General features: G+C 37.8%; 3 protein-coding genes across 8 annotated transcripts in view; 1 reads left to right on the plus strand and 2 right to left on the minus strand.

Annotated features, from left to right (window-relative positions):
• Positions 1-3479, plus strand: part of nudt17 (nudix (nucleoside diphosphate linked moiety X)-type motif 17) — a 7755-nt gene extending 4276 nt beyond the window's left edge. For all 6 annotated transcript variants that reach the window (XM_030157863.1, XM_030157860.1, XM_030157864.1 and 3 more), the window contains 3 exons: positions 972-1070; positions 1178-1311; positions 2448-3479. In XM_030157863.1, the coding sequence (XP_030013723.1) occupies positions 972-1070; positions 1178-1311; positions 2448-2613 (399 nt within the window). In that variant the 3' untranslated portion in view covers positions 2614-3479. The remainder of the gene's footprint in view (positions 1-971; positions 1071-1177; positions 1312-2447) is intronic.
• Positions 3480-7527: 4048 nt separating this feature from the next.
• On the minus strand, positions 7528-25186 carry LOC115435432 (cell wall protein DAN4). The gene is made up of 4 exons (XM_030157846.1): positions 23149-25186; positions 14015-15222; positions 13353-13475; positions 7528-8596 (listed from the first exon to the last, which is right to left on the minus strand). The coding sequence occupies exons 1-4, from the start codon at positions 23198-23200 to the stop codon at positions 8543-8545; spliced, it is 1437 nt and encodes a 478-aa protein (XP_030013706.1). The 5' UTR covers positions 23201-25186; the 3' UTR covers positions 7528-8542.
• Positions 25187-25338: 152 nt separating this feature from the next.
• Positions 25339-50045, minus strand: tg (thyroglobulin). The gene is made up of 49 exons (XM_030157797.1): positions 49918-50045; positions 48492-48600; positions 48251-48345; positions 47601-47756; positions 47296-47455; positions 46510-46616; positions 45887-46030; positions 45602-45793; positions 44695-45191; positions 44181-44562; positions 43834-43869; positions 43509-43739; positions 43316-43420; positions 42898-42975; positions 42585-42691; positions 42206-42317; positions 41660-41821; positions 41394-41585; positions 40462-40589; positions 39780-39930; positions 39532-39690; positions 39184-39327; positions 38913-39077; positions 38490-38594; positions 37999-38108; positions 37699-37804; positions 37335-37508; positions 37068-37238; positions 36892-36978; positions 36262-36327; positions 35748-35885; positions 35083-35259; positions 34243-34357; positions 34056-34135; positions 32540-32686; positions 32354-32419; positions 31808-31942; positions 31539-31721; positions 31250-31454; positions 30416-30503; positions 29810-29960; positions 29528-29730; positions 28674-28847; positions 28440-28574; positions 27954-28141; positions 27188-27286; positions 26209-26349; positions 25759-25940; positions 25339-25560 (listed from the first exon to the last, which is right to left on the minus strand). Exons 1-49 carry the CDS (start codon positions 49985-49987, stop codon positions 25460-25462), a joined length of 7209 nt encoding a protein of 2402 aa, XP_030013657.1. The 5' UTR covers positions 49988-50045; the 3' UTR covers positions 25339-25459.
• Positions 50046-61284: the final 11239 nt, after the last annotated feature.

Below are 61284 nucleotides of genomic sequence, written 5' to 3' on the forward strand. Positions count from 1 at the left end.
GTGTTGTTTTAATGTGAAAATCATCAAATCACTTTTTTTATAAGATACTGATCCATTTGTATTTTTCTGATATGGCAGCAGTATTCTTTTATAGAAAACACACAATTCAGCTAACTTTCAATTTTGACAGGAACCCCTCTGACCAATCACAACCTCCTATTTTAGTATTGTAAGATTTTGATCCTCTTCATCTAATTGATACAATTTTTCATCATAATATGATGCACGTAATCTTTGATTCATTGTTACTTTATTATTATTATTATTATTATTATTATTATTATTATTACTTTATTGTATGTATGTCCGATGATAATTTAGCATGAATGTAATTAAAAATCATAATAAAGCACGACTCGTATTGGCTTTGCTTCAGAGTAGTCATGTTTTTAATTTTCTTCAGTCTCACATTAATCAGCTGATGAACGTCTACATCCACGAGCACAGAGCAAACAGGTGCTGCAAAGAGATGATCTGATTTGATATAAGAAAATGTTCATCCCATAGAGCATCATGGGAATTGTAGTTTCTAATATACATATAGATGTAAGATGAAGAATAACAACATCCTTTACATTACAGAGGCTCATAGTGTAAACTAAAGCTATAATTGACTCAGATTTAAACGCAGAGACATGATGCATGTATTTTTAGATTAGGTATAACATACTTTCTGTTGAGATCAATTTCTCCAACATACAGTGTCACTGATAAAGACCTACTTATCTGCCTGGTCTCTGATGTGTGTAAATAGCATGTACATAACTGTATGACACAGAATAATGACAGGTTTTGACTTAACAGGCTCAGACAGTCTTACTCATATAGTTTTCACATCAATGAATAAGATTAATGCTGCACGTGTTTACTTGTTGATGATTTCATGATACATTAACTTTGGGGGATGAAAGAATATTGTCAAGTGTAACATAAAGTGTAAATGATAATCTATAAGACTCTGTGTCTGTCAGTCTGTGTTTCCTCCCATGTTGTCCCGAGGACTCCCTCATAGACATCACATCGTCGTCTACATGATGCTGCACTCATCACTCACCCACCTGCAGATACAGGTAACGCCCACGCCCACAGACCATGTGACTCAGACATCCCTGTGTGGACATCAGGGTTCTCTGTAGCTCATGTAGTCTCTTCAGCTGGTTTGTTATTGGTCCTTTAGGACTCTGTGAGGCCTTCTCCTGCTGAGGTCAGTGCGTGTCTCTGGGCAGACCGTCATCTGGTCAGAGCTGTCGTATCTGCTGTGGACGGAGAGGACGCTGAGGTCAGAGTGGACGACCTGCCGGACACTGTCAGGTATCACATCTGAACTGAACCCATTCCATAGTCAGAGCTCAGGATCACTGCTCATCAGTCACTGCGACTTCATTTACCAAAATGTATTAAAAACCAATAACGAGTAGGAATTTGAGTTTAATTTCAAAAAACACAAGGGCTTTTTTGTGGTTAAAGAAAGATGCATGAAAAATAAGGGATACTGTGTTTTTTCACATTCTGAAAATCCAATCAGTGAGCCCATTTACCTGCAACGAATACTCCAGTCATCCAATTTCTGGAGTTATCAGATTATTCAAGTGATCCTATGAACAGCACAATCTGATATTATTTATCATAGCAGTATTCTGAATGAGAAATTGGATTAACACACCTGGATTTCTCCCTAATACTCCGATCTTTTCATGCACATATACCCATTAATCTGATTTAATTAATCAGTCCATTATCAGATTTCATTCAGAGCCCGTTTGTACATAGTAATGTTAGACTCAATCCTGTTTTTGTTTTCTGCTCATACTTGACTATGTCACATCCATTTTGTGATTTTTTTTTTTTTATACACATGCACAGATGTGAAAGAATGAAATAAACCAGATTAATGGGTATACCTGCATGAAGAAATCAGAGTATTGGGGAGAAATATCCAGATGTGTCTGATTTATAATAATCAGATAACTGCTATTATCTGATCAAACATATCAGATTTTGTCATTTACATGATCATTTGAAAAATCTGATAACCCAGGAAATTGGATAATGATCTGAGTTTTAGTGTGCATGTAAACAGGCTCAATATCAACAAATAGGAAATCCCATAATGGACTGAAAGGTCTAAACCAGGGTTTTTTTTATTGTTGCATTTGTGAAGTGCATGTAAATGTGTTAGATCGGATTATTACAATTATGTGATTAATCCCAGTTAATGGTCATGTGAATGGAATAGAGGAAGATGCAATAAAAGGTGAAAAGGTTTATTCTTGTTTTGTAGAACGGCCTTTTTTTATTGGATTATTCCAATGGGAATCAAACTATTTTCAACATTTCTTGCTGCTGACCACAAAATAGAAAACCATCATGTTTTACCATATCTTCTTAGATTTTGATCTGTTACAGCCAAACACATGATGACCTTTGACCTCTGGTGTTGTGTTCAGTGTGTGTCAGGTCTCTGAAGACGGAGGCCTCAGTGACGTCTCGTTGCCATTGGAGGTTTTCATCACACGGGCTCCGAGTAGTGGCCCAGACTTGGAGCGGGTCAGCACTGGGACCAAGTTTGCTCTGGAGCTGTGGCTGAAGAACCTGGAGATGTCTGACCCCTGACCTCTGATCCAGCAGATCTCAGAGAGAACTCAAGAAATACAAAAAAAGACTGCCTGTTGATGGTCTGCTTTAATTTTTTTATTAAAATATTCTTCAAATATGAATTCAAATCATTTTTTATTTCTAAAATTCCCAGCAAGCACCAAGTCTGAGCAGTCACCATGGTGATAAAATGAGAAATAACAAATCAAAACATGCAGTTGTCTCATGTTCTCAAGAACAAGGAAATGTGGGTTTGTTCTATGTATTCCTTCAGATTTATGGAAAATACTCTGAGGGTTATTCAGACATTTTCAACCGTTATAATTGCGTTTTCACAATTTTCTTCAGACTTTTCTTACTATATGGATGTAAAAAATCCCACGAATGACAAGCAAAGAGTTGGAACTGGTTTAAAGTTAACATGACTTCACCTGGAGCGACAGAAGAATGTTTCTTCAATCAGGGTAAGGGGGCTAAAGACTGCATTTACTATGAAACACATGAAATGTATATAAATTCATACTGTGCAATTATATGATCAAAAAGGGCTACAGTTTAAAGGTGCAAAGTTAGGAGGATTTAGATCTAGATATAATGGGGGGGAAAAAATGAACACATCTATGAACTGATGTTTTGGGTTTTGTGACGCTGAGGAGAGTAAAACTAAAATTACAGTCATGTTTTTGTACGTTTGTATTTTTGCCTTTTCCACGTAAATCAAAACCTGAGTGTTGCTCAAAATTACCACGATATGATTTTTCACCAAATTTTTAAAATTCTAGTTTTACACCATTCAACAGTGCCAGTGTCATAATTTTGCTGCCACTTAATGTCATGAAGAATTGAAAACATTTCTGGCAACTTTTTAAAACTTCATTTTTTAAAATTTTCTGTAGTCACATTAAAGAATACATTTTTAACACAGATGACAGTGAAGAATATTTATTTCGCAGCAGCGGGGACTTTAACTGGTGCACTGAGCCTTTAAGCCACCAGGGGACGCTGTAGGTGACAGTTTAAACCCTTAAAATCCACAAGTGATGGGCGTTAATGTGAATTTTTATTTCTGCTGTATCAGGCACAGAAATGAATCATTCACATAAACCAAACACATATTTAAGCAAATAACTACAGACTTTTAAGTAGATTTAATCTAATCATTCCAATATTTTTGACCTTATCTGTTCTGTTACAACAAATTAAAGGACATCAAATATATGTATTCATTTTCATCTTTTCCCTTCTCTCTAACATGTAAGCAGTACCACCACAGTGATAAAGAAAAAAGCATTTACCAATCAATATTTGATTTATAACACTTTTTCTATGCTGCTGTAGGTTTTCTGTCAGTGAACCAGTGAAAGCTCCAGGTGTGTTCTGACAGGAAATGAGTCACATTAATGAAATATTAAAAAGCTCTGAACACATAGAAACTGACAGTGTTTGTTCTTTTGTGCTTGACTGTTTGCAGGATGATGAACAGAAGAAGAGGATGGACATGATGTGAGTCACACACAGCTCTGATTTAAAACAGTTTTCACATGAAGTCATTTTAACTGAAGCTCTTCAGCCTGAAAATATAAAAGAATAAAGGTTTTTTTATTTTTAACTATCACACTTCACACATGGATAACTTAGTAATGACACAACAGCAAAGAAATACAGAAAGCTATTAAACTGAATGAAGAATAAAATAAAGTTGAGAATGGTTTATATAAGGTGGAGAAATGCATCAGTCATCAGCTGCAGCTGATAAAATACATCATCTAAAGGATCATTAGAGGATGGATTCATCTGTGTTTATACTATATCTGCAGTGAATTTAACATTATTCCACAAAGAAGTTTCAGTGATATTGAATAATCCTCCTTTCAGGTTTATTACTAAATGTCAGACTAACCGAGGGGGCGGGGGTTGGTGACGACTGACAGGTGATGATAAAGGTGTTCAGGTGTGTTGTCAGAGGAAACACCTCCCAGTTTGGCAAACACTTTCACCTCAGCACCACCCCAAGCTTAGCTAAATATACTGTAGACCAGGATCAGACTCTGCAGAACAGCGCCACCTGTGGATCAAGCTTGGAACTGCAGGACTTTATTTATCATGTGACCCCTTTGAGCTTCTGTAATTTAAGGGTTTTCCTTCTAAAACCTGAATAACTCAAACTGAGACTAAAATTAACGACAAAATTCAACTAAAACTCAAACTGTGACTACAACTAAGTAAAAAATCAATTTTCAAACTAAATCTACTCATAAAACAGACTCAGACTAGACCTGAAATCAAAAGCAGAAATGAAAGACTGAATAAATCAATGTCATTAACATTATTAACTATGGTTGTTCTATTCAGTTTATTTTGACTTTTCAAATATATTTTAATACACATGATAGAAGATGAAGAAACTGACAAATACTCATCAAACCAGTGAACTCATTTTATGCATTTTGTGACAGATTTTTTTTTTCTTCTTATAATCCTGCAGAATGTTTAAAATCCACACTGAGACGAAGAGAACAGAGTGAATAAACGTGACTTGATTACGTTTATTGACACATAGTGATTGAATGTGGTGTTGAAAGCAGCTCTCAGAGTGTTTTCATTCTGTTTTCTGTTCTGATAATAAATGGCAGTAGCCCCGCCCCCTCTCTTTATCCCGATATCAGCTCCATCAGCGTCGTATCAAACAGTCGATACATTCTTGAGGCTCCACGCCTCGTCTGCTCTTTGTGTCCCTGGTCCAGAATAAGAGGGATGGAAGCTGATTCAGACAGGATCCACTTTCAAACTGGAACGTAAGAACTGAACACACAATGCAGAGTAAAGTGGGACAGAGACGCTGCTGCCAAAACCAACACCAACACCAACACCTGCTTGAAATATGATTATGAACCTCACACTGGAAACACACAAGACAAACAGTCTGTGTGTGATTTAGACCACTGGCCCACCAAACACAAGGGGCTGGTTTTGAACCAAGCACAAGATGTGATGTTCAAGACAGCTGTAGTCTAAAATCATCTTCAGAGTCAAATTTTACTGAGTTTTAAATCTGTTGATCCTGTTCAGGCTTGTATTAAAGGTCTCCTACAAAATAATTTCCTAAAAAAACTCTGTAGACTCTTCTTCCTCTTCTTCTTCTTCTTCTTCCTCTTCTTCTTCTTCTTCTTCTTCTTCTTCTTCTTCTTCTTCTTCTTCTTATTATTATTATTATTATTAATAATAATAATAATAATAATAATAATAATAATAATAATAATAATAATAATAATAATAACAAATGGTGCCAAACACAAGCCCCACCCCTCACATGTATTATATGTTATTTTGGCATCAATCCAGATGATGTCACCATATCAGTTGCTTCTATATTATTGATTATTGTTGAAACACTATAATATATCTATTTGGGATTTTTGACATATTCAGATGTCCTAAAAACAACCTAACGTGACACCATTGGCTTCATCAGCGAAGTATCCAGACCTGTAATATTTCCTAAGACAGTTTCTGACTGAGAATGATGGAGAATTTGGAGACCTAAGTATTTTCCTGAACTTCTGAATGTGATCTCAGTAATCTGGTCAATATTCATTCTGAGTGTGTGTGTCAGACATTGCATTACAGCTAAACACATGTGATCATATTTGCCTGAATGGATGTTTGTTAACCCCACAAATGTAATAAACCACAAACGTGATAAAAATGTGAAACTTTTAACGTAATAATCCCACAAATGTAATAACAGTCGCCTACCACAGTGTGCTCCTACCCACTCCATTGTTATCATAATCATACCCAGACATTTTATTTATATGGTTCAAACATAGGCTTCTATTAAACTACTGAAAATAAATAATATCCAGTTCATACTGAAACTTTTATAATAAAACCTTTACAACATTTTTGCCCATTCTGTTTTGCTCCTCCACTTGTATTTGTAATTAAACACCTATTAACCCATAAAGACCCAGTGCTACTTTTGTGTCAGTTCCCAAATGAATTTCTTTCTCTATTTAACTATTTTTAACTGATTTATCACAGTTTATGTCACCCATTATAATATTGTCCTCTGTATTTTGTGCATTTTCTATAAAAATCAGGTAGTTTCCTATATTTAATTTACTTATTATGTAGATGTTCATAAAAGGTCTGATTAAAGTTAAGGGTTATTGTAACAGAAACAGAGAAAATGGAAGAAAAAGTGACTTTTTCTGCAAAATATATCATTTATTAAACATAAACCAAGTGTCTCCATCCACTGTCATTGATCCAACTCCATGGGTTTTACTGGTGAATCAATGTTGTAGAAGATGACAGTGTTTCCACGTTCACTACGGAGCCTCTGAACGTCCAAATGGGTCATATCTGATGACCATGAAAAGATGATAAACTGCATTTTACAACAATTATTTACATGTTTAATAGCTTTAGTGGTTTAGAAGTTATTAAAGATTTCAGATCCTTAGATGATTTTGGTCACCGGTGGCTCTTTGGGTCTTTATGGGTTAATCTGGAATTAGTACCATGTGGTGTAACTGGAACATTTGCTCATTCTAAAAAGGACAAGAATAAATGTGAAGAAAAAGAAAGATGAAAGAATATTCATGCAGGCATGACTTAAATGTATGTGATGTACTCATTCATTACATTTGTGGGAAGTTATTACAATTTTGGAAACTAAAAATTTTTACCGTCCCACAAACGTAATAAATCTCCACAAAAGTAATAATTATTATGTTTGTGGGAAATGAGGTATGATGTTTGTGGAAGGCAACTGTTACATTACATTTATGGGGAAGTTATTACATAAGTGGGATTATTACACTATAAAATGCCAATCTTTATTACATTTGCAGTTCATTCTGTTTGTGGAGAGAATTATGTTTGTGGGGTTAACAATGCTAATGCAGGCTGTTGTATGTACAGAGCTCCATGAACAACACTGTAACACTTTATTTTTTTTCCAAACAGGAAACAGAGTTTTGAAGTTCATACGATCAAATTGAATTTCATAAACACTTGAAGACTGGAAACTTAATCACATTCTGGGGTGAACTGATACTTCACTGTCATTTAAGGACAGGAACTCACAGAATCATCCTTTAAAGTAACAACACATACTTTTATTAATGTCAATAAAGTTTCAACCTTTAATCACAAAATATAATCTAATCTTATTATTACAATAAAATTTTGATAATCACAATAGAAGTGTTACGCACTGACAGTAACGTTTAAACCATTATTGAACCACTTCTTAACTGCATTTTAATGTTAGTTCTTTTTTGTTTTCAGAGTTAAATTTATATGTTCTGGAATATTTTATGAATTTGTCATTTCTGAATATTCTGAATTGAGGCAATGACGGGAAATGGAAAATAATTCATAAGAGCAACAACATTCCAATGTTTGTGAAGGTTAAATGAATAAACTCACAGTCATAATAGTCACATATTTACAATTAAAATCTGCACCAGTTGGTGTAAAATACAACATAAACTGTAATAGTCAATATAGTGTTATTTAAAGAACTAAAAAATGAGAATATTAACCGTCACATATCAACAAAATGCATCATAATAATAATAATAATAATAATAGTAATAATAGAGTAATGTATAATATTGATAATCATAGAAGATTAAAATAATAAATGTAACAACTGAGCAGTTGTTATCGATGTTACAATTTTACTGGAAGGTAAAGTCACACAAAATAAATTAAAGTAATAAAATAATGATCACAAGTTAGAATATTAACTGTATAATATGAATAATTATGAATATTACTATTTCATATTATGATGATTGTTATTTTATGGCGTGTTGGTTGTCATAGTTTTTCAACCACAGTAATTTACAGATAATAAATTAAACAGTAAAACTGTACATTCTGTAAAAAACATGGCGGTCATTCATTTCCCATGATTCCTTCAGGTGAGACGTCATTGGTTGACTGTGTACGATCCCGTCCGGCTCTTTGGTTTGTCCATCTGCTCCTGGAAGAGATGCATTATGGGATTTATGAGGACAGTGTGGGTATTTTCATTTAAGTCACACTGTGTCTGAAAGCTGTGAATAAAACTTTTAATTAGACAAATAATTAACACATTAGTCTTTTTGTTTATTTTTTTGCCAAACTCTATGTTTGTGTTTTATCAGAATTATTATATTTCTGAACATTCACCAGTTTATTTAATGGATATACAATGAAAAAGGAACAGATCCCCTAACATGTTTAATATAATCAGTACTGCAGATGTGATCGATCGACAGATGTTAATGTTATCTGTGGTGGTGTTCAAATGAAAAGAAACATTTTCATACGAATGAAACGCAGGAAACGCTGTGTTCTGATGTGGTAAGAGTTAAATATAAAACCAGCTTTGACTGACATGACTTTATTAAAAGCTCTGAAGCTAAAGTCAACAAACAGTTTGTTCACACCTCTGATCACTTTTGTTCAGGTGTTTCATCATCGTCACGGCAACGTCAGTCGCATTAAAGGGAGGTGTCGCTGTTAATTCTCCAGATTTCTTGTGTAAATGTTGACTCATTAAAGTCCAAATACGTAGAAAACCATTGAATTTCACACCCACTATGACTGTGGACACAGTGAACACCACCTGGGTATTATCCACACACTTAAAACTACTTGAACAAGAATTTAACTTTTTATTTAACAGAATTATGTAGATATTATTACTGTCTACATGTATGAAAAAATTTCACACTTTCAGTTTCCTCATTTATAACTTAGATTTTTATCCTGACCTGATGCGATTAAAGAATAATAATACATACCATAATAGTCTATAGTTATGTAAAGTATGTACAGTAAATCTACAGTGTACTGTTATATCCAATTAAATGCCAATTTGTGGATGTGTTTGTGGTTTGTCATGACAATTTTCATGGGCACATCTCAGTATTTCTAATATTAATTACAAAAATATGAACTAGAAAAGCACTCGGAGAGCGCAGACCTCCACCACGGCAGACCAGTCAGTTTAACAGATTAATCTGGTTTAACAGATCTTGGACCATGTGAGAGCTGAAGCCCAGACATTCTGATAATGATGTTTTCTGATTTTCCACAGTGAAGGACTCCTCCATCGGTGAGTAAGACACAAGAATTTGGTTTTCGTTATTACCTCCACTGGAGGTTACGTTTTCATCGGGGTTTGCCTGTCTGTCTGTTAGTTTGTCTGTTAGTTTGTCTGTTAGCAAGATAACTCAAAATTTATGGATGGATTTGGATGAAATTTTCAGGAAATGTTGATCCTGGCACAAGGCACAAATGATTAAATTTTGGTGGTGTTGGGGAGGGGGGGGGCACTGATCTGCCCTGGCGGAGGTCTGTGCTCTCCTATTGCTTTTGTAGTTTATTTATTTGTTTACTAATTTATGAATATATCTTATATTTCCGTTGGTATTGACTGGGTTTTAATTTTCTTTTTATTGGGTTTTTCACTGCCTCAAACTTCTTTGTACCATGATCTAAGTCCAGAGAGTTTTTTTTTTTTGTTTTGTTTTGTTTTTAATCTTTTATGACAACAATCATTTTTTGACTCATCTCTCTTATCTTTTATATCCTTATTGGTGGAACTAGGAGCACTTTTATAGCATCATGTCTATACTCAACTCATGTGTTGGTTTCATGTTATATGCCATTATGTTTTGAGAAATATCAAAAGGATACCATCATCTAACTGCAAAACAAATCTACCTACAGGTATAAATAAAGTAACCTGAACCTGAACCTGAGAATGTAAAGAAGAGCTGACAACTCATACTCCACATGTCCAGTTTCTCATAAGGAGAAAAGTAATTGTAGAAATGATCCTTTTGTGGGTTCAAAAAGATGACCTTGACAGAATATGATACATCCATGAGATGAAGCAGACTGTCACAACAGTGAAAGCAGGCAGAAATTAAAGTGAATTACCATGGTAACAGAGACGCTGTGCTTATCTGTTACTGTGCCTGAGCGAAACCATGACCTCAACAGGGAAATGTATTAAAAACAATAGTGATTGTGATTGATGGTCACCCCACCCCCCCACCCCCCAGGCCTAGATCCCTACCACAGATACAGTACAACTCCATCATCATATTTTATTAACAAACTCTTGTTGTGCTGCTCATTTTCATACTTAACAAGACCCAGTCACAGTTTGAGCCTCAAAGCTAATTCTATAAATGGACAAAGCGTTTTCTGCTGCTTCAGGGAAGAGACGCTTTCACAGGTTTCACATTACAGCACAAAACACAGTACATACAAGTGTGAGAGGCAGACCACTGTTCTTATGAGGACGGAATGGGTTCAAAACAGAGTCAATCAGACTGAGTTTTGGAAGAAATCCTTCCAAGTTATGTCTGTCATTGAAAATTAACCCTCGTGAACATGTAACATAGGTCAATTTGGCTTTGTGCCAATGTAGAAAAGATTTGTACAAGTAAAACTGAAGTTTGTGCACGTGTGGACAACATTTGTTGAAGTTATACAAAGACAGTGAAAACAGAGGGGCTTTTGTCAGTATTTGAGTATTAAATCAAAGCAGAAAACTGTGTACAACTCACTGTTCAAAGTTCCTACAATGTGTGTTGTGTTAGAATTATACAGTTGAAGAACACAGAAAAAACCCTGTGCATTATGTAGTTAGAGTGCAATATGTTAGAACCATGATTTCTATGTTTTGTAAATGGAATGTAATATGATGTAGCTACTATGATTTCTATGTTTTGTAAATGGAATGTAATATGATGTAGCTACTATGATTTCTGTGTTTTGCTGATTTGTTCTTAGTGTGAAATATTGACTTTAGAGAGCTACAGCCTTCCAGGGGTAGAATGGAAAAATACACAGTCACAAATGGGTTAGCTTAGTTTTTCGGAGTGTGGAATGTTTATTGTTTTATTGTTTTGTTTACCATACAGAGAAGATGGTAAGGAGACCTGGGGGGTAAGGACAGGGGCTGAGAATGAAGCAGACAGATGTGCTGAGGGGGATAAGTGAAGGGATTAGCTGAAACTAAGAGTAGGAAGGCAACACCCCAAGTAAGAGTATAAAGTAGCAGGAAAAAGTTAAGGCAGTGTCTACTGCCACAGTACTGTGGCACTAAATATCGGTTTGTCTATTGCCACAGAGCCAATCATATGTTAACATTTGTATTAGAGGCAATCATGGATACAGTCACTTGAACTCATTCGCCTCTTGTTGCCACAGTACTGTGGTGATATATGGTGTATACTTCAGTGCATTCTTTTGTTCATTTTGCTATGACAGTACTGTGGCAATTGATGGAAGAAACGACTAATTAGTGATAGTATATAGTATAGAACAGAAATTATTGTTCTAAATATTCTCTATGTTGTTTTATGGTGTTCTTTGCTCTGGAGGCTGGAGAAGGTGGGCGGAGCTACATGTTAGATAAATGCAGTAAAGTGCTGTGTGACTTCAGTTCTGTGTCAGTTCAGTGCTGTGGTCCTGTGCAATTCTGCACTCTGAACACTGTCCCAGTGGCTAATTTATATCAATGTCGGATTTACCTACCGGTGCTGCCCCCCCCCCCCCCCCTTTTGAAAATCTTTTAAAAAAAGGAAAAAAAACTGCTCTGATTAGGAGTTGAACCCCAGTCTTTACATTATTGATACATTACCAAGTGAGCTAAACTTCAGCTGTATTTCAATATGACCAATTCACCATATATTGCCTTGGTACTTTTCAGGGAGTACATGATGGTCTAGACTTGATATAATGAGGGCACTGATTGGCTCTGTGGTAATAGACAAACCGATATTTCGTGCCACAGTACTGTGTCAATAGCCACTTTGAAAAGTTAACTCTGGGCTTTTGAGGACAGGGAGTCAGAGAGATGGGGTCTTTGCTTGGACACTCTATGTCTGTGGGCCTGGAAAACTGATCCTCTGTTACCTTGGCAGACCACAGATCTGTGTAAGGTTGATTAATGTTCATTAAATAATTGGTTCATTGTCATTCTTAATTCTGTTTCAGGTCTGTTTTATGGTCAAGGTCATAACAATGTAATGAACGTGGGGGATAGAGAATTGGAGTCACATTTGCAGAATCCCAACAGTAATTACCTGAATGCAATTTGAGCCTGAGATTTACTTTACAGCTTTACAAAGACTGATTTTCAACATCAAATAATATATTGTATCAAGTTCAACTGAACCACATCTTAAAACTTTAAATTACAACGGGCCTTCCTGCTTTTTTCTGCATCTTGACCTGATACATCTGGTACATCTGGTTAAACTGAAAATGTAGAATTAAAGGTGTCATTTAGATAAACTGTTAACCATGAAGGTCTTTAGCTGACACTGAAGGAACTGAACATGCTCCAGGTTAATTCCCAATAAGTCGAATGGAAATGCCAAAAATAGGCAAAAATTATATCTCCAATCCAAAATGGCCATCTTTCTGTTGGGTTTGTTGCTTTTTCTTAATCTGGACCTAATAGTGTGCCTACCAAATGTGGTCCATATAGGTGAACCAGATGAATTTTTTTTTACTGTTTAGCCATTGTAGCTCACCCATGTCCAAAACCCACGACTTTTGATGAATACGAACAGTGTTTATCTCCTAAAAGTGTGATTAAATTGGCAAAAAAAGAATAATAATCCTTACAGATACAAGCTGACCTTCGCATTATTAACCCTTTATTAACGTTTGACAGACTATTGGTTCATAATGTCACTCAGATGTTTGTAGGTTGAGGCTGAACTCACATATGGTCGTCCGTTGGGTCCTTCGAAGCGGCTGTGGGTGGTGTACAGAGGGATGTCATCTCTGTGCAGCTGGTCGTACATATTGAAGCTGTTGTAGCGCCCCCTATAGCACCACCACACCAACTGGAGAACAAAAAACAACAGTTTATGCTCATTGTGTTTTCAGTTTTCAGCTGTGATGGGATGTTTGGTGGTGAAATACACTTTGACAGTAATTGCTGAGTTTTTTTCACACCAACTCACCCAAAATTCTGAACATTTCCCAGGTCACATTTTGGACTTTCTTTTAAAACATACCATTAAGTTAACAGAAAATTAAAACCCTAAAACCCAATTGCAAATCAGTTTATGTTGTGAAGAATGATGTAACTGTACACGCATCACATTATACTGTGACATAAATTTTACTGCTCAGACCTAATTTGTTGTTAAGATTTTAGGATTTTTAGAAGTCTACTAGAAATCTCAAGAAAATCCATGACATGAACTGGGAAGTCTGAGTTGATTTAGCATTGAAAACCTGTCTGTGTAGATTATGGATTAACTAGAAAACATCGATAGAATGATTATCATAGATCTAGTGGAGGCCACAGATTTCAACCCCGCATTAACAATATAATTGAGACTTGTTATGTGTAAATCAGATTTTTTTGTATCCTCACCAGTCCAATGAACAGCAGGAGCAGCAGCAGCAGTACGATGGCTGCCAGGACCAGCAGAGCGATGCCCCACCCAGGAACCCCTCCCCCGCCGGCAGGGGGCGGAGTCGAGCTCCTTGTAGTGGTACTTGTTCCAGTGTGTGTAGAGTTTGTTGAGGTTCCAGTCACATTTTTTGCAGTGGATGCAAAGGTACTGGGGTGCAGTGTGGTGTTATTGTCGCTGCCAGTGATGTTTTTGTCTTCAGTTGACATGGTAACGGGATGCGAAGTGGTGTCATTACTTCCAGTGACATTTTTAGCATAGGTTGACATGGTGACGGGCTGAGGCGTGGTCTGGCTGTCGTTTCCTGTGACGTTTGTAGCATCAGTTGACATGGTAACCAGGTGAGGCGTGGTCTGGCTGTCATTTCCTGTGACGTTTGTAGCATCGGTTGACATGGTAACCAGGTGAGGCGTGGTCTGGCTGTCGTTTCCTGTGATGTTTGTAGCATCGGTTGACATGGTAACGGGGTGAGGTGTGGTCTGGCTGTCATTTCCAGTGACGTTTTTGACATCTGTTGACATGGTAACCAGGTGAGGCGTGGTCTGGCTGTCATCTCCAGTGATGTTTTTGACATCTGTTGACATGGTAACCAGGTGAGGCGTGGTCTGGCTGTCGTTTCCAGTGACGTTTTTGACATCTGTTGACATGGTAACCTGGTGAGGCGTGGTCTGGCTGTTGTTTCCAGTGACGTTTTTGACATCTGTTGACATGGTAACCTGGTGAGGCGTGGTCTGGCTGTCATCTCCAGTGATGTTTTTAGCATCGGTTGGCATGGTAACAGGCTGTGGTGTGGTCTCATTGGTTTTTTCAGTGTTGTTTCTAGCATCAACTGACAATGTGGTCTCATTGCCGCGATTGTGGATGTTTCTAGTGATGGCTGTCGTGATAACGGGCAGAGTGGTGATTGTGTTGCTGCTTCCAGAAGTTGAGAGGTGTGTTTGCATTGTGCTCACACCGGTAACACTGGACGTGGAACTGCTGTTGGTGGGATGGGGTTCAGAGGTGGATGTGTGAGTGGCTACATTTGTTCCAGTCATGGTCACACTGGGTAGACTGGTGGTCATAGATGAGGTTTCCATTCTGATGGTGGTTATACTGTTGTTGACCATCATAGATGTGCTGTTTGTAGAATCATGGGGGGTTGTGGACTGAGCTGTGATCAGTGAGACTGGAGGAAGAAAAGAAAAGAAGACAGTGGTATTTGTTGTTTAAAGGGGCTATATGTAGAATTATACTTGTAAATATTAAGAATATTAAAAAAATAAAATTAATCAACAGGTGAGAATAGAGAATTTTGAAGTTATATCAAAGATGCCACTCTATTGTATCATAGACATATTCATTTATTTACACTGATAGACCCTCAGATTTATGTGACCACTAGAGGGAGTAATGAGTTAGGGAGTAAGAAAACCAACACCACTGGGCCTTCGACCAAAGTGTCAGGAAGTGACCGGAAATCCTACATTAATAGAGTAACAGAGGTAACATGATCAGTGTTGTTAATCCATCCTTAACGTTCCCTTGAGGAAGGATTTTACTAAACCTTATAACTGTAATTTCCGGTCTATGAGCCGCTACTTTTTCCCACACGCTGTGAACCCGTGGCTCCAAACTGATGCGGTTAGTTTATATTTTCCAGGCTAACACTCGATTCAGCTGTCGAAGAAGGAAATAGAGCTGCAGCACGTAAGCTTGGCATCAATGAATCGATGGTGAGACGTAGGAGACGGGGTGGGTGTGGCTTATAGTCAGGTGCGGCCAATAGTCTGGAAAGTACGGTACTATGAAATGTGGTGAAGGGTAAAACAGGGGCCACTGAAGAACCCATAAAATTCTGATGCAGATCCATTAAGAAATATGTAAATATAAGATGATACCATGTGATTTGGTGAAATTAGTGAACCTGGCGGAGGTGTGTCCTCTGTCTGTCTCCTCTGCTGTACTCAGATCAGCTCATGTGACATTAAACACCTGTAATAAATGTCTTCTTTGTGTTTTCTTTACTCATGAAAGGAGAGAAGTACAACTACATGATGATCAGTCATCCATTGTCTTCCTCCTCTTTTGGGTTTGGGTCTTAGAGATGGCAACTGATCAACCTATTATTACAATTATTATGATCAATATTATTTATTACTATGAGTATTTGCCTATTTTTATGTCTGTTTTTGTAGTTATTGTTGTTTCTATTATTTCTCTATTATTTTTTTTTCCTTTAATTCTTCCTCATACATACAGTGTTGTGCTGCAACTGGAGCCTTAATTTTCTACAGAGTTCTGCGCAAGGGATCAATCAAGTTCTATTTTATCTAATCTAATCAAATCTAAAATTATGTAGTTTTCATTGTGCAATGTTGTTTATTATTTATTCCAGAGTGCAATGTTTGTTGTTGTTAATGTCATTTTTTATTGCTAATTATTATTATTGTTGTTGTTGTTACTGACACAGTTCTATTGATTATTACTTACTTATTACTTATATCATTGTTATGACTACTATTACTATGATTACTTTATATTATTTTTACTATTATTATTATTATTATTATTATTATTATTATTATTATTATTATTATTATTATTATTATTATCACTGTTATTATCACTGTTATTATTTATGACTACTAGTACTTGCCTGTTTTTACTACTGTTTTTATATTCATTCTATAGTTATTGTTTTCACAGTCTGATGGTTCAACGGTTTTATAACAAATTGTGATTTTCTTGACTGTAAATTGACAAACAGAATATGTGTAAATGATGCAATAATTCAAAGAGGATTACATTTTTTCCCCCTACAGTTTCTAAATTTCTCTATCATATTAAAAAACTGGAAGGTAACTAGTTCAGCTAACATGCAAACTGTAAATTACACTTTTAATGATGAATAATTGAATCAGTTAAAGGTGGTGAACTGTTCAGACAAAGCTAAAACAAGAACTAAGTGACACAAACCATTTCTAAAAGAATTCCTGTAACTTTAACAATTCTATAAATATGATCATAGATGAAGAGGTGAGGACTCAGACAGAGAAACGACGTAAAACATGTTTAGTTTTGCATCTCTGAGACTGCTGTGAATTTAATCTTTTTATCTGCCCTCAGTAAACCAGCAGAATAAAACCCCTCTGTATTTACATTTCACTGTGGGTTGTAAATGTCACAGCTACATTATGCAAAACATGTTTTGTGATAACATGTGTCGCACACAGACAACAAAACAACAACAATGGCAAAAGGAACAAAAAAGCGTAGTCAGACTATTTTAATTCTAAATAAACCATCGACACTAATTTACTGGAAGAAGCAGAATAAAACCAAGATGAGAATAAATCCTCACTTTGAAAAAACTGTGCTTTTAGAAATGAAAACTTTGATACTATTTTCAGTAGAGCAGTTTCTTGTAACTGAACTTTGCAACATATGTTTAATTTAATGTGGGGTAATTTTTATTTTCCACAATGTAAATCTTTATTTGTGAGTTCCAAAACACCAAACAGCATCTCACATAATGAATTTGCCTTTTTAATTTCTCAATTTGTCATCCTGTTGTGTTCTGTAATCTCAGATGAAGAGAAAATGTCTTGATTAAATGAAACCTTAATTTCTGTTGTTACTGTTCATTCATCTGTCAAACCTTATAACCCATTATTACGTGTATTTATGAACATTTTCAACAATGGTAGTGAGAAAAATACAGCAACATAGGGACGGTGATATGTGCTATATTCATAATATAGTGTTGAGATGATCTTTTAAGATGATGTTAGTTAATTTAACTGCCAGGTGTAAAAGAACAAACACAGCTGAATTAGTCATGTGTATTTTGACTTTAAGTTTTAAGAGTTTTTTTTATTGTCATTTAAGGCCAAATAAATACTGTAACTTTACAAAAATAACACCAGTATGTAAAGGCGCTGTGTTCCTTTATGTACTAAATAAAAACTAAAACATTCATTCCTGATTCATACTCTGTGATTAGATGTAAAAACAGAATACAGTTGCAGAAAAAATTATTAGATTATCAGAAGTCATCAAAAACAATGGATATGCAATCAAATACTAACTCCTGTGTGTATCATGTGACTAAAACAGACAGAAAAGAAAACATGGAATGTCTAAAAGCACTGTTTTTGTCAGTACAATGCCATAGATATTGATGTAAGAACTGAAGTGATTTTGGTTATTATCAAGAAAACATGGAAAATGTCTAGATATCAGCTCTGAAATTAAACTCTTATGAGCTATTTTTGTTGTTATCATTATACTAGTCCAAACAAATGTACCTTTAGTTGTACCAGGCATTAAAATGAATAAGAAATTGAAGAAAACAAGGGGTGGTCTAATAATTTTTTCCGTGACTGAATATGGATGATTTAGACTGACCCCAGTGAACCCATTAAGGTGCATGTCTTTGGACAACGGGAGACCATTTAAACTCCACAGAGACAGTGGATGGGTTATTATATTATTATATATTATATATTAATATATATTGTACATTATATACGTTTCTTTGGGAGAATTTTCTTTTCCTTTCAAGCAATGGTGCAAAAATTCCATAATGTCCTCTCAAAATATTGTAATTCAAGCTTTCAGAATCAAAATCAGAAATACTTTATTAACACCCAGGGGGAAATTTGTGTGTTACAGTTACTCCAACATAGTTAAAGTACAGGAAGAAAGTACCTTAAGAGCAAGGAAAAATAAAAAAAACAGTAAACAATGAGCAATGCTTTGTAGTTATGTACAGATATGTACAGAAATGTACAAGAGATTTACAGAGATTTACAAGGAAGAGACAATATTCCTGTTGGTCATGAAAAAATCTAATCCTGAATGGAAATTGGAAGAGAGGACATGAGAGGACATGACACTCTCCTCATGTGCATCTACTCGATCCTGTATTTTCAGGCTGTAGAAAATACACATGACATCCTAATTTTGTTTTCTGAAAGTAGGAGGGATAATACATGACTGACGTCTGTAATGGCCTACTATTGATCAGATTCTGTCAGACATGACCTGGATACGGTTCTACTCCTCTACTCCATATATTGGCACAATAATAACAATAACTCAAACTATGAATTATGAAAGAGCTGCAGCATCTGAAACTGACCACAATGAACATTTGACAGATAAACAGTACCACAGTGCTTCAGTTTCAGCTTCACAGTTTGTCATGTCTTTTATGGATTGGGATTGTCTCTGTCAACTCACCATATATTTTTTATTAGTAAGCTTTTTTTTTTTTTTTTTTTAAATTAATCACTAGAAATTTCAGGTGACCCCATTTGAAGTGTGGCTGCCAATTCATGCCAAACGGCACCTCTGACCACTACTGAACATTTATACATTTACATTTATGCATTTGGCAGACGCTTTTTTCCAAAGTGACTTACAGGAGAAAACCAATCAAATCAACCAATCAAATTTTATTTATATAGCGCCAGATCACAACAAAAGTTATCTCATGACACTTTATATATAGAGTTGGTCAAAACCAGACTCTAAGCCAATTTACAGAAACCCAACAGAATCCTCCAGGAGCAAACACATGTGACTGGTGATTTATACACATTCATACCCCAGTGTGAGTGACACTGGAGGCAAGATGGATGAAGTGTCTTGCCCAAGGACACAACGGCACATGACTGGGACAGAGCAGGATTCGAACTGCCAACCCTTCAGTTATTGCTCTACCTCCTGAGCCATGGCCGCCCAAATAAAATAATCCCTTCACAGTTTTACTGTTCAGTTCCACTTTTATTATTTAGCCTACTTTTCACTGAATTTGTTCATATGTAGGTTGGTATTAGTTACTTTGACTCAGCTATTCAGTTCAGTTACCTTTTTTTATTAAAAAGCAAGAGTTCAGTGCATAATAATAGTTTTTAGTATCAAATATTTCAGAGTGGAAAAGATATGGGCAGATAAGTTGTCCACTGGCTTTTCCCTTCTTAGAACTATTGTTATTTTATCCACAATGGCTCAGGAATTATTGTTTCATTTAAGAGTAAGATACCTCACAATATACCGTGATATTAGGGGTCATTTTATGAGCTGAGAAAGTTGTTGTTTGTGGTAAAGATGAAAAATTATACTGAACAGCTGAATGGACTGCATCTGTCATCGCATGTGAAATATGACACCAACACCACATTTGACCTTAATCCACCAGAGTGAAGTAAAAAGTATTAAAAGAGGTGAAAATTATGATAAGTGTGGTCATGTTGAACATATCATGAAACGAAACAGTTATGATGATGTTAACGCCTCGCTTATTCTGAAAAAGACAAGATTCCTACTGAGCTGTTTACATGAAGAATGAAAATTTAAAAAAAAAAAAAGTGTTTCTTCATAGTTTTCTAGTGTTTCCACTCAGCCTCCATCTTTCATTCCTTCAAACAGCTTCAGTTAAAAGTGGAAAATGTCAGCTTTTTCATATTTGCTCTTATCTACAGGGTGTCCCATAAGTCTCCATACATAGGAAAAATAAACGTTTCTTGACATAAACCATTTTTATTTATATAATATGCTCTATATGACTGCCATTTTGTCGGGAATACATTTCAATGCGTGTCCTCCACTGCTGAAGAACTATAAAGAAGAAATATAAAGAAATACATGTTAGAACCATATGTATTATGTCTCCTATGTATGGAGACTTATGGGACACCCTGTATAAACCTGCTGATGTTCCCTGTCAGGGTGTTTAACAGTTGGGATGTTTGTCCTTCTGACTGACTGGACTAGATTCATCCACATCTGATGCTTTTTAGGTGAAAAACACAAGAAAACCAGCAGATAGGCCAAGGGTGTCAAACAAAGTGCAAAAATTACACAGAAGATATGATATTAAGTTCTGGGTCATTTGTCTCTAGTGGGAATTATTTCAATGTAACAAAACAATGGATCTGCTGATAACAGAAACTTCATTCAAATAAAATCAAGTCATGATCAGAAAAGCAGCAACAGACAACATTCATCATCATCTCTTCATATAATGAGCTATATTTTTGCTCCTCTCTCTCTCATTCAGTGAGTTTTAGTGGGAGAGAAATAATACTTGACTGTTGGATCTGCTCAGTGTTAGTGTAGCGCTGCAAAGTTTGTCTCATTGTTCTGTTGTTTTATTAAATTATTCATAACTGGTCTCAGTCTGTTAGCTTGTTTTAGATATTTACCCATTTAAGTGCTTTCAGCTGATGTTTTTTCTGGTTTCATGGATGTATAGCATGTATATCACTACAATCATTGTGTAGTGTTACCATGGCAACATAGATGGAGCTACCAGTTAAGGCTGTCACTGAGTCTGAACAAGTTGCACTGATCATAAAGCTAAATGCTATATTTTCCAGTTCCAGATGCCTGTTACTTTGAAATATACTTTGTATCTTTGAATCTGTAAGTTATAATACATGTGTGTAAATGAGGTATAATACTGTTAAAACTGCACTTATTTACCTTTTTTTTTTTTTTTTTTTTAAAGAAATTTCAGGTTCATGGTTGTTCAGGTTATTCGCATATTTGTGAAAGTATAGCTTATAAATATACATATTCTCATAATGTAATTTTACTTTTTTTGCAGTAAAACGAAGAGTAAAAATTGGAGTTGTCATTATTTGTAGGTTATTATATTATGATTTTACTGGTCTAGCCCTGTCTGTACATGGCCCCTGAACTAAAAGGAGTTTGACATCCATGATAAAGGCATACATATTATGGGAAGAACATCATGAGCAGCAGGAATAGATGCTAATTTCATTCATTCATTCATTCATTCATTCATTCATTCATTCATTTTCTGGAATAGATGGTAATTTCAACTCCTGAATCAACTCTGATTGGTTTATTTTAACATTACACGGATGTAAATATAAAACTGTGATTGATCACTAATGAGATTTAAAACCTGGACTATTAGATCTGGATCTGGATCAGACTGTGGTTTCTCTTTTTTTCCCAGACTGGGAAGGATGAAGACTAAGGGAGGGATGATAACAAGACTTAAGGATAAAGTCTTATTTTCATCTCAGATTTTGGAGACTCTCCAGCTCTTCTTCAGTTTCAAAGCGAACATGTTTATGACAAAGCTTCATTTAACAGAAGACGGAGGAGAAACCCACTGGATCTGAGGTTTTCCCTTCCCTTATAAGGATCAGATCCAACAACTGAGCCAAATTAAAGTAACGACAATGTACAGAGCACTGAAACTGAATAACATCCTTGTACTCCATCCAACTAGACATCCTTAAGCATTTTGGATGTTATTCACTCAGTGCCTGCTTGAGTTTTTACAACATTTTACGCAGTTCATAATGATGTGAAGTCACAACTACAGGTATTTGTTTAGAAAAAAGTAAGAATTTGCAAGTTTCATAGCCGTGCTGTCTTTATAAAATGCTATTAATGGTGTCCTTGAGTAAGTTTGTAGGGTCAGTCTTTGAATAAAACACTGTTAAGAGAAGATTTAATGTCTTATGAATATGAATAACCTCAACTCTAATATATCTCAGTCAGATTTTTCTATTTCAATTACAGATAGATCCACCATGTAAGTAAAAACAGTCACTATTATCTGATTCTAGCTTCTTAACATGAACATTTTCCAGTTTCTTTTTCGGGTGACAGAAACTGCATATATTTAGGTTATGAATCAAAGTCAACACTGAGAAAGTTTATACCATTTTCCAAACAAACAGTTCATCAAGATAAGAATCAACATATGAATCGACAACAAGAAACCACTTGAACCTTGACACAAGGAAAACCTGAGGACAACTCTGTGAATCTGACTCAGTTTATTCAGAAACTAACAGAACAAACTCATCAGGAAAAGATTTTCTGAGCCTACGATTAACAAGGTTCAGAAAACAGAAATGAAAATGTGACAAACCCCGATTGCAGTTGAATTGAGGTTCTTTTCTTAAACCCTTGTTGTTCCTCCTCAGCTTTGTTCTATTATCTTCCAGTCCATCTGACCTCTGACCCTTTTATTCAGTGTTGTGCTGTATCTGTGGGTGGAAATACCTGCCAACAGGTGGGTTGTGTGTGTCGTATGTTGTATGCTGTGTGTTTTATTCACCTGTGAAGCTGAGGATCCAGAACCCGAGCTGCAGCAGCGTCGGCCTCTCCATCGTCACAAAGCGCTCAGTGTGAGTCTCCGTCTGGAGTCTGTTTCATCCACAGAAAGACTCCTTTATACACCTGCCTCACCTGCACTCAGGTGGAGGGGGCGGGGCCTAACACTCCCAGCAGGCAGTGGGGTTTAACTCCAGGAACAGGGCTCCACTCGGTGGTCGTATGTAGTGGAGTTTAACTGAAACAGAACAGCAGATGAAACTACAACTCCCATCAACCAACACAAACAAGCATTTACCACACAGACTGATCCATTAATAAGAGGCGGTAGAGTTTTTAACTACACTTATCAGTATTTATTTCTTTCCCCCATTGTTATTTTCTCTGCTTTAACCCTAAACAGCCACCAGCAACTAAAAGCATCTGCTCATCACAAACATTTTATAACTTCTGAACCACAAATCCTATCAAAACATATAAATAATTCAAGTAAAATACAATTTCTCAGCTTTTTATTGTCCTCAGATATGACCCATTTGGACGTTCAGAGACTCATGGAAACAGCTATCATCATCCACAACGTGGATTTACTGATAAAACCCATGCAATATAACAAATGACAGTGTGTGTGGATGCTTGTTTTTCCATTCATTAACTCATCATCATCATCATCATCATCATCAAACAAAGGTTATATATAGAGAAAAATGTGTTTGAAAGTCACTATGAAACTAGTTCTACATCTTTAATATCTGCTGTTTAGTTTATCTTACTAATATTCTGTTTTCTCTCCTGTTTCTGTAACAGGTTCTTTAAATAATGTAAGAAAAATTTAATAATGTAAAAAAAGAAAAAAGAAGCTTGATAATGTTTGCATTGACATATGTTTAGTCGTTGTGCAGAAAATTAGAATTTTTTCGAGGCATCCACTTCTAATTTCTATTAAAGTCTAATTCCTAAGACTTTAACCGGTGCTCCCTGAGGTGTTTGGTGGGATGGGGTGGGGTCACCAGTGCCTCCAGTCATCAGGTAGTAAGATTATACTATGTGCTCTTAAAACATTTTTAATGAATTTTCAGAAATGTTTCAAACTTCTCTACAAAATTTCTGGGGAAGTGTTTCCTGAGGTGTTTGAGTATGTTACTCAGCATGTTTTTCAGCTTCCAGATGTCAGATAGTCCTGACATGTACTTTGACCATGGGCACTGTGGCCTGGGTCTTTATGTTCTAAAACTAATAGATGGTTTTGGAGTACTGTCTGAGGTGTTTCAGGCTGAGTCTGCAGTTTTGTTTCAGGTGGTCTTCAGTGACCTCTGGTGGATGAGTAGTAAGATTATACTTAATAAAAAAAAACTGGTGATTTAAAGTTTTAGTTCATGTTTCAGGATCAGTCATCACATAGTGAGGCTTTAAAGTACACCCTGAAAAAGGTTGTTTTGGATGGGTTTCCTACTCCCTTTCAGGCACAACAGTTGTTCTTTTTTTTCTATTATTTGATTTTTTGTGTATTGTTTATTATTATGTTTCTATTGTTTGATTTTTTATTTGTGTATTGGTTATTATTATGTTTCTATTGTTTGATTTTTTATTTGTGTATTGTTTATTATTATTATTTTTGTTCCATATGTTTTGTATTATGTCTGTGTCTGAAATAAACTAACCTAAACATATCTGCTTCCTCAGTTCTGTAGGTTGTTACTAAAGCATTAATAAATGCTCTTAAAGGTGCATCGTTCAGCTGGTTTCTTATGTTGACAGGTTATAAAAACTGCAAAGGCGGTCATATTTTCATACATGTTGAAGTGTTTTAAACACTTATTAATCATTACATGTTTCCTGAAATGTTTTGTGTTTTTTTTTTTTTAGATTGTCATCAACTGTTTTCAACCATCACATAATAATTTGGTGACAGATTTTTCAGTTTCCTTTACACTTTTAGATGATTTCTGATGCATTGATAATTTCTCCTTGAGGTGTTTCATATAGGTTATATAGATTTTTTAGGTCAAATAGTAAGACTATAGGATGTGCTCTGAAAATATCCAGTGGACAAGTACGTTTCTAAACTCTACCAGATGGTTTTAAGACATTAGTAAGTCCTCCAATGTTGTGGTTTTGTATGTTTGTGAAGTTTTTGGACCAGTTGAAGGACGTTAATGCCAAAACTTTACTACGAGAAAAATGTCACAACAAATTTAATTTTAGATGCATTTATTGATGATTGAGAACAGAACTGATCAAGTGTTGTTTCTTCATTCATTTGAATCAAACTGACAGGAAACAGGGTTATGACTCTGAAGTGATGATGATAATGTTTAACTGTAGGCGTCCTTCTCTGTCTGTGATTGGCTGGATGGAGCGGCCACAGGAAGCTCAGGAGTCAGCAGTGTCTGGACAAGCGCCGCCCCTGAGTCACCTGGACAAAAAAAAAAAAAAAGAGTTAAAAACAAAGTCATGATTCAGTCCAGTAGAAGGAAAAGGAGCCTCCTTTACAGATGACTGAACCCCCGTCTGTATTTAGATAGAAATTGTAATAAATGCTCCCTGAGGTGTCTAACATCTCCAAAATATGCCATTTTGGGCTGGGCTCATGTGGTTTAGATGGTTTTCTTACTGCTCTGTGGGCTCAGACTGGGTCCCAGTTGGGTCCAGAAGGAGCAGGCGTTCTGACGCAGACCCTGCTGCTGACTGAGGGCGGGGCTTAGTTGCATGTAGGTGGGTGGAGCTGCAGAGGGCAGGACACGCCTCCAACGGGGAAGGGCTGTCTCCGACCACATGGGAGATGGGTTTGGGTTCCTAAGAGAAAGACGGGATGGATACAAAAAAGTTTAAGCAAACATGAGCTGGATGTTTGTAGAAGATGCAACAAGAAACAAAAATGACAAAGGATAAAACACAGATGACTACTTCAGACTGTTCAGAGCCTGGACTTTGTTACTTTTACCCCGGTACAGAGATGAATCAGTACTTCTTGTACACCAATATCTGTTCTACTCGAGTAAACTATGTGTTGGGTTAATCATGAATTGGATGTTGGGTGGTATTCAGGTAAAACCATCCTCACCCGGTCTTCACAAAACTGGACATGTATGTCATCACAGCCAGAGAGAGGCGTCGCTCAGAGGAACTGAAACGCTGAGCACCGGTTGGATGATGAGGAGAACCGAAAACCAGCTGAACATCGAGAGGCACTGACACATCAGCCCTAAAGGGAGAGACATGTAAACTAGAGGTGTCAAACATACGGCCCGAGGACCAAAATCAGGCCACCAGAGGGTCCATTCTGGCCCGTGGGATAAATTTAACATCTGAAAGGTGTCAAAGTCGTTTTAGTACCGGAGCCACATACAGCCCAGTTTGATGTCAAGTGGGTCAGACCAGTAGAATACTACCATAATAACCTATTAATAATGACAACTCCAAATGAATCTCTTTGTTTTAGTTTAGAAGAAGTAAAATTACAAGAAAATGTTTACATTCACAAACTAACCTTTCACACAAAATCTAAAGAATCTGAACAAATATGAACAACCTGAAATGTCTTAGGAGAAGTGAGTGCAATTTTAACAATATTACACCGGTTACTAAATGTTTTGTGCATTTGTAAATCCACTGTAATCTGTAAATTGAAATGCATGTGTGTAAATGATAAGATGAGACATAATATTGTTAATATTAGACAGGTTCATGGTTATTCATGATATTCACATTTATTTTAAAGGACAGTTTGTAGATAGAAACATTTTCATAATGTAATTTTACTTATTTCACTGTAAAACATTGAGAAAAGTTTGGAGTTGATATTATTTATAGGTTATTATGTTACTATTTTATTAATCCAGCCCACTTGAGATTATATTGGGCTGAATGTGTTAAATACCAGACATAATATCATGCTCTGATCAGTTTAATTTATATGGAATATTTCTGCATTCTAAATAGATCTGTGTAGCAAAGCGTGGTTTATTTTCATACTCTGAAGGTGAAGAAAATGTGCAGTGTGTAAATGTAGCAGAGGTACAAACGGTGTTTTACTTCAGTACCTGGTCTCAGTGGCTGGTTGGTGATAAAGGTAAACGTTGGCTTTGCTGTTTGCCCAGTGTTGAGCCATTTGAAGACTGGGGCAGATGATGAACAAATCTCTGAAGAAACAAACAGACAGAGTTCATGAGGACATCACTAGCTGGGTTTCCATTACCCTCAGAAATGCGCAAAATGTAAATTGCTCAATAGAAAACTGGTAATGGAAACACAGAAATGTCACTAAAACTGTCAAAAAAGTTTTGCCACTCTCTTGAGGCGGTTTTTGAGACGTTTCGATATAGAAGTATTGTGCAAAAATGTAATGGAAACACATTTTGTGCATTTTCACAAGTCTGGTTCCATGAGGGGTTCAATAAACAACAGTTCATTAAATGCTGCCTGGATCAATTAGAAATTCTAGATCCACAACTTGTTGGTGAATTTTGTACAATTCTCTCTCAGAAATCCATTATGCATGGCCACTGCCATAAATAAGGACTTTGCCTTGGGACGATCAGGCGCACCTGCAGAGTGAAACTGTGAGGTATGCACAGACTGCGCCCCCCCCACCCCCCACCCCCGCAAGAACTACAACATATCGCGAGACGGGTAGACGGGACTTTACTAGAATCAGGCATCAGAAGCCAAACACTCTTCAATGGAAACACCTACAATTATACTTTGTTGAAATTGCAGAAATATCGCTTTTATTTTGCAGAAAACTGTAATGGAAACCCAGCTATAGACAATGAGGACTGAGTTTATCCTCAGGGGGTCCACTCAGACCTGGTGGCGTTGTCCAGTGCTCTGGAGAACAGATTGTAGCCAGAGGGTGAGGGGCTGTGGTCCAGAGAGTAGAACCAGGCCGCTGCCTCCTTCAGCAGGCCACTCCCCTTGACTCCGCCCAGAGAGCGACTCAGAGCCTCGTAGAACGCTGTCTTCCCGTCAGTCCGACCCTGAAGAGCTTCGAAGTCCTGAATGGAGACAGAAACAGGATTAATGAAGACATGAACGTCTAACATGTTTTTATAGACATTCCTAGGTTCTATAGTCACACTTATTTTCTTTAAAGCTGTAAAAATTCAAAATATAAAACCTCTGACAATTTCACTTAATGTCATGACTTTTCCAGGTTTTTCATGACTCTTGGAACCTTGTCTATACTGTTCCAGTTCTTTTTTCTACATTAATCAGGATTCATTCATAAGGTTTAGTAGAAGCTGATTAAGTGTCCAGTTGTTCTCTAACATGTGGACCTTTGTGACCTCTGACCTTTATCCTTCGGGCTCGGCTGATCAGTCCATCGTGTCCTGACGTTCCCACCAGGAGGTCGACTCTGTGGAACGACTGAGAGGCCGACTGATGGACCGGAGCCCAGGACTGAAACGGACCGCTGACTGATAATAGCTGAAGAAGAAAATCCAGACACACAGAGGGTCAAAGGTCAAAGGGTCAGAGGTCATACAGGTGGATGTTCATCATGTGAGCTGCTCTGTAGTCCCGTACTTTGGTCTGAGCGGCGTTCAGTCTCTGGACTGGCGTCGCTCGGAGGCAGGAGGTCATGAGGTTGTCATCAGTGGGGTCAGAGGTCACACATCCCAGTTCTTTGGCGAGTTCGACGGCGAGACTCCTGGAGCTGGAGGCTGACTGAGACAGAGAGGGAGAAAACACCGATCCACCCTGGAACAAAGAAACAACAAATGAACAACCTCAAAATATCACACAAGTGGAATGCAAACAGAAGTGAATAATTCTGTAAGTGAAACAGTAACATTCACGGTATTAACACAAGAAACAAAAATATGGCCTGTTACTATATATGGAAACAGCAACAAAATACTACCGTGTACAGGATGGTTCAGAAAATGGAAGAATGGGTGATTAAAGGTTTATTGTGGAGAATTTCAGTCTCTGTATTTTACTCTAATACACACAGCATCTAGCATTAGCGATTAGCGTTGAGCTGTACTGGATGGAAATGTGAATAAATCCACATTTTCTGTTAGTTTTGGTCTGAATAATTGTGTTTTTACATTCTTTGCTTACATTGTTTTGCTTCTTGTTTCATTCTTTTTCACTATTAACCGATTTTGTCTGGTACTGTCCTAATCAAACTCTGAATATTGTTTAGTCTTTTAATGGTTAATTCAACAACAGACCAAAGTAAAAACAGTAATGTTGATTAATGTGCATCATCCACATAGAAAAAAATAGTGTTAATTTGTGTCAGCAGCCTCATGTTACAGGTCCTGTTCACTTCTGCTTTCTCATATTTTTCATGATCAGGAAAGATAATAACTAAGGGAAACAGTTTGTTGACGTCCTGGTCTGATACCAAACTTGTCCCTGTCTTTTCTCACCATCAGTATCATACGTTGGAACAAAGGAGATGAAGAGGATGACGATGAGAGGAGGTGGAGGCTGCTTATGTCGGCTCCCTGACGCTCTGCCCCCACTGTCACTCTCCTGTTGTCTCCGCCCACCAGAGAAATGTGGGCATCGACCCAACGAAGCACCGCCTCCTGGTCAGACAGGCCGTAGTTACCAAGGAGACCAGATGAACCTGCACACAGACAGTGATGTGGTGTTTGAGTAGCTAAATTTCACTACAGAACTAAACAAAAAGCATGTATTTTTGTTACCAGTTCTCAAGAATCCCAGCGCCGCAGTTCGATAGCTGGCTGTTACCACAACGATGTTTCCAAGAGCAGCGAGGGAAGAGCCATCCAGCAGTCCAGGGCTCTGATTGGCTGAAGGGTTGTAGAAGAAAACCAAGACTGGAACACGCCCCGTCTGTCACACACAGATATTTAATACAGATTATAAGAACTAACATGTAAACTATGAAACATATTTCAAGGGGAAATATTTGGAATATTTGAAAGAAGGAGGAGAGAAGGAGCAAAGGTTTAAAGAGATAAAATGTGAGAAATTGTGGCAAAGAAGCATTTCATTTTCTTTTTTGTAATTTTTTCCTCACTCTTTTGCTCACGTGTCTATTCTGTGTTTATTTAGTGTCTTACATTTGGCAGTGATACCATTAAGTACTCGTGTCGAATATGAAATAATGTTTAAAAAACCTGACAGCGAATGGATGTGAAGACTCCAGTCTGTATTTAACACACACTGTAGGGTTTAATCTGTGGCTGGAAACACAGATCGACTGAGCCCAAGAGGAACAGAATCATAACGACACATTCAGAATCAGACTGAAGGTCACTGAGTATCAGCATGCTGTGAAGACTCACCAGACCAGCAGGACTGAAGACGTTGAGGTAGAGACAGTCCTCACTGGAAGCTGCAGAATCCACATCACCAGGCTGAACACAACTGGGACTGAACCACAGACAGACAGACAGACAGACAGACAGACAGACAGACAGACAGACAGACAGACAGACAGACAGACGATGCATTAGACAGACAGGGGGATACAGGGACTGTGGAATTAAACTGCACTGAAAGGAAATAATTTCAACTGTTACTGAAGCTTTTACATGGAACAGCTGTTGCTGGTTACCCCGCTCCCCAAAGGGGAGGCAAGGGGTATTATTTTTTGGTTCGGTTTGTTTCTCTGTTTGTCAACACTCTAGCAGCAAAACTATTGGTTGCATTCATACCAAATTGGGTTTATAGATTGCCAGTGACTCAGAATCGATGCGATTACATTTTGGGAAAAATAGGTCAAAGTTAAAATTTTTTATGAATTTTTTCAAAAAAAAACAAAAAACAAAAAATTTACTTGTAATAGGCGAAATTTCAAATGTCTATAAAAACATCAATTTTTTTTCAATTTACTTCAAACTTGACACATATATAGAGGCAGTTGATATGCTGACATCAGCACATGCATAGACATGCTGACATCAGCTGGATCGATGCCAAAATAGGCTACAAAACGCGCAAAGGGCGGGGTTTGTTGTGCCTGGCACCATTTGTTAATGAGTTCATTCATTGAAGTCAGACTAAACAGCTGTTTGTTGATACTTGTATTTAGGCGAGAAAGTCTACAGAATCAAATTCCAGTCCAGCTGCCGCCCCAAACCCCACATCCACCACTCATGTGTGGTTACCCTGCGTACCGTGGTTTTGAGGCGTCCCAGCTTCCTGTCCAATCAGCTGGCTGAGCTGCTGTGAAGCGGAGCGATCCTACTGGTGGACGGGCATACGGGACTCCAAGGAACTGAACGACTGTCTTCCTGTCTGAACCCAGACTTGTTTCCACAGTGACACCCTGCAGGGTCCCATGGCCAGGGATGGAGATGGACGTAACTGATGGCAACCACTCTGTAAAGGACCAAACAGAGGAGTCAGGTGAGCACAATTGACCAATCAGGAACAGAGACACTTTCTTTGCTGTGATTAGCTCACCTGTCCTCAGGTACACCTGGGAGGCGGGCTCTCTGATGACCAGTTGACAGGAGGAGGTGGGGCTAGGTAACCCAGGGGCAGAGCTTAACCCACAAATTCGAGTGTCAGGGTAGAGAATGCAACGAACGGCAGACTCCGCCTTCTTGAGTGACACAGCGACACAAGACTCCGCCTCCTGACAGGCTGAAAGGATGGAAAGGCAGATATGAACATGAAACCAGACTCTAACAGGGTCAGACAGGACTGAGTGCATCCCTGGATGTGGTTACCATGGAGACACCAGTCACGGGTCTCATCCTGGTTGGTGGCGATGTCTTGGCTCAGGTGGATGACGTCATACGTAGAGAGGGACGGGTCGATGAGGACTGATGAGTCAGCGAGGAGAGTCCAATGGTCCAAAGACACTAATAAGAAAATTTAAAAAAGCAGATCTGAGTTGAAAACTTGAGAAAATAGAAAACTCAATATGCTAAAGTGTACAGCAAACAACACAGGGGTTAAAATAGTCAATTTTATTATCATCTCAGTCTGTTGTTTAATGTTGTTGCACAGAATTTGACTCTGGATCCTTATGTTCTCCTAGAATTTGAATACCTTCAATCTGGTCGATTTTTCTTTTTTTCTATGTTCAGATACGACCACTACAAGAACTTGTGTGTCTTTAAAACTGTTGAAGTCTAATGACTGAATATTATCACTGTTTTTGTGTTATGCAGTTACATTTTTTCCACTATAAATGTACTCATCAGAACAATTAAAATGTATCTAAAGCTGAATCTCTAAACCAAATGTGCTCTTATTAGATCTGTTCTTACCATTGTTCTTCAGTTTAGGTAGGTTAAATGTAGGACAAAGAGCAGGAAATGAACTCCACTGATTCACTATAAAACAAAATACAAACAGGTTTCACAATCTGAGGAGAACCAGTTCAGCCTTCACTTCATTATGTTATTGTGTTTCCTCATAGACAGACATATTTTCAAGATAAGCATGTTCTGTACCAGGTTTCTGGTACCATCCAAATGGGTCTGGTTTGGTCTGGACCACAGATGGTCTACAGTCCTGAGTCCTCCAGGATGTCTGGTCTTCATCACTGCAGGTCTGAACCCCGAGACTAATCAGAGACAGACAAACGATATCTGCACCACCTACACAGTAAAAACAGAAAAAAACATGAAACACCTTTTAAAAAAAAACATTAAACACCTTTAAAAACCCATTAACCTTTAAAGACCCAAACAGCCACCAGTGACCAAAACCATCTACTGATCTAAAATGTTTAATAAATTCTGACCGATTAAACTTATCAATACGTTGAAATAATTCACGCAAAATGCTGTTGGTCATCTTTTCATGGTCATCAGATATGACCCATTTGGACGTTCAGGCTCTGTAGTTACCGTGGAAACACCGTCATCTTCTACAACACTGATTCACCAGTAAAACCCATGGAGTTGGATCAATGCCAGTGGATGGAGACACTTGCTTTACATTCAGTTATTGATATCTTTGCTGAAAAGTCACTTTTTTCTTCAGTTTTCTCTGTTTTTGATATCCTACTGAGACCCAGCAATGCATTTTTGTCCTCTGTAGGGGACAAAAGTTTGACAGGTTTACTTAAAAAATGCATTGCAAAGGACATTCCATAAATAAATAAATAAATAAATAAATAAATAAATAAATAAATAAATTAATAATTTCAAAAATGTATCTGAAAAAACTGTTGCATTATGCAGTTTCCAATCAAGACAATTGTTTAATGTAAAAAAGCTAAAATTTTCACTTTCCTGGGTCTCAGGAGGATAGAGTAAACCTCAACTTAATGTGAGCTTTTGTAAACATCTACATGATCAGTGAATTAAATATAGGAGAATACAAGATTATCACTGAAAAAAACACAACAATACAGAAGATAATTTTATAATAAACGGTGATAAATCAGTTAAGTAAAGGTTAAATATAGAGAAACATTTATTTTGGAACTGACATAAAAGTAGCACTGGATCTTTATGGGTTAAACACATTACAAAACATTAAACACATCAAAAAACACAGCAAAACTAAATACACCACACATCAATTATAAAGTAAAATTATGAAATGATTTCACATCTAATTTGTGTCACTCATGAATGTTGTGTTTCTGCAGCTATTTCACTTGAATTCAGGTGAATGAGGTGGAGGGTTTGTAATAAAGCAAACAGATCTCCATCATTGCTGATTATTTTTACGTAATTGCAGGCCCAGGATCAGCCTCGATGCACCTGATATCATTACAAATTAATTCACTCATCATTAGTCTCACTAATTGAAGATGTGAAAATGCTGAGTGTGAAGTGAGTTTGTGTTCAGTTAACAACACCTGTTGTCTGCAGAAATGATTATCACTAGTCTGTGGGGACATTTGTTCTGCTCTCTATGAATTCAATGAGGCTTATTTTCATTGAAAGGGATAGATTTTTTTTTGGCCAAATCTATTAATATTCCCTAATTTCCCTCCTTTAAGTTGACATGAACCTGGTGATTTTGTGTCTCTGACGAAGCCGATCCCACGGCAACAAGGATCCTCATCACAACGTCGCTCACATTCCATGAACCTGAACAAAGAAAACATGGAACCTTATGGTATATAAAGACTATATTAAAAGTGAGTTGACAATAGTTTTCCATGTGAGGAGGTGGGTTAGTGTTTGGATAACATTACCCTTCAGACAGTGCTGTGTTTTCTGTCAGACTGACTCGACTGCGAACAGAATATGAAACCATCTTCTGGAAGGAAACTCTCTGGTAGAAACTCTTCACTGGTCCAGACAGATTCACTGAGATGGAGGAGGTCAGAGGTACAAACAGAGTCATTTTATTGTCAGATTCAGGCCATGTTAAAACCTGTGTTTTCCTTCAGACTCAGATTTATTCAGTACATGCTCCTCTGCCACTTAAGGGCAGAAGAAGAGTCCGAAATCAGACTGGGCTCAGAGTAACTAGACCTGGGGATCCAGTCAAAAATGTTGTCATGATAAACATTTCTCTACCAGTCAATAATTATAAAAATAAATGCCGAATAATTACTTCTTTTGAGTTTAAAGGCTTATGGTCCTGAGTGAAAGTCGAAGAATCAGATGGTTAGTAGGAGTTTTAAATTATTCATACATGACAAAACAAATGAAAACACTAAAAAATACAAAAAAAAAACTAGGAAGAAACAAAGTAAATGAAGAAACTGCATAAACACAAAGTTAAGACTGAAACGATTGAAAGACAAAAATGATGTAAAAGATGAAACAACATTAAGAAGTAAAAGATGAAGTGAGACAACATGAAAAAAAGACAAAATGAGACAAATTTAAAAGACATAACAGGAAAATGATAAATGCAAAAAACAAAGCAAAGACACTGTCAGACAGTATATGTGAGTAAATAAATGAATTAAATATCAACATTAAAATTAATCCACGCAACGACAAACTGGCTGCATACTTCACTAAACACATTTGCTCTATAATTCCACTTTATATGTCGTTGACAGTGTTTGTGGTGACCGTACCCTTCCTGCTGTAGGTGTTGCTGGGCGCTCTGTCCAGTAGGGGGCGACAGGGTCGTCTCAGTGGTTTGTCGTAGGCTCCACACACTCTGCTATCGGGAAACAACACGCAACTGTAGAAACCTGGAGAGTCCGAGTCACGTAGGTCGACGATGGAGCACTGAGGTTCAGACTCACAACCTGAGGGACAGAAACTGAGTGTTGACCTCAGAACGGTGCCTTTAAATATAATATATAACCTTTATTTAATCTCAGACTATAGTGAGGTTAAGGAATCATTTGCAATAGATTCAAGATAATATAAAAATACTGATGATAAAAATGGTTTATTCTGGAAACAGAAAACCAAACAAATGAAATTATTATGTTATTACAGTCAGAACATGAGTAATTGGTGGAATAAAAGCAAAACAAAACAAAGATCCAATAAAACTATTAAAACCAATTAAAAAAAAAAAAAAAAAATCATCTTTTGAATTAGCTAAAAAACTGACTAAAAGTAGATTTTTCAACAGCACTAAAAGCAGGCAACACAATAAAATCATTAAAGTGGGTTTCAAAGACAGCTCCAAAATGATGTATGGAGCTAAAGGTGCTTTAACCACCCAACGTTGGCATAAAATTCACAAGTATCGATATCACCAGAACAACTACAGAGTGTGACGTACGTGAGAGGCACCAGAGCAGGGCCTGCTGGGAGTTGTAGTTGATCTTATTGATCATGAAGGACAGAGTGGGTGGCTTCCTCTGAGGATCCGCAAGGACGTCGTCATTTGACAGAGACTCGAACCTGAGCTGAACAGAATCTGAAAACACAGTCACATGATCATGACGGAGTCTCTGAAGAGTCAGTGCCATAAATACTCAAAAACCAAACCTTGTCCATTGCACTAATTCATCAGTACAGCATTCGTATCCATGTATACTGTACAGACTATGTAGTAGGAGTGTTAGAAGTGTTAATGTGACAGTGTCATTTTATTAGATAGAGTCTTCTCATCCTATGAAGCTGAAGGATAAGACACTGACATAAAAATATATGATGAATTATATCACAGTGACACCAAATATGAAGGTTTTACTGAAACAGGCAGACATGGTAAACAGATTCTTAATAAATAACCATTTAAATCAGGAGATGAAAGGTGTACAGTGTGAAGTCAGTTCATAGATAATACAAACCATCCAGAGGAGGAATGACCTCTGCAGCTGAACATGAACCAGATCCGGCAGCTGAGGAATCAGCATCTGGGAAAAAACAAAGAAAAATCAGACAATCAGAAATCACAGACGTTGGCCCCTTAGATCATATCCACAATGAGGAATAGTTCCAATACAAAGTAAATGCACTCAAGGAAACATACAAATTAGTCCCTTAACCTTTAAAATGTTCACCAGGACGTGATTTATGTTTCTCTCAGTGTAAAAACCAAATCTGAAGCTACAAATGTTCAAAACTGAGACTGGAAATGAACACTGAATATGTAAGACTTAGAATACAGATATGTTGATAAATACTTCCATGCAACATGTGTAATCATTTTCACAGAAATAACTGACCTCAAAATGATCCTCAATATCTAATTCTGGTGAAGATTCCACTAAAAAACATGGAATCTGATCGGATTCAGACTGTCTTTGAGGAGGAACGAGATAGGAGATAGATTGCATCGCAACACATTGCATTTTAAGAAAGTTGTATCATTGAATTCTCTTGGTTTTTGGTGTCACCTGCCTAACTTCTTGTATTTTGATTCTTGACTCTACTTGGTTTTATAATGCAAATAATAGAAATAATACTAGAGTCTCTACCTGTTTTCAGGTAAATGGCCTGGAAGCTGACGATAGAGGCCTGGTAGTCCTTTTTGTTCTTACTGTCGGGTGGCAGAGCAGAATCAGCTGAAGAAAAAATAAAAACATAAAGTGAACAACAGGATCCACAAAAGTGGTTTGTTTTTCATATCTTTTGTGTTTTCATATTTACTTACTGATGGTGAATTTCTGTCCTCCAAAGTCAAACACAAAACTCCGCTGCTGCTCATTGTAGCTAAGCCCCGCCCCACAAATACGACTGGCTTTTCCTTGACCAATCACATCCCAGTCGCGGTCACCACACATCAGGGCAGATGGAGCTCTGAGCCAACCACAGAGCAGAGAACCTGAGGGCGGGGGGGGTCAGAGATCACAAAGACATCATTAGTTTCATGAGTTCATCATTGAGTCATGTGTTCATTTCTGTCTCCATGGTAACTGACCTCCATTCAGGCTGTTCTGGTTAAGGATGAATCCGTCGCAGCAGGCGTCCTGTCTGCAGCCGGACTGACAGAACAGATGAGCATCAGAGAGAGACGTCTGTTTGGAGGAGAACACCTGGGTCTTGAACACACCTGAGATGGCCTTCAGCATTGTGTGCTGCTCAAACTCCGCCCCTAAAACACACACAGGTACAACACACCTGTCAAATAGGAACTCATCACCTTTAGTCATTTTCATCTTGTTGGATTTTTCATCTGTCATTTGTGTTTTTTTTTTTGTTGTTTTCATTCTGATTTCTGTGAACTTTTACTGCAAGTGTCTGGGCCATGGTTTATTGCCACCTGGTTACCATAGTTACTGTACCTTTCTTCCTGACAACCAGTAGATCTGATGCTCCGCCCCTCACTCTCAGGGAGCAGCTCAGCCTATCAAACACCTCGGCCTGAGGATTACCCAGAAACCCTGTCGTCTGGAGACAAAAAAGGGAAGAATAACAGTGAGAAATATATACAATATAAACATATACAACATAAAAATCTGATCAGAGAGGTCATCAAAGGCGGTACAGTACAGAGATCCATTACTCCAGTAAAAACATAAATGTATCTGTGTAAAAGTACAATAGTTTAATCCACTTTAAACCACTGTAGTTTAATGTCTTACCTGTTGTGATGTGTTGCAGTGTGTGTTCTTTATGTGTGTGCTGTACAGTTCACACTGACTCTGTCTGTTGAACAGCGCCACATGGTGACAGGATGGATCCGCTGCACAGGCTGATGGGACATACAAACAGGAAATACAGAGTCACTATCCATTTACAGTATTGAGCGAAAAACTATGGGAGTTTTGGTTCAGTACACTGAGATTTTATTTCTGACGTTTGAGTAGTTTTAAACTGATCATAAATTCAGTGAATCGGTTTGGAGCAGAATTAAACAAATCAGGAATAAATCAATCAATAACTCAGACCTGTTATTGGGTCTGAAATCTGCAGATCTTCATTCAATAACTAAAATATTTGGTTGGTTTAATGTCAGTGGTGTTGATGTAAATAACAAATCCTGATGATAAGTTCACTGAGTTTGTAGCAGGTTTAAGCTTTAGACCTGGTGTTAGTGTTTAAGTTAGATTTATTAAATTATTAAATGTGCTACCTTGGACACAGCTGTTGAGGTCGGAGGTCATCGTCTTCAGGACCTCAGTGTCTTCAGCTCCAGTGACAACATCTGATCCAGGAACAGCCTGAAACCTGTTGAGGACTGAAACACACAAAGAATTCAGTAAAAAATTGAACAACAAGGTTAATATGAAATGAAAAGGAATGGAATATTGAAAAACTGAGGTGATAAAAGATTATAGTTTATTGAAATTTGAATAAATAGTAAAACTATGTTGTATGTTTATAAAACTAATGAAAATTATCTCAAAAAGTGTTCAAGATAGTGTATACTATATATTCATTCATACATTCTACAAATTAAAAAAATACTCAACATTCTCAAGCTAAAACTGCAGCTAATAAAGCAACATAAACTTAGTACACAAACACAGCCTGTGATTGGCTGCCAAGTGATCACCTGAGCACTCCTCATCAGTCAGAGGTCGGTTGCTGTCGGTCCATTGAAGCTCCGCACCCTCTCTGCTGACACACCTCCACCTGTTGGAGAGGAAGTCGGGCTGAGCTGACAGGAAGTTGCCTTGGTCTGAACACCGTAGGCCTCGCCTCTGGCACTCGGTCACACCTGTACCGGTAAACAACCACATAAACAGAGGTAAACAAGTAAACAACGCACATGTTGCCTGGTAGGCTTTTATTTCTGGTTTTTAAGGAGGATGAATCAGACTCACATTGATTGACAGATGATGCTCCAGTAGCTGATGATCCTCTGGGACACCGGTTACAGAAGTCCCGCCCCTCTTCATCCTGATAGGTTCCCTGAGGACACAGCAGACACGCCCCCTCTCTGGAGAAGCTTCCAGCAGGACAAACCACTGCAGAGTCGAAATATCAGATACTTTGTTTATAATCATAAATTAAATGTTTTAAATTCTGAGGCTAAAGCTTCTTGGAAAATAATGTAAATGTCTAGCTGTCTGATGGGACAGAAAAGATTCTAAAGAGGAATTAATCAGTCACATCTTTAAATAAACCAAAACTGTGTAATTGTTTGCTTCTCGCTGTAACTTCAGACTCACCACAGCCTTCCCTGTCACTGTCCAGTCGGTAACCATGGGAACAGCCAAAGCTTGGCATTGACATCGAAACCAGTTTGGGATCTGACCCAAGTTTGGACCGCAAATTACCCAGAATTCCCTGCACCCCTTCCAGAAGTGATGACTTGTTCAGAAACAGACCTGAGAACAAAACAAAAAGTTCTGAGAGTGAATGATGTGTTTGTTTTATTGGGGTCTAGGTCATGTGACCTGTGTCTGTCTGCACTCACTGATGTCATGGAGGTCAGGGAGGTCAGAGTTTGGGATGTCAGACAGGGCAGCGGTGAACCTGACCTTTAACCTCAGCATGTTGTCTCCATCACACTGCAGACGTACCGACTGGTCATCACACAGCGACACAGAGTGACTCGACACTGGAAGCTGAACACACATTACTATTACATAAATGTTTATATGACGATAGATACCCAGTTAACATTAATGGTTTAACACTGAAAAACAAGATCCTTATTCCTATTTAATATTCTCTAAAACTAAAGTGGTAAAGTTAAAAAAAAAAAACCTCACAGCTTTATGATTGATTTTAATTTTTCATACAAAGAACATGGCCAAAAAATGATGTACACTTTTACAATGAGTCACCAAATAAAAATAGAACCAGAGAATTAACACAAATGACCATTATAAGGATTAGATGGAGCATCCAAGTGAAATTCTACTGTTACAGCTGAAAAGGTCAAATTTTGCCAAACTCTCAGAACAAATTAATTCCATGAATAATCTGTTTTGTTTTCTTTGTTTTTTTTTTTACCTCCATTTGTAACATCAAAACTTTAACATGTTTTGTGAACAACAAAAGTGAAAAAATGGTCTGTGTATGACAAAATGCCAAGTGTTAAATCATGGAAAAATACTAAAAATGTGAGCAACAGCAGGTGTGGTTAATGTTACCTGTGCAGAACAGAGCCCCCTGCTGGTCATCATGAGGAACAGCTGAGTCTGTAAACTACTGATCTGAGAACAGGATGACGACAATAACCAGGTCTGAGACGATGACGCTGTCTGGAAAGGCTGAGATACTGAAAACAGGCAAACACACACTTCAGACAAGATAGCAAACAGTGCTGAAAGGCAAAAGTATGAACGTTAAAAACACGGTAGACTCTTGTGTGTTTTAGAACATAACCACCGTGAAAAAAAAAAAAAATCAGAAAATCACATTGTATTTTTCTACTTCATGTACTTTTTTCTTGGAATTGCACTAATTCAGTTTTTTGCTCACTCAACAATCGCTCTCTTCCTGATTTGCTGTGCTAAGAGGAGGCAAAGTCTGCTCACTTAACTCATGTTTTAAGACATTAAAAAATTTCAGTTTAATATGTTTCTTTTTCCATAAAAACACCACCTATGTCAGGTACCAAATGATCATTAAGTATCTAGTTTTACACAATCATCATGTGTAATTTTAGTCAAAAGCAATGACAGGATAGTGTATACTACCACAACATCTGTGTGATGGATTATAACTAAGTACTTTCTATAGAGAATTGTTAATTGCAATTCTTCCTAACAAATTTGAGTATTTTCAGTATTTTTGCAGTTTTATACTTTTACTACACCACATCTAAAATGCTTATACTATACTTTTTATGCCAATACTTCATTTGTCTGGCAACTTTACATCTTTTTAAGGTTTTAACATTGCCTTGTTCTGTAAATATTTTGGTAAAATTACAACTTGTGAAAGTGCAAAACAAGATGCTTAATGATGATCTGATGCCTGATACAGTTGATGAGGGGGACCAGAAGAGCGTTTAATAGATGTTTTAGACATGTTTGACATTAAAGTAATGACTTAATGTCTGAATTCCAGGTCATCTTACTCTGACAGGCTCCACTCAGAGGTTTGTCATCCCCACTCCACTGTCCACTCGATGTCTCACACAGGAAGCTGCTGACAGGAAGTGCATTATGGTAACCTCGGTGACAAATGAGGTCACAGCTTTGGAGGCCGCTGTCTGTCTGCTGACACACCAGTGCACCATGGGTAATGACGGGGGCGGAGCAGAGAGGACCTGAACGAGAAGAGAAGGTTAAAAGTCCAGTTTACTCAGACGACTCCTAAAACAAAGAGAAAGGAGGAGTTTACGGTCACACGATGGTGTTTGTCCAGTTGACCGTAGCATCCTGGTCCCACCCACTTCCTGCCCATCAACAGAGACGCACCAGCAGGAGGTGGAGTCACACTGTAGTGGGATGAAGGAGCCGTCTGGACGACACTGAGAGTCACGAAGACGACACCAGGAGGGACCTGAACTCACCATGAAGAGAGAGCCATTAGAGGGATCTGAATGTATCACGAAGATGGCAATGAGTTAGAAGTACAGTGAACACACCGCGAAAAGAGAGAGAGCCGTTAGAGAAACATGGATGCACCAGGAAGAGAAAGCAAGTATAACAATGACTGTAAATGCACCACACATAGCGATGGGGCAGTTAAAGTCATCTGAATGCACCACAAACAGAGAGGGAGCAGTGAGGAGGTGTTAATATGGACCATGAATGCACCACACAGGGAAAGGGAACAATAAAAGGACAGTGTGTGGACACGTCAGTCCGAACAGCTATAGATGTTTCGGGGTTAAAGTGACATTGTGTTACAGAATGTTAGTGTGTGGTATGTGTGTGTTCGTACATGTGTACTGTCCTGTCGAGCTCTGTGTTGCCGTCTGCATGATCTCTCCAGTGAAAGGATTCACACACCAGCCTGCAGCGCTTCCTGTCTGCAGCACTGAGAAACGACCGTCCTGAAATGTAACACACTTCAAAGTGAGCTTCTCTGTGGTGATTTTCATTGTTGATTAATGTGCTGATAAGTAAACAACAAAAAGAGAAATGATAAAAGAGTTTAAATCTTAAATCCCAAAATATACCAGTAAAAGATGAGACACTGACATAAATGTCTTTCAGTTTCTTGAACATGATGAAAGGACTGAGAAATGCTGCTAATTCCAGTCTCTGTGGTCATATTAACCTTTACATGTTCTACAAAAAGACAATGTGTGTGTTCTCACCTCCTCACACTTCGGCCGATAGGATGAACCCGCATTTATGACATCAGAGCCTTTCATCCAATCAGAGAGCAGAGACTGAGACTGGGCTCTTTGACAGCGGGTCAGACCTGGAGGAAAATACACACACTTTGCTAAGATGTTAATGTGAATTTGTCTTTTCTCAGTATTTAGATGTCTGAGGAGGGTTTAGATATAGGTCAAGATACTCAGGTCACATGAAGATGAGCTGTAATAAAACACGATGAGGATGAAAGATAAAAATGCTGGTGAGTCACTGCTACAGTTGTGAACCAGTGTGTGTTTGTTGTCTTACATTTGGGAAGGTCCACTGAGCGTCTGGTCAGAGAATCTGGGATGTAAACTCCATCTTCATCAACACACCAACACTGACCTGAACACAGAAACAAACATATAAGATGTGCTGCTATTATTTAAATGCACAGTACATATCATTAACAAAAACTAACCACAAAATGATAATTTACAAGTAAATCTAAATAGTTATTTTTTAGATTGCAGTTGCATTCTTCTGGTTAAGACATAAATAATCTGACTGAAAGACACATGTTCTACTTGTCTTTTTTGGTTTTAATTGAACAACCAACTTTTTAGACTAAAAACTCCACTACATCTAATAAATACTCGATTTTCAACAAACACCACATAAACTAGTTAGAAAATAAAAAGTGTTCTAACTAAAGAAAAACTTTAAATAAAAGTAAACCTGTTACCTGTGCTGTGGTGACACTGAGTGTTTCTCCAGTTTCCGTCAGAGTCACACTGTGGACTGTATGGTTCATAGGATCGACTCTGAGGAGCAGCAAACATCTGGATGGCTGAAAACAACACAGTGTTTTAATGTTAAATATCAGGACATTTCCTCAAGATTAAAACAGTCCATACACGTATTTATCTGTGACTCACTAGAATAAGCAGCCAATCGCAGAGCAGCATTGGAGCGACTCAGCAGCCTGTCAGAGATCAGCAGCTCCTCCTCTGATTGGTCGATCTGCAGCTCCTCTGGGGTCAAATGCAGACCTTCAGCCAATAGATATCCATACCCCAGAGGGAAATAGGAGGAGTTTGAGACAGCGATGATGTTCTTCACTTCCTGTCTGAACGCTGTGACCTTGGACAACACCGGAGAGCAGGTACCTGGAGGCAGAATGATGAACAGCATCAGGATGAGTTTAAAAGCTACATTTAAGTCATTATTACTTTTTTTTTTTTATCAGTGAGTGTTTGTGACCTGCAGACGACTGGAGCTTCTCTGGTCTCCGAGGACCTGAAACCAGACATGAACACAGTTTTAGAACACGAAGATCTTTGTAGAACCACCTGGACTCTGTCCTGAACATGTTTCATCTGTTAATCCAAGACGCAAATATTCACTGTTCACATACATTACAGACACAATGCTGTAGTTTTAATACATCGAATATGAATTATCCATAATTTAGGTTCGCTTCAATAGAAATGTCCGACTTTAGACTTTTATTTGTTGAGGACATTTCAGACCCTGGACTTTCTGCAGTAGAGAAACACTACGTCTACTGTCACCACAGTCTCAATATAATGATGACACTATTGTCTTACAGGTAACAGCGCCCCCTGTTGGTCCCGCTGCCATCGATTTCCCCTCAGTGTCCACACAGAAGCATCGGGATCCGACACACTGGAGCGCCAGGAATTCTCCGTCCTCTGAACAGGCTGGGACGTGGATTTCAGCTCCAGCTGCTAGGCTTCCTTTCACCTTCAGCGCCATTGCTCGCTCCCTCTCACAGCGTGATGGACAGTGAGGTCGACGACCAGTGGTCCGGGACCCAGCGACCTCCTGACCCTGAGAGTCCACACACCAGCACTCATCACCCTGACACTGCAACTCATGGAACCCACCACCTGGGGTACAACGAGGGATGAAGATGGACTGCACATCCTCATCATTATCAGAGCAGGAGTGAAGCAGAGGAGTGAAAACCTACGACAACCAGAAAAAAAATATAAAAATGAGTTTATTTAATATAAACTTTAAACAATGTCTCACTGATAATTCTATACAAGTAACAGAGAACTGTGAGCTCTGAGGGTTTTACTGATTTTCATAGTTGACCTGGTTGAGTGAAGCGGACTTTGAGCTGCTCATCCCCATCAGGAGGTTCTGGAGGGCTGAGATGAAAGCAGAGTCCTCCAGGGCCCGGCTCACAGTCTGGACCAGGTTCTGGTTTTTCTGGAGTTTGTCCTGAGAGGAAAGTCTGTCCAGACCAAGGGCTCCTCTGTCTCCCACTGCTCCACTGAAGTTGAAGGCAGCGGCGTTCTTCAGGAACTTCCCTCCGAACAGGTTCTCCTGGAGACGACGAGGGGAGGAGCGGGCAAACGCCTCCAGAGCCCCGCCCACCGAGGGAAACAGACCATCGAGGACCTGGACCACATGGGTCAGGAAGGAAGTGGGATCTGACTCTATGGGGAGGAGGTCTTTGAGAGGGAGGAGGAGTGACTGACAGGAGGCCGAAGACCTGGCTGAGGAGGTCTGAGGAGGATCAACAGGACCAGAGAAGAGCCGGGACAGAGCCAGACGACGCTGGGCGGGGCAGTTGGCAAGACCTGAACCTGGAGGAAGAGGAGGAGGAGGATTAGGAGGAAGACAAGGAAGACGAGGAGGGGGAAAAGGTAGAAGACAAAAAGGAGGAGTAGAGCACAAAGAAGAGAAGGAGGAAGACCAGCAGGAGGATGATGATGAGGAGGAAGAAGACAGAGAAGGTGAAGAGGACAAAAAGGTGGACAAAAAGGAGGAGTAAGCAGAAGAGAACAAAACAGAGGAAGAAAAGGAGAGAAGCAGGAGGACGTGGAGGACATGGATAAAGAAGTGGAAGAGATAAAGAGGAGGATGACAAGGAGGATGACAATAATGACGAAGAGGACAACCCTGCTAAAGACAATTATTATTATTATTTTTTTTTAAAGGCCGGTTTAATGCACTCATTCACCCATGTCCCAGCACCTGGGCGGGGCTGACCCACCTGAGCTGCAGACCAGGGAGCCTCCAAGCTGTCGAGTACCAGGAATCTCTCTCCCCGTGGGGTCGACACACCAGCACTGCCCCCCCTGCTGGCACTGTCTGGAACTGAATGACCCTCCACTCTCACAGGATGGAACAAAGACACTGGACGCCTCCGTCGCTGCCCGGCGCTCCTCTTCACAGGGGGAGGGGCCTAGAGACAGAAGGGGCCGAGACTATTTAACAATGGAACATCTAACCGGACACTCAAACCAGTTTAAGTCAATTTGTGTCAATTAGACTTTACATCTGAACTGTCCAGTGAGGGCAAAGCGGACTCCCAGCGTCCTCCTCTGCAGGACTCTGTAGATGTTGGACTGAGTGAAGGATCGACCAGATCGTAGACCAGAAAAGGCAGAGTCGTAGACGTTGGACAGGAGGAGCTCCAGACCTGGACGTGAAGTAAAACCAGGATATTAGAGAGACTGAATCTGACAGTGAACATTTTCCTCTCAATTTAAACTGTAATTTTAAATTGTAATTTTTACACATTTTTTCAACAGTGAATGCCTTAATAAATGGTTTCTTAAAGAAATAAGAAACAAAACAAAACAAAACAATGCTTGATCATGTTCCTAAAGGTTCAAGGTAAATATTAATTCTGCATCTTGACTCACTATTAACTGACTGCAATCTGGTTAAACAATGGTTATATAATCATGTACAGTCATTCTTTCATCAGGCCTTTTTCAGCTTCTTTAAATTATGGCTTTAACTCATGAAATCGGAAAAATTTAAATACTGATCTACTGCTGAAACTAAAGAAACTCTGAGCTAAAACTAGTCAGTTCATCTAACATAAAACTACCTATGGACTCGCTCAAACTAAACTGAAACCAAACACCAAAGTGAAATACATTCTCCTCATACCTGTGTTGTGCATCTCTCTTCCTCTGCTGTCTGCACAGAAACAGTACGATGAAACCATTGGGAAGAACTTCCTGAAGTTACTGAACGACTCAAATGCTTCTGGGAAACTAAATCACACAAACATACATTCAGTTCAGCATCTGAGTTTTTGATCAGGTCAAACTAATGTTTAATTAGATTCAAATTCAATCAAGTCTTTAACGGGATTAGATAAAATTTCTACTTTCAAATATGAAATGATGTTGAAATTACAATGTTTCTTCTACACAAGTGAGTTTTTTTATGAGGTGTGTGAAGGCATAAAGTTGTTATGTGATATTGTCTTTGCTAATTTGATGACTGTTGATGCACAGTCCAGACTAAACTGTGACAGTTCTGACCTTGTCTGGATGATTCCAACCAGATCTTGAAGAATGAAAACTTGATGATCCTATGATGCAGATGTGTGTAAACAATGATCTTTATACTTTATTCAGTCAGTGATACAGTCTGTGAATACAGTGTTGATTCTTTGGTAGTTTTGGTCCTAAGTGTGTTCTGGTGTGTGTCTTCCCACTGCTGTTGAGAGTTAGGGTTAGGGTTATCAATACTACATAGAACCCAATCAATACTTCACAGAACCCCTTTAATGTTTTCAGACACCTAAGAACATATGCATGACTGTTTTTCAATATAGCTTTGAAAAAGAAACAAAATGAAAATTACAACAAAAACATAACAAGACAGAAACTAGAAAGGTATCTGCACCACTACTTTGCTACATCTGTACACAAGTGTGTGCTTTACCTGTTGAAGGCCTCCAGCAGGTTGATCTCCATCCTATCGGTCATGTTGATGAACTTGCACTGAACAGGGAGGAAGCTGCCATCACCTGAACACTGAGGATGAGAACCAGATCCAGAACTGTGGAGGAGACGCCGCGACCTCACCTCACAGCTGCCAGGACCTTAGGTCAAAGGTCAACAATTCCATTTATAATGTGAATCATAGATCCTAAACTCTGCCTCGGATGAGTGTCAAAACCTTTATATGAAATAACAATAATTGCATTAAATAAAGTGTGTGATCCATCTTGGTGTGTTTGTGCGTACAGGTCTGTGGTCTCCCGTTCTGTCTGGTCCCGTACAGCTCCATCCCATCCTGATCCACACACCAACACTGCCCCCTGCTGGAATCACACTGAACTGGCTCAAAGAGTCCAGAAGGAGAACAGCGAAGGACGGACTGTAGCTGACAGGGAGATGGACCTGAAAACACAGATGGGTGGTTTAGTAAAGTATTCATCTATCAATGCATTCATCTGTCAAGTTTTACATATTTTTTAAAAAGTATAACATGTAACCATCACTGATTGCTAATTGTAATGTGTTTCATTTATAGAGTTCTTGTCGGGGCACAAGATAAAGATATTTCATTACACATGTTTTTTCTCACTCACTTTCATTACTTTTCATTTGTCCACTTTTCTCAACTTATGAGCACTTGCTGAATCTGACGCATCTCCTACTAGTCAATTGGATCAAAAGACGTAACAGAAAATTCAGACTGGGAAATGTTCTTCCTATAGACTAAAATGGAAGGTGAGTTCATCTAAATAAAATGTCTTGAATGAGGTTAATGTGGTGAAATGGTTTGAACACAGACAGATGAAACATATCCAAGTGTCTATGTATTAGATGTAGGTAGTGTATGTTTTTATGTTGACATATCGCGCATGTTCTTATGTTGACATGTGACTCACAGTGAGGAGCAGAGTTGTCGGTTCGAGTCCCGATCACCTCCTGGCCTTCAGCATCAACACACCAGCACTGACCCTGAACACTGCACTGAACATGTCTGAACACACACACACACACACACACACACACACACACACACACACACACACACACACGTGAAACATGAAATAAACCCAGTAGATGAAAGAAAATCCTCAAACTGTAAATACCCTGCCATGGCTCAGGGTTAAGGCAGACACATACCTGAAACGTCCATCTTCTGTACAGTGAGGGATGTGGTCTTGTTGCTTAGCGACAGCCACACCCCTTAACAACTCACACTGACTGAGAGACTCTGAGTCCAGCTGGTACTCTGGACAGAAGACATCACCAATAAATAACATTATGAGGATACACATATAACTTTTTCACATTTAAACATTCAATATTTTTACTGGACATGTATATATTGTATTTTGGATTTATCTGTAGTTCGTCTCTTTCAGTTGTTCAACACAGGTGATGTCACTTTTGTCAAGTGTTTCAAGCTTCAGTTTATATTATATGTATTATTATATTAACCACATATATCCATATTTTAATTTTTGTTGTTTACAATAAACACTCAATATCCAAAGAGTTTTTATATTTAACAAAACAATGATAGCTGTTTTCTAAAACAAAAATGTTGCAAATAAGACGAGTGTTAAATCCTCATTGATTCCTTAAAAATACATCTAAAAAATAACATTTAGCATTAAATGAAACATGGCACCATGTATTATTTATCCTCCAGAACCCATCTCCATCACTGTTTTCTTTCTGTTTTGCTAAAATAGTCAATAATAGTCTAGAATCAAATTAGAAGTTTACTCTATGTAAAGAATAAACACTGCAAATGAACTGTAAAAAACTATACTATCAACTTCATGACTGCTAAATTTATGTAGTGTTTTTGTCAGATACAGGATAAGCACCATTTATTGCTGTGTAAAAGTATGTTAACATGCAATTCAAAATAAATCCAGCAATGAAAAATGTTAACTGAAAAAAAAATGGACATAAAACTCCAGATTATGGCAGGTAAAATGAACTGATTCAAGTTTTCTTTCTGATGAAATGGATAGTGTTAAAAATTATCATTTATGAGCCAGTACTGAAGGAGAAGTATTGATCTCAGTACTGATATTGAAGCTTTTATCCTCAGTTCTGGTCCGACCAGTGCACTTGTAAAGTTTGTCAATGGAAAAGTCTCATAAATTTTGACAGTTCAGACTGAACCTGGACCTGATTCAGGACCACAGATATAAGTGGAAAATATCACATTGTCTTAAAAACACCAGATCCAAGTCACAGATGAACACAAATTGAAAATTACTAGCGGCATTGTACCCATGGTGCCATTGTACGATAGCATGAGAAACAAAAATTGCCCAGCATACCTCACAACATATGAATACGGACATAAAATTGTGCCTTGGAGATAGTCAGGTAATGTTTCTACTCATTTGGCAAGTTTGGCGGCGATCAGGCCTGTGAAGGCTGAGGAAAACCTGTACAAACGCCCTCCTGTGCTGCCACATCGATGGGACACCGGACACAAAACGTGCATTATAGCAGGATGCCACATTTGTGTACAGTCTGAACACAGCCTAAGATGAAACCTGGAATCAGACAGAGGTGAGTTTACCTGAGGCTTTTCCCTCCAGCAGAGCCGGTCCACAGACCAGGATGCAGACGATGCGGATCAGCCAGGCCATCGTCTCCGTGGTGACAGACTGACCCTCTCCTCGTCTTTATAAACCTGCAGACCTGCTGAGTCACCATGAGTCCAACCCTGGATCCTCATAGGTCCAGCAGACCTGAACCAGGAGTCCTTGAGCAGCCAGCTATGAAGTGATCTGATTGGATGAGAGGACCTCTCAGTGTTCAGTGACGACAGTGTTGGTTTATCCAGAACTGAGGTAGAGTCACCTGGAACCACACTTGTCCACATTCTGTTTGAGATTAAAACCTGGAGTTATCAACAGAGCAAAGACGAAGACACAAAGACATAAAAACACACTGAAGCAGCATATAATGAACTGTTCATGTTTATGACATAATTATAACCTCAGGAAACCAATACAATACTGAGAAACAAATTAATTTTTATTCTCTAGTTAGTCTTTGTTTTTTTTATTAGGCTTATGTCAATTTTATGAGTGACTTAGTGGTTGTACTTTGAGTTTATTCAGATGAATTGATTAGTTTTAGTAGGATTTTCTTTAAACCTAGATTGATAGAATTTATAGAATCATTTTTAAGGGCAGCCATGGCATAGATGGCTGGAGAAGTAGTTTGTGACCCAAGGGTTGCCAGATTGATTCCACAGATTTGCAGAAAATCTACTACCCAATGTGCGCTTAACAAGACACTCAGACACCTTGTTTCCTCTCATATTTTCCAAACACATATTGATCTTGTTCATCACAAACTACTAACTATGGGGAAAAGAAACAAAACTGAACTGATTTCTTACTGACATTCTGTTTAGTTTCTGTTTCATCACTGATTTGAGTTGACTTTTAGCGTAATTGAAAGCTGTCAGTTAGCCAGAGCAGAAAAACACATATTATCAGACAAACCAATGCGACTGTTATTCATTTTGTTGCCAACAGCTAGCCACTCTGAGAACGGTTAGCCATGCTAGCTAAATAAGCTAGTTACATTAGCAATTATTGGCTCTATAACTTTACTTCTAGCAAATATTCAGTAATTTTACTTTGACTAAATATACATTTTTCATTAACAAACCGTGTTGTTTAGTGATATTTTAACACCTTTAAAAATGTACCCGATTTTTCTTGGTAAATTCCACCTTAGTTGTGGCGCCAGAGTGTAATACTGTGTTTCACCACAGATATTATCACTTAAATTGAGGGGGCACTGTTTCATCAAGATAAAGATCATCCTGACATCTGATATTTTTGTGTGAATATTTCACTGGAGCTGTAACAAGTGAATAAACAGAGAAAATGCACTTAAGGTTTTAGACTGTTGTTCGAAAACGTCACTTTTTTCCGCTGTTATATCTTTTATTAAGGAAACTATTCATCCACAGAATGTCACATTAATCCAGAATTTTAACAAAAACATCTGCACATTAATCTAGACATTAATCCAGAATAAAATTATGTACATATCAATTCAGAATAAAAACAATATGTACACTGTTTTCAGACACATTCTCCTTTTAGGGACCGAGCCGAGAGGGCAGGTCCACTCACACAGTGAGAGGATTTGCCGGAAGGCAAGGCCCCTATTGTTTTTCGTTCGTTTTTTATTATTATTTTCCCGACGCCACTTTGAACTGGATTTTGACCCCCTAAACATGCTTGAAAACTCACCAAATTTGGCACGTATGTCAGGTCCGGCGAAAAATTTGATAAAATGCAAAAATTAACCCTGTAGGTGCCAAAATGGGCTCTCTAGCACCACCTATATCAAAAAACACGGAAACCACCATAGCGGCCAGCAGGAATGTCCGAGAGACATGAAACCAATGTCAAAATATTCCTTACATCGAGCACTACAAATGCTCCAGTGGGCGCCGAGAGCTAACTCCAACAGGAAGTCAGTAAATTGCCTTTCAAAGTAAAACCCTCAACTTAAAACTAGTATGAGCCAGTTTGTCTTATTGGCTTCTAAATAGCACCAAAAGATAGAGTGAACCCTTCTCAAAAAACAGTCTAAACAACTTTCTAATTAATGTCTTAGTTATTTTTTTGTAAGTTCGGAAAAATGCGATGTTTGGGACAAATTTTTAAATTTCGACTTTTCCCCACATGTTACATATCCACACGTTCAGAAAAATCACCCCAACTCTCCCGTGAAAAATTTTTGAGATAGGATGTACAGTTATGGATTTATAAGAATTGTTTTTTTTAATGCTTTTTTTTTCATTTTAAACTGCCATTTGACCCCCTCAACATGCTCAGAAACTCACCAGACTTGGCTCATATGTCATGTCTGGTGAATACTTTCATACAATATCAAAATTAACCCCTTAGGTTCCAAAATGGACTCTGTAGCGCCACCTACGCATACAAAATTGCCCCTTGTGGCCAGTAGGAATGTTGTACAGACATGAAACCAACGCCAAAATGTTGGTCTCATCGAGCCCGAAAAATCATACACTCACACTCATGAGCTAAATCCAACAGAAAGTTGGCAATCTGCCTCTGACTCTATTCTCACAGCCCAAAAATATGAGATGAATGCTCTTTTCCACCATCACTGCTTATTCAGTTCAATTTCTTACTACAAATATGATATATTTATCCACAAAGGAGACTTTCTGTTCTCCTGTAGTCCAAGAATTTTTGAGATATGATGTATGGTTATAAATTAAACGCTGTTTGTTTCAAAGAATAGCTGTCTCCCTCTTTGAGAGTTTACAAGGTGACGGCCCTCCAAATTCTTCGCATTCCAATGCCTGAAAGCTGATTGGCTGAATCTTTTCCTGTGGAATGCATACAATGAAACCACCAGGTGGTGCTGTAAGACCATGAACACACAGTCAGATTCCTAGTGTGACTAAAAACATGACAAGTGTGAGCACATGACAGCTGTCAAACTCTCCAATAAGAACATTTGAACAATGCAGAAAAAATATGAAAATTACATGAGAAATATATGTATGTAAAAAAAAAAAAAAAAAAAAAAATATATATATATATATATGAATAAAACTAGAATAAAAATGAAGACATGATGAAAATGTGAATGGTACACACACACACACACACACACCCCACAAACAGACACACACAGACACCTACAAACAGACACACACACACACACACACACACACACACACACACACACACAATAAAGTTAGCCAGAAGGCAAGGCCCCTATTTTTCTTCCGTTTGTTTATTATTATTATTATTATTATTATTATTATTATTATTATTACTTTCCCGACACCACTTTGAACTGGATTTTGACCCCCTAAACATGCTCCAAAACTCACCAAATTTGGCACGTATGTCAGGTCCGGCAAAAAATTTGATAAAATGCAAAAATTAACCCCGTAGGTGCCAAAATGGGCTCTCTAGTGCCCCCTTTGTCAAAAAACATGGAAACCACCATAGCGCCCAGCAGGAATGTCCAAGAGACATGAAACCAATGTCAAAATGTTTCTTTCATCGAGCACTACAAAAAATGTAGGAGGACGCAATGACATATACATACATATATATATATATATATATATATATATATATATATATATATATATATATATACATACACACACACATATATATGTGTGTGTGTGTATATATATATATATATATAATATGTGTGTGTGTGTGTGTATATATATGTATATATATATATATATATATATATATATATATATATATATATATATATGTGTGTGTGTATATATATATATGAAAAAATGAGGGCATGATAAAAATGTGAACGGTACACACACGCACACACAATAAAGTTTTACAAAATCAAAGCCTTATTAAAATGGTAAAGCATGAGTTTTATGCTCACCTGTTTGTACAATTTCAAGTCACTCAAACGGATTCAGTCTGTCACACACACACTTGCATACACACACAGTTGGCTTTTCAAAATAAAAGACTCATTAAAAGGTGATGGTTTCAGCAGAGGGGCGCAAGTGTTCTGTAGGGATGAAAGGAGGACGGATGCAAAAGGAAGGGGGCTGGTGTTGGGACGGAGAGGTGTGAGTGGAACGTAGGTGTCGACGGCCATGGGAGGCAGAACTCATGGGAGGCAGAACACACGGGAGGTAGAACACACAGGAGGCAGAACGTACGGGATGCAGAAGCAACAGGAGGCGGAACGTATGGGAAGTGGAACGCATGGGAGGTGGAACGTATGGGAGGCAGAACACATGGGCGGCAGAACGGACAGGAGGCAGAACGGACAGGAGGCAGAACTAACGGGAGGCGGAATGTATGGGAAGTGGAACGCACAGGAGGCGGATCGCCCAGTGTGAGGTCCCGCCCAATGCTGCTGGCAGCTTTAATTTTTAATTTTTTTTATTTTTTATAATCTTATTCTCTTTTCTTCAAAAGAGCAAGAGCAGAAGAAGTCCAAGGAAATTTTTTTTTTCTCATTTACTTTACTTTTTTTTTTTTTTTTTTTAACTTTATTTAAATATTAATATACAAACTTTGTCAAACATTTAGCATATAACACCATACATACAATACAAGAGAATACAGATATAAAAACAAAATGCAATCATAAAATCAATATATGCATGAAATACATTTTCAATAATTCATATACAAAAAATAAATAATAAATAAATACATACATACATACATACCTACATACATAAATAATTTCTCATCTAAAATTTCATCAACTGTCAGAGGAAACATTAAATAACTTATAACTATCAAGGACTGTCTTATTATTATTATTATTATTATTATTATTTCATTATTATTAACAAGGGTTAAAGATTTGTGAAGTGAATTAAATTCAATTAAAAAATGAGGAAAGGTTGGTTTGGAGGCTGAGAATTTTTGTTTATGAATAAAATATTTACCCAATAAAATAAAAAAAATTAACTAAATATTGGAGACATTTGTCCTTATTTTCAAAATAACATATAACATCTTTCAGAGAAAAACAGTATGACATGTTAACTTGGGTGAAGATATGAGAACAAAGGTTAGACCAAAATTGTTTTATGATATTACATTCCAAAAACATGGTTTAAAGTTTCATCAGCATGTCCACAAAAAACACAGGAGTTATCCACATCCTTGAATTTTGAAATCATCATTTACTTACGTCTTCATATGCGTGCGCATCCTACTGACGTCATTTGCACAGGTGACACTAATCAACACCCTTTAAAAGGCCGGAACCATTAGCACGGGAGAGCAGGTGAAGTCAACAGCTTGTCAACGTTTGTGCGCCTATTTGTTGACTTTTACGAAGAGGAGACGCTTCAGAGAAGAGTTCGGTTTGTTTTTAAAAACGATACTCTGCCGGAAAGCACAAGAAGAAGCAGAAAAAGATGAAAACCCTAAAGGTTGGTTTATGCTTGCTACATGAACGTGATGTGCGGAAAATAGACACGGGGAGTCGGCACTAGAGTACGCCTACGACTAGAGTTACTGTGCGTTTAAAAATAAACAAAAAACAAACAAACAAAAATAAAGGTCCGAGTTTGACCGAACAAACCGAACTCCAACCTGCACGAGGAACCACAGAGGAGGAGGCACGAGCCGCGGATGGAAAGGTAATGAATTAAACACTTGTATAGCGTTTTAATCGACATTAATATGTGGATAAAGTGTCTTAAACTGACTCCATTTTGACAGGGAGACGACGCTGAACTCTTCGCGGTCAAAACGCAGCAGTCGTCGCATAGTAAGGAGCTGGTTTGGGTTGATTGAGGTGGTGGTTGGGGTGGTGGTCTCGCGCTCCGGGTCTCCACACTGGGCCCATGCGCATGCGTCGGCATGATACTGATTTTTATGAGTCAGGAGTGTTTAAGTCGTTGTTGGTGTTGGAGGTTCAGCTCTAGTGATTTGAGGAGAGTCTTAGGATGTTCATGTTTCTTTTTTTCAGGTAAACAACGACGGGTAAGTGGAGCTTTTTTTTTTTATTTCTTCCGCTGGTGTTTTGGCCGCCGTGCCATGACATCTACACATTCATAAATGAAGCTCAGTTTGTTTGTAGAGGAGTTGGTCTAGTATATTTACTGGGTTTCCATCATTTAGTCCGTATGACTGTGGTTTAATTCTTGGTTTGTCAGTTTTTGTTGAATCTGGTTGTATTGGTGCAGTTTACTGACTGTATTGGGTCAGATTTGTGGAGTTGCTCCTTGTATTGTTAGTTAAACTGAGCTTCATATTTAACTGCACACAAACACATTTACATGGACGCTTTGACAAGTGTATTCGCTTTTATTCGGTGCTCTTTATTCATGTTCGATGCTTTTTTTTTTAAAAATTATTTTATTTTTTATTTTATTTTATTTTATTTTTTTTGACCGCCATGCCATAACATCTACGCCCTTCACATGTTCATTCATAAGATGCTTATGATGATCAGCTTGTTTGTGCATATGGAGTTGGTCTAGTATACACAAACATTTACATGGCTGATTTTACATGTGCATTCGCTCTTATTCAATGCTCTTTAGTCATGTTTATTATGTCCTATGCTTTTTGGCCACTGCGGCATCACATCTACACATTCACATGTTCACATTCATAAGATGCTTATGATGCTCAGATTGTCTGTGCATATGGAGTTAGTCTAGTACACGCAAACACATTTACATGGCTGATTTTACATGTGTATTTGCTGTTAATTGATGCCCGTTTATTCTGCTGGTTTTATAATGCAGAGTTTGTTCTTAGATAAGGTGGTCTAGTATATTTACTGGGTTTCCATGTTTAATTCCATTTGATGTAGAAAGTCTAATTCTTGGTTTGTCAGTTTTGTTAGAATCAGATGGTACTGATGGAGTCTGTGATTGTGACTGGAAATTGGCTCCCAGTGTGATGGTGATATGGATGGTTTTGGTTGTCAATGGCAGGACGATTTGTTGCTGTGCTAAATTGTGTGGTGGCATTTCAACTCTTACACTGGTGGTGATTTTTCTATCTTTTGAAATGAGCAACACACACTCACACACAGCTCTTTTTTTCCGGTAAACAACAACAGGTATGTGCTGTTTACATTATTTCTTTTGCTGGTTTATTGGCCGCCATGCCATGACATCCACACATGTTCACATTCATAAGATGTTTATGAAGCTCAGATTGTTCTTGGATGAGTTGGTCTAGTATATTTACTGGGTTTCTATGTTTTAGCCCATTTGGTTGAAGTTTTTGGAGTTACACCTTATACTTTGTGTTTAAATTGGCTCATATTCAGCTGCACATACTAACACTTTTACATGGATGGTTTTTCATGTATTTGTATACTGAATTCATCTTTTTTTCAGGTAGACAACAACAGGTGGGTGGTGTTTTTATTATTTCTCCTCCTGGTTTACAGGCCATTGTGCCATGACATCTACACATGTTCAGATTGTTGGTCTAGTAAATACACATAAAAAAAAAACAAAAAAAAAACTATTTCATGTAAGTTGTACGCATCAAAAATAAATTGTCTATTTCATGACAGTATTAAACATCAAAAATAAACTGTTTCATAACAGTTGTACACATCAAAAATAAACTGTCCATTTCATGACGGTATTACACACCAAAAAACAAACTGTCTATTGTATGACAGTATAATCTGAGATTTCTTTTTTTCAGGTAAATGGGTATGTGGTATTTTTATAATTTCTTCTGTCTTTTTGGCTGCCATGCCATCTACGCATGTTCACATTCATATGATGGCTAGGATGTTCAGTTTGTTCTTAGATGAGTTGGTGTAGTATATTTACTGGGTTTCCATCATTTCATCAATATGATGGTGGTTTCATTAGTTTAACTCTTGGTTTGTCAGTTTGGTTCTGGTTGAATTAGGTTTGTGTGAAGTCTTTCATATTTAAATCTATTTCTGTGATTTGGGATTGGATATTGTGACTTAATATTGATGGTTTTGGTCATCAATAACAAGACTGTCTTGTGGTGTAGCGACTGTTGTATTGGTTCAGATTTCTTGTCTTGTGTGTTAAAATGAGCTTCATATTCATCAGCGCACATACATTTACATATATACACTTGTTTACTTGCTTTTTTCATTTTCATTCTTTCCTCTGCTGGTTTACTGGCCGCCGTGCCATGACATCTACACGTTCACATTTTTAACATGTTTATGAAGCTCAGTTTGTTCTTAGATGAGTTGGTCTAGTATATTTACTGGTTTCCATCATTTAGTCTATATGACTGTGGTTTAATTCTTGGTTTGTCAGTTTTTGTTGAATCTGGTTGTATTGGTGGAGTTTACTGACTGTACTGGTTCAGATTTGTGGAGTTGCACCTTGTATTGTTAGTTAAACTGAGCTTCATATTCAACTGCACACAAACACATTTACATGGATGTTTTCACATGTGTATTTGCTATTAATCGACGCCCTTTTATTCATGTTTATCATTTTCAATGCTTTTTTTTTTTTTTTTTTTGGCTGCCATGCAATAACATCTACGCTTTCGCATGTTCATCCATAAAATGCTTATGATGCTCTGATTGTTTGTGCATATGGAGTTGGTCAATATATGCAAACACATTTACATGGCTGTTTTTACATGTGTATTCGCTGTTATTCGATGCCCTTTATTCATGTTTATTATTTCCGATGCTGTTTTCTTTGGCCGCTGTGCCATCACATCTACACATTTACATGTGCACATTCATAAGATGGTTGTGATGATCAGACTGTCGGTGGATATGGAGTTGGTCTTGTATATTTACTGGTTTTTCCAGCATTCAGTCCATATGACTGGTTTGGATGGGTTTGATTGGAGTTGAATTCTTGGTTTGCCAGTTTGTTGGATCCTAGTGGGACTTGATACTCGGGCTGTATATCGTTCCTCAGTGTAACTTAACGAACCAAAATCATCAATCTTGTCTCATGGACGGGAGGAGTTGCGTTATGTTAAGTTTTGTGTTGTGGCATTTCAACTCTTTCATTGGTTGTGATCATAAGGTGATTCTCTGAGTTTTGAGTTGAGATTCTTGTACACGTTAAAAATTGTCCATTTCATGACACTAGTACACATTACAAACTGTCCATTTCCTAACAGTAGTACACAATAAAAATAAACAGAGCCCATTTTATCAGTCATACCCAAGATATTTATTTTTTTCAGGTGAACGACAACAGGTGGGTGTTTATTTATTTATTTATTTATTTATTTAATTTCTTCTGCTGGTTTGTTGGCCGCTGTGCCATGACATCTACACATGTTCACATTCATAAGACCGTTTGGATGGGTTTCATTGGAGTTGAATTCTTGGTTTGTCAGTTGTTTGTTCAATCAAAGTGGTGTGGCTTAAAGTCATTCCTTGGCATATTTGCATTGGTTTCTGTGATTGGGTCTGGATGTAGTTCCCTGTGCGACTCTAGATTGATGGTTTTGGTCGTCGGTGACAGGACTGTTTGTCCTCCGTTGGGTGTGACTTTGCGGAGTTACACCTTTGTAGTTTAATAAATGACCTACCTTTGTAGTTTGATAAAATGACCTTTGTATTTATCTACACACTCACACACATGCTTATTCTAGTTTGTAATATATCGACTCTTTGTAACTGATTAGACTTTCATAAATAACTTCGAACATGTAACTAAATAGACACTGAACTAAAAGCGAACGGGAAATACAAACTGAAACCTCAAAACGTGAAGAAATCCCAGGGTCACTATCACAGTTTAAACATGAATTCATTCTATAAACTTTAAACATAATCTCATGTATCTTGATGACTTCAGATCTTTGTCTTTTTCCTTTTTTTTTTTTTTTTTAATTAAATTGTAAATTGTATTTTTGTATTAAATCCATTAAACATATTTAAAACCCTGCCTGGTTTCCTTCTCTAATGTAAATATCCTGTGATGTTCTGTACTTTTTTATATTTACTCCTGTTTTTAATATAAATGATGTGTAATATCTCTCTCTCTCTCCCCTTGTATTTTAGTCTATCATTTTGCTGCTTTTTGTTATTCTGTATGACACTTTTTTTTTTTTTTTTTTTTTTTTTTTTTAATTGTACAGCTGTTTTTCTGTCTTTAATTTATTCTTGTAGTGTGTTATTTTTTTAATAAACTAGTTTGTGCAAAGTAGCAGTGGGATTTAAATCCAATCCAAGGTCATGGGAGGAGCCAATGGGCACCCATCTTGTTTTCCACCAAAGTGCCAGGTTACAGCATTAACACTTTGACCACCATGTCCGTTTCATTTCTTTACCCTTGGCAGCTGTTCCTGCCTTTCAATGTTAATTCAAGTTTAGGCCTGAAAATATCAGTGAGGACACAGGTCAGGTTAGGGTTAGGTTTAGGGTTAACTCTCAGTGACATTTTCAGGCTTAAACAAGTTGAGTGTTGACATGGTGGCCAAAGTGTTAATGTTGTAACCTGGCAATTTTGTGGAAAACAAGATGGATGCCCATTGGCCCCTCCCATGACCTTTGATTGGATTTAAATCCCAGCGCTACTTGATGCAAACCAGTTTTTAACTTGGATTGTGCAATTTGTCCCTGCTAACTCATACATGAAAACCTGGGTCTGTAAATTTGGACAAATATCCACCAATCCCCTACCTACTGACATCCACAAAAGAAAATTCCAAAATTATCAAATGTTTATTTCTCCCCTGTCCCCCAATGTCTCTGTGTGTGTGTGTGTGTGTGTGTGTCTCTCTCTCTCTGTCGCTCGCTCTTGTTTTTTTTTTTTTTTTTTTTTTTCCCCCCACCTGACAGTTGGCTTGGGCTCTTCCTGCCCTACCTGGATTGAAACCCAGGAGCGTGTTTGTTTTATTTTAAATTTTTTTAAATTTAATTTTGGTGTCTATTTTATTCATTTAATTTTATTATTTTGTTAACTTATTTTAGTGTATTGATTTATATTATTGACTCTTAGTTTTTTTTTTTTTTTTTTTTTTTTTTTTTTTTTTTTTTTTTTTTTTTAATGAAACTTGGTTGCAGTGGTGTGTTTGTGTGTGTGCACTTTGGGTGTTTTGGGTCTGTCTTGGTGATGCCACAGTGGTGGTGATGGCTGTGGTGATTTTGGTTGTGGGTGCTGTGGCGTGGAATTTTCATGTCATCACATCTCGCAGGGGTGCGTAGGTGGGTGTGTTTATGCAGGTGGGTGTGTGGATGGGTTTATGGGTGTGGGTGATTGGGGGTGTGGGGTTTGAGGGTGGGAGTTGAAACATCCATCACTTTCACTCATCCATGCACACACTACACTACTGATAATACAAACTACATATAGTATTTACTTAATTATTTGGTATTAACCCGATTCAAGCACTATTAACTAATACATTTAATTTTTTTACGACATCCTCCCGTTTGTTTTTGTCAAGGCTCTATGGGCCGGTCTTGA

The sequence above is a fragment of the Sphaeramia orbicularis genome, chromosome 16 (assembly GCF_902148855.1).
Source record: "Sphaeramia orbicularis chromosome 16, fSphaOr1.1, whole genome shotgun sequence".
Classification (NCBI taxonomy): Eukaryota; Metazoa; Chordata; class Actinopteri; order Kurtiformes; family Apogonidae; genus Sphaeramia; species Sphaeramia orbicularis.

Bases quoted from the DNA above. Each gene is read 5' to 3' on its own strand.
- LOC115435432 (XM_030157846.1), bottom strand. From the start codon at position 23,200: ATGGAGAGGCCGACGCTGCTGCAGCTCGGGTTCTGGATCCTCAGCTTC. The intron at 15,223-23,148 runs GTGAATAAAACA...TTCTTCCTCCAG, and splicing joins CTGGATCCTCAGCTTCACAG to TCTCACTGATCACAGCTCAG. The intron at 13,476-14,014 runs GTGAGGATACAA...TTTGTTCTCCAG, and splicing joins TCCTGCTGTTCATTGGACTG to TTGGTGTGGTGGTGCTATAG.
- tg (XM_030157797.1), bottom strand. From the start codon at position 49,987: ATGGCCTGGCTGATCCGCATCGTCTGCATCCTGGTCTGTGGACCGGCT. The intron at 47,757-48,250 runs GTGAGTCACATG...CTGTGTTTTCAG, and splicing joins CGACAACTCTGCTCCTCACT to GTCCATCTCCCTGTCAGCTA. The intron at 45,192-45,601 runs GTGGGTCAGCCC...CTCTTCCTCCAG, and splicing joins CTCCCTGGTCTGCAGCTCAG to GTTCAGGTCTTGCCAACTGC.